This window comes from Gossypium arboreum, chromosome 4 (genome assembly GCF_025698485.1).
Source record: "Gossypium arboreum isolate Shixiya-1 chromosome 4, ASM2569848v2, whole genome shotgun sequence".
NCBI lineage: Eukaryota > Viridiplantae > Streptophyta > Magnoliopsida > Malvales > Malvaceae > Gossypium > Gossypium arboreum.
Genome location: NC_069073.1, coordinates 21718089 through 21790177, shown reverse-complemented (window position 1 = coordinate 21790177; position 72089 = coordinate 21718089). Strand labels below are relative to the sequence as shown.

The following is a 72089-nucleotide window of genomic DNA, read 5'->3' as shown; positions in this document are numbered from 1 at the left end:
ATTTCTGATCGAATCAAGTCAGCTCAGTTAGAAGATGACAAGTCGGTGAAGAAAAGAGAAATTGTTCATAATGGTACATTAGAAAATTTCAGCATTGATGACTGTGGTTGCTTGAGATTTCATTACCAAATCTGTGTTGTAGATGTTTCTGAATTAAAATAGTTGATACTTCGCGAAGCTCATGATAGTCCTTTTGCTTTGCATCCTGGAGGAACAAAAATGTATCGTGATCTGCGAGAAGCTTATTGGTGGCTAAGAATGAAAAGGGGTGTGGTTGAGTATGTAGCTAAATGTTTAACTTGTCAGCGAGTTAAGGTAGGACATCAGGTTCGTCCCGAATTAATTCAGCCTATTTCTATTCCTGAATGGAAATGGGATTGTATCACGATGGATTTTGTAACAGGGTTATCTTTACCGGTAAGTAAGAAAAATGCTATTTGGGTGATTGTTGATTTATTTACAAAATCAGCTCATTTCATTACAGTTAAGACTAATTGGTCACTTCAAAAGCTTGCTGAAGTTTATATTCAAGAAATAGTGAGATTGCACAGTGTCCCTATGTCGATAATTTTTTATCGAGATTTTGTAAACAGTTGCATGAATCTCTTGGTACACGACTTAATTTTAGTACAGCTTTTCACCCGCAGACTGACGGACAATCTGAGCGTGTTATTCAGATTTTGGAAGACAAGCTTCGTACTTGTGTTATTGATTTTGAATCAGGTTGGGAGCGTTACTTACCTTTGGCTGAATTTGTATACAACAATTGTTTTCAATCGAGTATTCAAATGGCTACGTATGAAGCCTTATATGGTCAAAAGTGTCAATCACCTGTTTGTTGATGGAATTGAGTGAAAGAAAAATGATCGGGTAGGAATTAATTCAAGAAACGGAAGACATTGTTAAGAAAATTCGTGATAGATTAAGGATAACTTTTGATAGACAGAAATCATATGCAGATTTGAAACACTGAGATATTGAATATTCTGTTGGCGATAAAGTATTTCTTAAAGTTTCACCTTGGAAGAAAATTTTAAGTTTGGTCGAAAAGGAAAACTAAGTCCTTGATTTATTGGACCGTATGAGATTACGGAAAGAGTGGGACTAGTTGCATATCGTTTAGCTTTGTCTGCGGAATTATAGAAAATACATGATGTTTTTCATGTTTCAGTGCTTAGAAGGTATCGATCGTGTAACACCTCGAACCCGTGACCGTCGCCGGTGTCGGACACGAGGGGTTAACGGGCCAAATCCTCTCAAAGTACCAACCAATTTGGCCTTTCCAGACAGGCTGGAAAATTGCGTCACTGTCGCCTTAAAAATCATATCTCGAGTTCCAAAACTCGGAAACTGATTCCGTAAATTTTCCCTGAATTTAGACTCATATATCCATCCATGGATTTATTTCTAGAATTTTTTGTCGGGCCAATTGGTACAGTTTATTAGTTAAAGTCACCCATGTTACAGGGGTCGACCACACTGACCTTCGCGCGTTACAACTTGAATATCTCTCTGTACAGGGCTTTAATACTGGTGCCGATTGTTTCTAATGAAACTAGACTCAAAATGGAATCTTCACATATAAGGCATGACTAATAATTATTTCTGGATAATTTATAGTAAATTTTAAAAGTCACGACAGGGGACCCAGAAACCGTTCCGGCCCTGTCTCACGAGAACTTTAACATCTCTCAGTATACAGCTCATATGGTCGTTTCGTTTCTTCCATATAAGAATAGATTCATCAAGGTTAAAATTCACAATTTATTCACTATTTAATTCTACTTCTACTATTTTTAGTGATTTTTCAATCTCATCTCACTGCTGCTGTCCGCAACAGTTACTGCAGTAGACTATGCTAATTTCATGAATCTTTCCTTGGCCTTAATCATCCATCATACATGACACAAATTATGGCCACCTTATCAAAATTAAAGTTTCTAAGACTCGTGGCTATAGGTTTTAGCATCCCACTCGACGACCACATAGGCCATTTTCACATGGCTTAAAGTTTACAACCCACAGTTCAACAAAACATAACAGCCTATACATGCCAAATGTTCTTCAACAACGAAGACAATACCAAAAGATTTCCAGCCGGTGTGATGACTCCAACGACGGTTCCGAGTACGCAATAATACGAGTCCAAGAGACCTAAAATGGGTGACAAGAAAACACCGAGTGAGTTTATAACTCAGTAAGTCATAAGCATTCATCAACCACCCATTGATAAAGTTATCACAACATGAAACAATAAACGAGGCTAGGTACTCATCCATATCGAAACTATACCATAATTCCTCGGACCTTTCGGTTCAATCTCATACCAAGTCATACATCCACATTTCATATTTATACGATAAGATATTTGAGGCATTTTCACACACTAACTCATTTTCACCACAATCACACAATTGCAATCATCACATAGATTTAAAGCTTACCAAGCTCAACCCCGAGCATGAACATATTGCCTATTCGTCATGAGCTCAAGGTACTTACCCGATCCGCTGTCCGGGATTAACTCGATAATGTCGCACACTCAGTGCCAATTGTAATGCGAGAGCATATAGTGGATCCGCACACTTAGTGCTATATAATCAAATTCGCACACTTAGTGCTGTACAATTTTAAACCCGCACACGTAGTGCCAATCTTGTCACCGTGTCCATTTATACCCGCACACTTAGTGCCAATCTTGTCACCGTGTCCATTTATACCCACACACTTAGTGCCGAGACCAATACTTTATGCAATTTACCACCTTTATACATTCAACGATGGCATCATTCCATACACATACATTTCCATTTACACATCAATTCATTAACACAATTGCATATATATTATGATCATTTAAATCAGTACCAAATATATGCTTAATGACTTACCTTGTGTTAGACAAGGTAGTTCCAGGTCGGCTACTCGATGACCTTCGATTTCCCCTTGTTGGACGCCTCTCCTTTAAGATCTTGAGCTTAAACAAATAAATTAACTCATTCAACCGCTTTGGTTCATATATTGGTATCCACATTTTAATGATTTAATGACATACGAACGACATGGTAAAATTTTTTTATCTTGCTACCTTATGTCCTTAGCTATTCGGCTAATAGCCTTATGCAATTACCATACTATCAATAATCTAATCACACATGCATATATTTATATTTGGACATTCGGCCACCACCCTTGCTAATTTTCCCATTTTTTTTTTCGATTATAAACAATCAAAGATAATATCACAAGAACTCTAATTTAATTTGTAAATTACTTGGCCAAAACTCACAAGTGCCTTAATCACAACTTATTCGGCCTTACTACTTAAACTTAGCCTCTCATACATGTATATCGGTTGTCATAGAAATGCCAATCCTTAAGTGTTCGACATCTAACTTACTCCATTCAACACATCAAAATAACACTTATACCGATTTTGCTAGCACACAAGCCTTTGGTCGAATGTCATTGACCTCTAGTCACCTAAACCTTTATTCTTTAAAACTCACCCAAGGCCACATTCGCACCTCCAACCAAAATTTAGATATTCTCAAGTTCATTCACAAGTACAATTGTATAATACATTAAGCATTAAACACTTTTCAACATGAATCTATAACATGACCGAATACTCATGCACATACATTCATAGAGAGAACTCAAATGACACCAAAAATCTCCTTTCCAAAGTGCATATATACCCATACATACGACAACTACCATTCTTATCTCCCAACAATGAATCCATGAGTTTTGTTATGGGTTAACTAGACTATACACTTATCAACTTAATCTCAATTAGTAAACAAAAATCACAATGCATACCTTTCCATTGAAATAGCTATGGCCGAATGCCTTGGTCTCTTTTTCAATCTTTCCTTTCTCAATTTCGGCAATGAAGAAGAAGAAAGATGAATATTCCTTCCCTTTGTTTTCTTTACCTTATTTTACTAATATTATTTTATCTCAAATAATGCCACTTCTTATTATAATATCTAAGGCAAACAAATATATTGCCCATCATCAATCTAGCTTGGTCGGCCACTATAAGGAAATTTGGCAATTTGATATGCAAGTCCAAGTATTTTCCTACATGCATTAATAGGCCACTTTAACATTAGCCTATCATATTTCACCATGTCTCATATTGATCCCTATTTAATAATTTCTCACACAATTGGTAAAATTAGAGAATGAAACTTTCACATATGCATGTACACACATAATAAGCATAGGATATAACAAATAATTATTTTTATAACTCGGTTTTGTGGTCCCAAACCACTTCCCGACTAGGGTCACATTATGGTGTCACAACTCTCCCCACTTAAGAAATTTTCGTCCCAAAAATCTTACCGTGAATAGGTCCGTGTATCGTTCTTTCATAGAGTCCTTAAGTTCCCAAGTGGCTTCTTCGATTCCGTGTTTATGCCACAACACCTTCACTAATGGGATTTTCTTATTTCGCAACTCCTTTACTTCACGCATCAATATGCGAATCGGTTCTTCTTCATAACTCAAATTAGGTGAATCTCAATCTCGGATGGAGTGATTACGTGCGACGGCCGGATCTATATCGTCAAGCATCGAGACATGGAAAACGCTAGGATCCTTTCAAGCTCGGGGTAAAATTAATCGATGCGCTCTCGGTCCAACTCGTTCGGATACTTCATACGGACCGATGAACCTCGGACTCAATTTTTCCTTACGGCCAAATCTAAGCACCTTCTTCCGGTGAGACTTTGAGAAATACCTTGTCTCCAACCCGATATTCAATGTCTTTCCTTTTCAAATTTGCATACGACTTTTGGCGATCCGGCGACCTTCAAACTTTCACGAATTACTCGAACTTTTGCTCGGCATCCTTAACCAAATCAACCTCAAGAATTTACCTTCACTAAGTTCACCAGAATAATGGGGTACGGCATTTACGATCGTATAAAGCCTCGTAAGGCGCCATCTTAATACTTGATTGAAAGCTATTGTTGTGCGAATTCAATCAAAGGCGATACTGCTCCCATGAACCACTAAACTCAAGGATACAACATCTCAACATATCCTCGAGTATTTGAATTATCCGCTCGGATTGACCATCGGTTTGGGGGTGAAAGGCGGTGCTGAAATGCAACTTGGTACCCAAAGCTTCTTGCAACTTCTTCCAAAATAGCGAGGTAAATCTCGGATCTCTATCCCACACGATGGAAATAGGCACCCGTGTAATCTCACAACTGAGAAACATACAATTCGGCTAGTTTGTCCATTGAAAAATCCGACGTCACGGGATAAAGTGAGCCGACTTAGTCGACCTATCGACAACGACCCAAATCGCATCCTTCTTACTCACCGACAATGGCGGTCCAGATACAAAGTCCATTGTGACTCGATCCCATTTCCACTCGGGTATTGTGATCGGTCAAGTAATCTCAAGGCACTTGATGTTCGCTTTCACTTGTTGACATATTAAACATCTCAAACAAAATCGAGATGTCTCGTTTCATACCATGCCACCAAAACCGACGTTTCAAATCGTTGTACATCTTCGTACTCCCCGGGTGGATTGCCATTCGGCTACAATGGGCTTCGTTCAAAATTATTGGAATAAGTTCTGAATTCTTTGGAACACACAGACGACTTCTGAACCTCAAACAATCGTCATCATCGATTTGAAATTTCGAGTCCTTGTTCGAAACACACTCATCCCGTTTTGCAACCAACTCATCGTCGACTTTCTCGAGCTTTACGAATTTGACGATCAATAATGGTTTGGCTTTCAATTCAGCTACTAACACATTGTCGGGTAGGATAGACAAGTGTACATTCATCGTCAGAAAGCAAACAAAGATTTCGGCTTAAGGCATCCGCAACCACATTAGCCCTTCCCGGTGATAATCAATGACGAGCTCATAATCTTTTAACAACTAGAGCCATCGCTTTGTCGCAGATTTAAGTCTCTTTGGGTCATCAAATATTTGAGACTTTTGTGATCCGAATACACATGGCACTTCTCACCAAATAAGTAATGTCGCCATATCTTTAAGGCGAATACGATGGCGACCAATTCGAGATCATGGGTCGGATAATTTTTCTCATGTGGCTTTAATTGTCTCGACGATAGGCCACAACTCGCCTTTCTTGCATCAATACGCAACCCAACCCAAGTAGGGATGCGTCACTATAAATGACAAACTCTTTGCCCGATTCGGGTTGCACTAGAATTGGGGCTTCACCAAATAAGCTTTCAGTTGATCGAAACTTTTCGACATCTCTCCGTCCATTCAACTTAACATCCTTTTGGAGTAAGCCGTCATTGGCGTGGCTATCGTCGAGAAACCTTTACAAATCGTCAAGAATAACCGCAAGCCCCAAAAGCTCCTAACTTCGGTAACATTCCTTGGTGGTTTCAATCGACTATGGCCAAAATTTTGTTCGGTCCACCTCGACACCGATCACGACACCACGCGCCCCAAAAGCTAACCTCTTTCAACCAAAATTCACATTTATGAACTTTATGATAATCGCTTATCTCGTAAGATTTGCAACACTAGCCTCGTGTGTTCAAGATGTTCGGTTTCATCTCTAATAGACCAAAATGTCATCGATAAATACAACTACGAACCGATCCAAGTATGGCCTGAAAATTTTATTCATTAAATCCATAAACACCGTAGGGCATTAGTGAGCCCAAACGGCATCACCAAGAATTCGTAGTGACCGTACCTCGCTCTAAAAGCGGTTTTGGGTATGTCCGATTCTCGGACCCTCAACCGATAGTACCCGACCTCAAATCTATCTTTGAAAACACCGAGGCTCCCTTTAATTGATCAAACAAATCGTCAATTCGTGGCAATGGATATTTATTCTTTATCGTCACTTTATTGAGTTGACGATAGTCGATGCACAACCTCATGGTTCCGTCCTTCTTTTCACAAACAATACAAAGCGCCCATGGAGAAAAACTCGGTCGAGCGAAACCTCTATCCGTCAATTCTTGCAATTGAACCTTCAATTCCTTTAATTCCGCTAATGCCATACGACACGGGCTATTGAAATCGGCGTAGTACCCAGTACAACCGATGCCAATTCCACTTCTCGAACCGGTGGCAATCCCAGAACTCCTCGGAAAAACATCCAAATACTCACAAACCACTGGTACCGATTCGAGTTTCCTTTCCGCCTCTTTACTTTCAAACACATACGCAAGGTATGTTTCACACCCTTTTTCACATACCTCCGAGCGGTCATAGAAGATATTATCGCGGCGCTCCTTTTAAATCAAGAGACTCGACTCGGACTACCTCATTATTTGCACTCCTCAAATCAATGGTTTTCCTTTGCGATCCACCACCGCATCATGTACGGTCACCAATCCATACCAAGAATAACATCGAATTCATTAAATGGTAGAAGCATCGATCGGTAGGAAACAGATTCTCGAATTATTAGGGGCATCTCTTGCACACTTTATCAACGAAAGCACGATTGACCCAAAGGGTTTGACACTGAATTGAACTCGAGAGACTCAACAGTAGAGTCTTATCGGATGCTAAGGTTTCACATACATATGAGTGAGTAGAGCCGGGTCAATCAATGCAATCACAATAGTATCAAAGAGAGTAAAAGTACCAAAGGATAACGTCGGGAGGATGCCTCCTCTCGTGCGCGGATGGCATATGCTCTAGCAGAGCATGTGTCTCGGATCGGACAGCCAGATTAGAGGCTCCTCTCGATTACCATCCCTACCTCCAGAGATTCTCGGGCCTACCTTCACCGTCGCTCCACTAGGTCTTGCACCTTGCGCCTTATTCCTCTCATCTAGCTCCATGCAATCTCTAATGAAGTGGTCCTTCGAACCGCATCCATAACAGCCCTATTAATGACTTACCCCAACATTCACCTAGGTGTCGCCTTCCACATTGGGGCATTCAGTCTCTCTTGACGATTATTGCCCACACTAGCTATCAAGTAGCTCGGAGTCCGTCAATGGTCGGGCTCTAATGGAAATTCCGCATCGTCCTCGACTTCACCGGTGTCCTCCCCGAACCTCTTTACATAGAGAATGGAGCTTTACTCGTCGATCTTTTACGGTAATCTCTTGCTTCAAATTCAGCCTTCTTCTTCTCCTTCCCAAGTTCTTCCGCTTTGCGTGCTCGTTCGACTAGTGTCACGAACTCCTTTATCTCCAAAATTCCCACTAGTAACTTTAACTCTTCATTCAATCCTTCTTCAAATCTTTTGCACATCGCAACCTCATCAGCCACACACTCTCGAGCATACCGACTAAGTCTTACGAACTCATGTTCAGATTCGATATCTGATCATCCGCCTTGCTTGAGTTCCAAGAATTCCTTACGCTTCGATCGATGAACTGTTGACTAATGTATTTCTTTCAAATTGGATTGAAAGAAATCCCAAGTAACTCGCTCATTTGGGACTATGGAAATTAAAGTCCTCCACCAATAGTAAGTCGAGTCTCGAACAAGGATATAGCACACTTAAGACATTCATCGGTGTGCATGAGTTCATCTAACACTCTAATGGTGTTATCGAGCGAAACTTCGGCCTTTTCGGCATCATCAAGAACTATGGCCTTGAACTCCTCGCCCCACGCTTCCTAATCAAGTCCACGGTGGTTTACTCACCTCACAGGATCGATGAATCGGAGACATTGCGGCTCTTGGGGTGGAGTATTTAAATTCGGGAATGGTTGGACAGCCGGATTGGTTCGGGCATATTGCGCGACCCACTCATTCATCATGGTGAAGAAGGCTTGTTTCGCCCTTCATTTTGATTATTCGCGGATGATCGAGGCTCAACGGCGGTGTCCCTTGCGCAGAGCAGCCGCTACACTTTCAACGTCATCCGCCAAGGGTCTCTACCCCGGTTCCATTGCTAATCAAAACAAAAATTTCAACCGTCAGAAGTCATCACATTATTAAGCACTAACAATTTGGCATGTATAGCTAGACTCACACGCGCTATGGTAGTCCAAGAACCGACTAAACCATCGCTCTGATACCAATTAAATGTAACACCCCGAACCCATGACCGTCGCCGGTGTCGGACATGAGGGGTTAACGGGCCAAATCCTCTCAAAGTACCAACCAATTTGGCCTTTCCAGACAGGCTGGAAAATTGCGTCACTGTCGCCTTAAAAATCATATCTCGAGTTCCAAAACTCAAAAACTGATTCCGTAAATTTTCCCTGAATTTAGACTCATATATCCATCCATGGATTTATTTCTAGAATTTTTTGTTGGGCTAATTGGTACAGTTTATTAGTTAAAGTCACCCATGTTACAGGGGTCGACCACACTGACCTTCGCGCGTTACAACTTGAATATCTCTCTGTACAGGGCTTTAATACTGGTACCGATTGTTTCTAATGAAACTAGACTCAAGATGGAATCTGCAAATATAAGGCATGACTTCTAATTATTTCTGGATAATTTATAGTAAATTTTCAAAGTCACGACAGGGGACCCAGAAACCGTTCCGGCCCTGTCTCACGAGAACTTTAACATCTCTCAGTATACAGCTCATATGGTCGTTTCGTTTCGTCCATATAAGAATAGATTCATCAAGGTTAAAATTAATAATTTATTCACTATTTAATTCTACTTCTACTATTTTTAGTGATTTTTCAATCTTATCTCACTGCTGCTGTCCGCAACAGTTACTGCAGTAGACTATGCTAATTTCATGAATCTTTCCTTGGCCTTAATCATCCATCATACATGACACAAATTATGGCCACCTTATCAAAATTAAAGTTTCTAAGACTCGTGGCTATAGGTTTTAGCATCCCACTCGACGACCACATAGGCCATTTTCACATGGCTTAAAGTTTACAACCCACAGTTCAACAAAACATAACAGCCTATACATGCCAAATGTTCTTCAACAACGAAGACAATACCAAAAGATTTCCAGCCGGTGTGATGACTTCAACGACGGTTCCGAGCACGCAACAATACGAGTCCAAGAGACCTAAAATGGGTGACAAGAAAACACCGAGTGAGTTTATAACTCAAGAAGTCATAAGCATTCATCAACCACCCATTGATAAAGTTATCACAACATGAAACAATAAACGAGGCTAGGTACTCATCCATATCGAAACTATACCATAATTCCTCGGACCTTTCGGTTCAATCTCATACCAAGTCATACATCCACATTTCATATTTATACGATAAGATATTTGAGGCATTTTCACACACTAACTCATTTTCACCACAATCACACAATTGCAATCATCACATAGATTTAAAGCTTACCAAGCTCAACCCCGAGCATGAACATATTGCCTATTCGTCATGAGCTCAAGGTACTTACTCGATCCGCTGTCCGGGATTAACTCGATAATGTCGCACACTCAGTGCCAATTGTAATGCGAGAGCATATAGTGGATCCGCACACTTAGTACTATAAAATCAGCTCGCACACTTAGTGCTGTACAATTTTAAACCCGCACACGTAGTGCCAATCTTGTCACCGTGTCCATTTATACCCGCACACTTAGTGCCAATCTTGTCACCGTGTCCATTTATACCCGCACACTTAGTGCCGAGACCAATACTTTATGCAATTTACCACCTTTATACATTCAACGATGGCATCATTCCATACACATACATTTCCATTTACACATCAATTCATTAACACAATTGCATATATATTATGATCATTTAAATCAATACCAAATATATGCTTAATGACTTACCTTGTGTTAGGCAAGGTAGTTCCGTGTCGGCTACTCGATGACCTTCGATTTCCCTTGTTGGACGCCTCTCCTTTAAGATCTTGAGCTTAAACAAATAAATTAACTCATTCAACCGCTTTGGTTCATATATTGGTATCCACATTTTAATGATTTAATGACATACGAACGACATGGTAAAAATTTTTTATCTTGCTACCTTATGTCCTTAGCTATTCGGCTAATAGCCTTATGCAATTACCATACTATCAATAATCTAATCACACATGCATATATTTATATTTGGACATTCGGCCACCACCCTTGCTAATTTTCCCATTTTTTTTTCGATTATAAACAATCAAAGATAATATCACAAGAACTCTAATTTAATTTGTAAATTACTTGGCCAAAACTCACAAGTGCCTTAATCACAACTTATTCGGCCTTACTACTTAAACTTAGCCTCTCATACACGTATATCGGTTGTCATAGAAATGCCAAATCCTTAAGTGTTCCGACATCTAACTTACTCCATTCAACACATCAAAATAACACTTATACCGATTTTGCTAGCACACAAGCCTTTGGTCAATGTCATTGACCTCTAGTCACCTAAACCTTTATTCTTTAAAACTCACCCAAGGCCACATTCGCACCTCCAACCAAAAATTTAGATATTCTCAAGTTCATTCACAAGTACAATTGTATAATACATTAAGCATTAAACATTTTTCAACATGAATCTATAACATGACCGAATACTCATGCACATACATTCATAGAGAGAACTCAAATGACACCAAAATCTCCTTTCCAAAGTGCATATATACCCATACATACGACAACTACCATTCTTATCTCCCAACAATGAATCCATGAGTTTTGTTATGGGTTAACTAGACTATACACTTATCAACTTAATCTCAATATCAATTAGTAAACAAAAATCACAATGCATACCTTTCCATTGAAATAGCTATGGTCGAATGCCTTGGTCTCTTTTTCAATCTTTCCTTTCTCAATTTCGCAATGAAGAAGAAGAAAGATGAATATTCCTTCCCTTTGTTTTCTTTACCTTATTTTACTAATATTATTTTATCTCAAATAATGCCACTTATTATTATAATATCTAAGGCAAACAAATATATTGCCCATCATCAATCTAGCTTGGCCGCCACTATAAGGAAATTTGGCAATTTGACATGCAAGTCCAAGTATTTTCCTACATGCATTAATAGGCCACTTTAACATTAGCCTATCATATTTCACCATGTCTCATATTGATCCCTATTTAATAATTTCTCACACAATTGGTAAAATTAGAGAATGAAACTTTCACATATGCATGTACACACATAATAAGCATAGGATATAACAAATAATTATTTTTATAACTCGGTTTTGTGGTCCCGAAACCACTTCCCGACTAGGGTCACATTATGGCTGTCACAGATCGGACCCATCTCATGTTATTTCGACAGAGTATATTGAAATTCAACTTGATTTGTGATACGAAGAAGAACCTGTTAAAATTTTAGCACGAGAAGTGAAAGAATTGTGTAATAAGAGAGTTCCATTAGTGAAAGTGTTGTGGTGTAGTCATAGTGTTGAGGAAGCGACTCGGGAACCGAAAGAGACAATGAGATCTCAGCACCCCTACCTCTTTTCAGGTAAATTTCGAGGACAAAATTTATTTAGTGGGGAGAATTATAATGACCCAATAGTCACGGATGTCGAAAAGTGCTTTTTCGAAACTCTGTTTTCTTAAATCAGACTCGTAAATATTTATTAGAAATATTTATGAAGTTAGTTGTGTAGTTAATTAGGTTTTGGTTAAGTGAATTTGCATGAATTAAGAGTACTTAGGTAAAAGGACTAAATTGCATAAAATGTTAAAGTTCAATTATAGATTAAAGAAAAATTAAAGGGACTAAACTAGCAATTATAACATTGTCTTAGAATAAGGTGACATAAGGTATATATTATTATAGAAATTTAAAGTTAAAATATATATTATAATATTATAATATTATAATATTAAATCTTAATTATTAATTATTAAGTATATATATTATATAATAATAAAATAATTAATAAAAAGAAAGAAAGAAAGAAAGATAGAAACGAAACGAAACAGAAAGAAGATAGAAAGAAAAAGAAAAAGGGAAAGAAAGAAAGTAGAAAGACAAGGCTAGGGGTTTCAAAGTTTCCAAGTTCAATTGTTGTATTTTTTATTTAATGTATATGGTAAGTGTTGAGGTGAGTATTTGACACTCTGTCATTTAATTGAATTTAAGTTGATTGAATAGATTGAATTGGTATATATATATTGAATATATTGATTATCTGAATTGAAATGAATATTGTGTATGTGAAAAGTGAATTCGAACCCTATTAACTGTATCGGGCTGAGTCAGATATAGATGGCATGCTATAGGATTGAAAGAGTTCAAGGATTTCTTCAACTTTGAGTCGATGAGACACTGGGTGTCAATTTATTACTTCAGATTTATTCGATGAAGCACTGTGTGCCAATTTACTTCGGTTTAACCGATGAGGCACTGGGTATCAATTTACTACTTCGAACTATTCGATAAGGCATTGGGTGCCAAACTGGTGTATTTGGTTGGATCCGTGTATCCGTCCGAGTCGGAGTCGTGTTAATAGGGGTAATGAAATAAAATAGTATTATGATTGATATGGTATGTGAATTGAAAATGAAATAGTGAATTGAAATATGCAAATGAAATACATGAATTATGTATTCATGAATTGGATATGAAATGAGTAATGTTATTGTTAAATGATATATGGATCAAATTGTGAAAAGCTATACTATAGCAACCGGTGAAAATTGAGTAAATATAAAATGATGTATTCATGATTTGAGTATTGAATGGTTAATCCTATTGTATAAATAAATGTGGTTTTAAATATGTAATTGTGCTTAACATTTAATTGTGTATGTTATATTGTTTTGTTTTTAAATATTGGGATTATAGGAATACCACTGAGATTTACTCAGCGTACGGTTTTGTTTTCCGTGCGCAAGTTAGGTACTTAATTTTGATTGCTGATTCAGCATCCAACAACGATCCTGAACTCAAAGGTGGTGATGTTTATCCTTTTGAAATATGTCGGCATGTGCCTAAGGTGTCTAAATAATAATTATTTTGTGGATTAATTGTAAATGAGATTATAAGTTTAATATTGGTTGGCATATATCCGTAAGTATTTGTTTGTGTTTGAAGCCTAATTATGGTATGTGAAATTGATGTTTAAGTTTTCATGATTTAGGGGAAAATGGATTGACATTGGTATGTTTATAATTTAGATTAAATTGATGCTTTGATGATTTGTTTTGATGATATAATTGTGGTACCAATGAGGGTACATTGGTTGGGCACTTAGGATGATTGTTTTAACATGTTTTAAATGTGTTTGGTTGTGATTTGAAATAGTTAAACGAAAGATTTTTGAGTTGCTTAATGTCTAAGCTTGTAGGGATTGATAAACTTATTATTTAAGGTACATTTTGAGTCCACACGGCCAGATACGCGGGCATGTGACTGGGCCGTGTGAGACACACGACTAGCACAAGAGCGTGCGAGGCCATTTCGAAAGGGTACACGGTCTGACTCACGGGTGTGTGGCTTGGCTATTTGACCCAAGTTAGACAGTTACACGAGTATAGACATGGGCTAGGACACGGCTGTGTGTCCCTTTTTCAAATGTCCACATGGTCTAAGACATGAGAGTGTCTCTTGGCCGTGTGAACCCTGCAGTTTTGAAAATTTTTATTATTTTCGAAAAATTTTCTGAGTTTTTGAATTAGTCTCGATTAGTTTCAAACATGTATTTTGGGCCTCGAAGGCTCGAATAAGGGACAATATTTATTAGTTTAATTATTTTTTTACCTGAATATAATATGATAAGAAATTTTAAAATTTATATCTGTTTGATCGATAAGCTTCGGTAATACTCCGAAACTTTATTCCGGAAATGGATATGGGTTTGGGGTGTTACATGTAATGTAGGATTTTAATTTGTATTTATTTGCCTTTTAGACTTGCTAGGATATAAATTTGATGATTGAGAAGAAAATTTGATGATTTTGTAAAAGTTTTGGGGTCTGTTCAGTGAAATCGCGATGCCTAATGAAGGATATTGCAATTTCTAAAACAATTTCAATAGAGGTCAAAAATCTTTTGGTTATCACGATATCGAACCTTTGATATTGCAATACCCTTAGAATTTCAAAAGTTAAAATTTTGGTTTTAAACAATGGTATCGTGATACCCAACCCTTGGTATTGTGATAGCTCAGATAAAATACAATGTGAAGGGTCCAAAAATAAGGGTTATCGCGATATCCAACCCTAGGTATCGCGATATCCTTGTCTGGCTCAGGCGATACCTAGTTTCAAGTATCATAGTTCACGTGTTTTAGAGGCATTTTAAGCCTTCAAACACCTTATTCTCTTTATTTTCCCCAAATTTTCAACTCTAAATTCTGTAAAACGCTTTCTCCTCTTTATTTTCTCTCAATCTTCTTCATTTTTATTTGTAATTTCTCTTTTCTTTTTGCTTTATTTTTGGTAAGTTTTCTTCTTTTATAGGTATTCTACTCTTTTAGCTTGGGAAACACGAAACTTTGTTGCCTCAAACAAAAAATTCATCACAACTAACAAAGTTCAAGTTTCCTTTTTCTTCCTTTTGTTTGCATTTGCTATCTTTTTCATATTTATTATTATTATTTTTACTATCTTATTTTGGTTTTAGTGTTGATTGGTTGTGGGTTAGTTGGCTAGTACATACTTGATAGTTAGCTTTGTTTAAAGGTTGATAAACATGCCCCATAGAATTAAAAAATGAGCGAAATCCCAACCCGAACCACCACTGATATCAGATTATGTTTTGGATAAGTGTAAGTCGAAAGAGGCCGAACCCTATTTCTCAAACATTTAAGGAAGGAATTTTATCCTTGAAAGAGGCTTTGACCCTTTCGCCTCGGATTGCGAACAAATTTAGGATTTGGTTCAGTTTCATCGATGGATGAATCTTGCTATTGTGCCAGCTACACCTACGATAATACTAGTAGTTTTGGAGTTTTACTCCAATTTAAAATTTTCTAAAAAGAACAATGTGTATGTTCGACACAAGAAAGTCGATATTTGTAACAGCCCATTTTCAGTGACATCGGAACAGTGGTTTCAAGACCATAAATCTGACGAGTGAATTATTATTTTATTATTATTTTAATTACTATGGAATTATAGTAAGGTCGTATTAAAATTTTGTTAAGAAATTTTAATTTTTAATGTTTGGTTGATTAATTAAGTAAATAGGACTAAATCGTAAAAGGTGAAAAAGTGGAGTTTTATTAGTTAAAAGGGCTAAATGACTATAGAAATGGGACTAATTGGACTTAAATGGTAATTATACCATTCATAAGGTTAGTGGATGTGCATGGCATGTTTTATTGAAATTTTGGAAGTTTTTAAAGGTTAAAATGATAAATGGAAAATTAAACATAAATTAAATAAAACAAAGGTTAACTTCATCTTCTTCTAATTGTCTCCACTAAAATTTCAAGGAAAGAAAGCCATTTTTAGGGCTCTTGACTTTGGCTAGCTTGGGTGTATGCATGTAAGTGATTCTAAGCCCTGTTTTTAATGATTTTTATGTTTTTGAGATCGTTTTAGCTTAACCTAGCTAGCTTAAGGATTAATTTGTAAAATTGTTAAAAGTTGAGGGTTATGCCATGAATGATTCTTGAATGTTTTTTATGTTAAATGTTAGATTATGAACTCTTGTTGAAAAATAAATGAGTTTTGTAAAGTGATTTTTGATGAAAATGACATTTAGGGGCTAAATTGTTAAATGTAGAAATTATAGGTTTTATTATTAAAAGGTGATAAATTTGAGTAGTTTGAAGGTTCCTTGCATGTTTGGTTAACATGGAATTTGATTGGAATGGTTAGATTTTAAGTTATAAGTTTAAGGACTAATTGTGAAAAGTTAAAATGTTAGGGGCAATATGATAATTTTGCATAAATGTGAATCATGGATTGAATTGAATGTTTGAGAATGATTGAAATACTTAATTGAATATAATTATCTATTTAGATAAAGATAAACCTTAACCGAATCTAAATCGAGGAAAGGCTAAAGCTACGGATTAGCTCGATCATATTTCTACACCCTAGTTATCAAGGTAAGTTCGTATGAATGATTATCATATTAAAGTTAATTACATTGATTATGTTAATTATATTGCAAATGAATCAATATATGAACATATTAATGCTATGAAGAATTGACAGATACCGTGTCCCAGTTGAACCTTAGGAATTCTTAGGATACAAATGGCATGTCATTAGGGATTTCACGTTTCGGGTGCTGGTCTAGAATGTCTTACTGATGGCTGAGGTCTAGCATTTGTTGCGCATACTCTACAGCTTGCGTGAGCAGCATTGTGTAGCTTACATTCCAACTTACAGCTTATGTGAGTAGGCCCATTTCACAGCTCGTGTGAGCAATGATGTAAAGGAAAGGTTATGGTTATATGTATAGGCACACTTTGTGTGAGCTTTCTCGTGTATCTAATGTAATTCTAGATGGTTCAATGAGCAAGAAGAGTGAACGGAAAAGTAAGCATGCAATTGGATTGAATCATAACAATATGGAACATTGATGGTGTAAAATGTTATGTTAAACGTGATAAATCACATATTCTATGGATGAATTTAAAAATATATGAAGAAGTGGACTAACTTGTGAGTTTGATGTTGTTGTTAGGCTTGCATCAAACTTATGGTTATGGTTGATTTTATGATTAATTTTACATTACATAATTGATTCGGTAAGTTAAGTTTTGTTTATATGAACTTATTAAGCATTCAATGCTTACGTAGTTGTTTTTCCTTTGTTTTATAGATTATCGGAAGCTCAATCAGTTTGGAAGTTCATCAGAGATCTATCACACTATCCAGTAAATATATCAGTAGTTTTTTAATGTTTTGGCCAAGGTTATAATGGCATGTATAGGGTGTTTTAAAATGGTGTTTTTGATGAACATGTAAAATAATATCTTGGTATGTTTTATGCTTGGGTGTTGTGGATTGTTGACGGGCTTATAATGCTTGCTTAAGTCATTTTGGTCACTTATAAATGCATGTATATAAGGTTCTTTTGGTAAGTTTGTAATGTCTTGGTAATGGTTTGTTATGGTATATTTTGTGTGTTTTAGAAATGGTCAAGTGAGGAATGTTTAAATACTTAAATGGCCTAGAATTGTATGCATGGAATTAGGTATATGGACGTGTTTAGGTAGGTTATATTTTTGTATATATTGAGGTGCCTTGTATGGCATATTGGTTGATTGAATTGGGATTTTGAAATGGTATATTAATGTGTGTTTGAAGATGCTTAGGCTCATATATAGTGTGTATAAATGGGTGGTAAGGTCATGTATGGAATGGTTTGGAAATGGCTTGATTTTTTTGGTACATTTTAGGTCCACACGGTCTGAGACACGGCCATGTGACTCAGTCGTGTGAGACATACGGCTTGGCGACACGACCGTGTGTCATCTGTAGGTTCTTTTGTTAACAAGTCAGTGAGTTATATGGCCTGGCACACGGGCGTGTGAGGCAATATCGAGAGTTACACAGTTGTGTGACTCTACTTAGAGAGTTACACGGGTGAGGACATGGGCTAGGACATGGTCATGTGTCCCTATTTCAAGGGTTACACAGCTTGAGACACGGGCGTGTGCCTCAACCATGTGAGGCACACGACTTTGCCACACGGCTGTGTGACCCCTATTTTCAAATTTTTGTGACTTTTTCCATGACTTTTCAAATTGTTTCAGATTAGTTCCGAATTGATTCTAAGTTAATTTTAGGGCCCTGAGGGCTCGATTCAGGGACAATATGCATGTTATTGATTAATTTACGTTATGATTTATGTTATTGAATGTTAAAAAGTTTTAATGCTTCCGACTGATCGGTAATACTCTATAACTCTATTTCAGCGATGGATACGGGTTAGGGGTGTTACAATATCTCCCTTTAAGCAGTTAGCGATTATTATGGTGTGCCATATTATGTTACAATGATTTGTCTGCTTTAGACCTCTAGAAGTTTACTAATGTTGATATGGACGACGGTTTAGCATTTTTAACAGAGGTTAGGGGTGAATGAAAGCATGAGGGGTATAATAATTACCTCTTATCTTTTAAACAAGCTATCATGTTTCCTGTCGCTAAGATGTTGATGCAATTTATATGTATTCGTATCTTGCCACTGTTTAACCCTTATATCGTTAATGTGTTTCATACTGATTTGTTGCACTGTATTTTGTAATGAAAGAGAGTTAGCCTTGGGAAGTGGGTAAAGAAGGAGATCAAAAAGTGTATATCGAACATGAAGGTCAGAATCTATTTTCTTCATCTGATCACTGACTTATGCCATCGAGCTGGAGTGGTGATGGGAACCACTGAACAATTTCATCATCCGACTACGAGCATTATTGGAGATACCCTGCTCCATAATTTCCAGAAATTGCACAAGAAGGAAATAAAGGAATGGAACTAGCGATGTAAATAGAAAATGGAAGTGCCTCAGCGGTGAAGAAGAAAAGCACAAAAAAGAAGACCAATAAGGAGCCTACGCGTTGGGAACGTAGGCTCAGAAAAGATGTGCACTACAACATGAGATTATTGGAGGCCATGAAACCATTCATGGACACTTTCATGACAAGTCAGAAGGCATAGAGCTTACAATGGCCCGAACGATCAAGCGATTAACCGAAGGGAAATATAGTTAATGAGGAACAAGAAGAGGAAATCGAAGAAAAAGAAGATGAAGAGGTGACGGAGGATGATGATTTCACACCCTATTGCAACAACTTCGAGGGAACTTTTGCATTTGCGCAACAATCCACGGGGGGACCTATCATCTGTGAGCCAAGTAACCAACCTGAGATGTCTTTCGCAAGGTCGACTGTGAGGGCCAAAAGCAAGGGAATTAAGGGATTGAGTGAGGGTCATGAGGATGACTCTGATTAGTTACATGCCTTTGCATTTTATTTTCTTTTTTTTTATGCGGCATGTAAACTAATAAATACTTTTGGATTTATTTCTTGTTATTTTTATTTTTCTTATTGTATTGGGTTGTTTTTGTTGTTGTTTGTGTATTTGTCTTATGTGCAGCAAATTACCCTGAAAGACTACACAACATTCCGAGCTTCAATGAGGAAGTGGGCCCCGAACTAGTCTAATGCTCCATTTTAGGGAAGTCTGGTAACCTCCTATCTTTTTTCTGGGGACACATTGGGGACAATGTGTAATTTAAGTGTAGGGGGTGCACATAATAGTATGTGTTTTATTTTTCTTGCTTTTATGTTAGTTTGTGTGTTTATTTTAACTTTTTCACCTTTTTCAGTTTGTGTGTTTATTTTAACTTTTTCGCTTTTTCAAAAAAAATAAAAAAACTCCAAAAATATTTTTTAATTTAGTTTTAAATTCTTTAAAAATCCCAAAAATATTTTCATTTTTGTTTCTATTTTCTCAGTAATTGCATGGTGCTTGGACTATAATTAGGTAATAAGTTACTAGTTGTACATATTGAATAAATATATAGAATTGACAAACTTGTAAATTTTAGATGATACTAGATAATTTCTTATTCTTGATTGTAGACTAATTAATTCTATTAATTAATGTGTATAATAAACTAGAGGTGTTAGAATTAAATGACCGAATCCTTATTTAAATAAATTACGTGATAAAATAAAATGAAAGTAAAATCCATATAGAACTACACTTCTTTTATTTTATTTTTTAGAATAAGGTTTTTAAACCTTATTAAATTCCATCTATTTTATATTGATTAGAATAAGGTGTTTCAGTCTTACTAAAATATGGCTTTACAAGCCTATAAATAAACATAGTCTATTCCTCTTGTAAAAAAAAAAATTCAAATTCGACATAGTGAATTTTTCTTCTCATCTGCCCGTGGTTCTTTTTCCCGAAAGGGTTTCTACGTAAAAAATTGTGTATTCTTTATTTTAATTTAATTTATTTTATTTTCACAAATTAGTAGCAGAGCTTCCGGGTTGCTCATCTCGATCACGGTGATGGCGTCTTTGAAGTATGAAATTCCACTGTTGGATCGCAACACCAGATTTGCATTGTGGCAAATTAAGATACAAGCAGTTCTTGCGCAGATGGATCTAGAGGATGCCCTGCTAGGGATAGATAAGATGCCTTCGACATTAATTGATGAAGAGAAGAAGCGTAAGGATCGAAAGGCGTTAACACAATTACATTTGCATTTTTCCAACGAAATTTTGTAGGATGTGATGAAAGAGAAGACCGTCGTTGCATTATGGAAGAGGCTAGAACAAATATGTATGTCGAAAACTCTAACAAGCAAGTTGCATATGAAGCAGCATCTTTATGCTTATCGTTTGGAGGAAGGTGCGTCTGTACATGAACACTTAACAGTGTTCAAAGAAATTCTCTCAAACTTGGAGGCCATGGAGGTTCAGTATGATAAAGAAGATCTAGGGTTGATTCTACTTTGTTCGTTGCCCTGTCTTATTCAACCTTTAGAGACACGATTTTATATAGTCGCAAGTCTCTCATAGTTGATGAGGTTTATAATTCTTTGACCTCGTATGATAAGATGAAGCATCTTGTGGTTAAACCCGACTCTCAGGGAGAGGGTCTCATTATTCGTGGGAGACAAGATCGGAATACTGATGATGATCATGGAAGGACACAGGAACAAAATCCTTGCAGTAAATCTAAGGGTAGATCAAAGTCTTCAAGTAGAGGTAAAACATGTAACTTCTGCAAGAAGAAAGGACACATTAAATCTGAGTGCTATAAGCTACAGAAAAAGATTAAAAGGGAGGCTGCGAATCAAAAGGGAAAACAACCAAAAAATTTTGGTGAAGCCGATGTTGTAGAAGACTACAGCGATGTGAACTTCTAGTCGCTTCAGTCAACAATTCTAAAGTGAGCGAGGAGTGGATACTTGATTCAGGCTGTACCTTCCACATGAGTCCCAATCGGGATTGGTTTACAACTTATGAAACAGTGTCTGAAGGTGTTGTTTTGATGAGAAATAATGCTTCATGTAAAATCGCAGGTGTTGGAACAATTAGAGTTAAGATGTTTGGTGGAGTTGTCAAAACACTTAGTGACATATGACATGTTCTAGAATTGAAGAGAAATTTAATTTTGTTAATGATTCTTGATTCAAAAGGGTACAAATACACAGCTGAAAGTGGAGTTTTAAAGATTTCCAAATGTTCCTTTATTATGATGAAAGGGCAGAGAAAGACTACCAAGTTATATGTTTTGTAGGGTTCTACTGTTATTGGTGATACAACTGTCGCTTCCTCTTCCTTGTCAGATGATGATATTACTAAACTTTGGCATATGCGCCTAGGGCATATGAGTGAGAATGGCATGGCAGAATTGAGCAAAAGAGGACTTCTTGATGGGCAAGGAATTTGCAAACTGAAGTTCTGTGAGCACTGTATTTTTGGGAAGCAAAAGAGAGTTTGATTCACCAAAGGAATCCATAACACGAAGGGAACATTAGAGTATATTCATTCTGATCTGTGGGGGCTATCCAGAGTGCCTTCGAGAGGTGGAGCTAATTATATGCTAACTTTTATTGATGATTTTTCCTGAAAAGTTTGCGCGTTCTTCCTAAAGCAGAAAAGCGATGTGTTTTCTGCATTTAAGTCTTGGAAAATTATGATTGAAAAACAGATAGGAAAAAAAATAAAATACCTCCGCACAGAAAATGGCTTAGAGTTCTATTCTGATGAGTTTAATAGATTGTGCAAGTCAGAAGGGATTGTGAGACACTTGACAGTTCGCCATACTCCACAGCAAAATAGCGTTGCAGAACAAATGAACAAAACGATAGTGGAGAAGGTTCGATGTATGTTGTCAAATGACAGCTTTCCAAACTCGTTTTGGGCCGAATCAGCCTCTACTGCATGTTTTTTGATCAACCGATCCCTATCTGTTGCCATTAAGAAAAAGACTCCACAAGAGGTATGGTATGGTAATCCTGCTAATTATTCTGACTTAAAGATCTTTAGGTGTCCTGCGTATGCTCATGTTGATAATGGAAAATTGGAACCGAGATCCATTAAATGTGTTTTTCTTGGTTATAAAGCTAGTGTAAAAAGGTATAAGTTATGGTGTCCTGAAAATAGAAAAGTTGTGATTAGTAGAGATGTTGTTTTTGATGAAACTACTACGCTACCTAACTTATCTCTTAAAGACTCTTCCAATAAAGAAAATCAAAAGCAGGTGGAGCATCAGATTACTACAGAGTCGACTCCTCAAGCCAGTATAAAAATTGAGAATAGAGTTGCTTCTTCACCGCAATACTCTATCGCAAAAAACAGAACTAGAAGAGAAATTAAACCTCCAAAGAAGTATCCCGAAGCTGATCTAGTTGCCTATGCTTTAAATGTAGCTAAAGATATAGATGTGAATCAAGAGTCATCTAATTATTCTAAGGCAGTTAGCTGTGAAGACTCAGAAAAGTAGATGTTTGTTATGCAAGAGGAGATGGAATCACTCCACAAAAATAGAACATGGGATCTTGTGAAGCTTCCTAAAGATAAAAAGGTTGTTCATTGTAAATGAGTGTTTAAAAAGAAAGAAGGGACTCCAGGAGTTGAAGAACCCAAATATAAAGTAAGACTTGTTGCAAAGGGTTACAGTCAAATTCTAGGAGTGGACTTTACAGAAGTGTTCTCCCCAGTTGTTAAGCATAGTTCGATTCGAGCTTTGCTTGGTATTGTGGCCATGCATGATTTGGAGCTTGAGTAGTTAGATGTAAAAACTGCATTTTTGCATGGAGAACTTGAAGAGGATATTTACACGCAACAACCAGAGGGTTTTATAGTATCAGAAAAAAAAAGGACTATGTTTGCTTGCTGAAAAAGTCCCTTTTCCGGTTTGAAACAGTCACCAAAACAATGGTACAAGAAGTTTGATTCCTTTATGACTTTTCATGATTTCAAAAGAAGTAGTTTTGACAGTTATGTTTACTTTAAGAAAAACAGTGATGGTTCTTTTATGTATCTACTTCTTTATGTTGATGACATGTTGATAGCAGCAAAAGATAAATGAGAGATAAGAAAGGTCAAAACACAACTAAGTGAAGAATTTGAGATGAAAGGTTTGGGACCAGCAAAGAAGGTACTTGGTATGGAGATTCTCAGAGATAGAAAAGCAAGTAAATTGTACCTAAGTCATGAGAGGTACATTGAGAAAGTTCTTTGCAGGTTCAATATGCAGAGTGCTAAGCCTGTTAGTACTCCTTTAGCAGCCCATTTCAGACTTTCATCAGCTTTGTCTCCACAATCAGATAATGAGATTGAGTACATGTCACATGTTCCATACTCTAGTGCAGTGGGATCTCTCATGTATGCTATGGTTTGTTCACGTCCAGATTTATCATAAGCAGTTAGTGCAGTTAGCAGATACATGGCAAATCCTGGAAAAGAACACTGGAAAGCAGTTTAGTGGATTTTAAGATACTTACGAGGTACTACTGATGTCTGCTTATAGTTTGGAAGAACTAGAGATGGAGTCATTGGGTATGTTGATGTTGATTTTGCAGGAGACCTTGATAGAATAAGATCTCTCACAGGTTATGTCTTTACAATCGGAGGTTGTGCAATCAGTTGGAAAGCCACTTTGCAAACTACAGTCGCTTTGTCTACCACCGAGGCTGAGTACGTGGCGATTACTGAGGCTTGTAAAGAAGCTATTTGGTTGAAGGGACTCTTTAGTGAACTCAATGAAGACCTTCAAATCAGTACAGTATTTTGTGACAGTTAGAGTGCAATATTCTTTACAAAAGATCATATGTTTCATGAGAGAACAAAACACATTGATGTTCGGTATCATTTTGTTCATGATATTATTACTCGTGGTGATATTGTTGTGCGCAAAATTAGTATTCATGAAAATCCCGCAGATATGATGACTAAGTCACTTCCTATAACCAAGTTTGAGCATTGCTTAGACTTGGTTGGTGTTCATTGTTGAAGTTAAACCCTTAAGGGGTTTTATGGAAAATGTGGAGAACTTGTTCGTTGAGAGTTCGCGATGAAGATCTCGTTCATTGAGAATTCGTGTCAAGGTGGAGATTGTTAGAATTAAATGACCCAAATCCTTATTTAAATAAAATACAGTGGTAAAATAAAATAAAAGTAAAATCCATATAGAACTACACTACTTTTATTTTATTTTTTAGAATAAGGTTTTTTAAACCTTATTAAATTCCATCTATTTTATATTGATTAGAATAAGGTGTTTCAGTCTTACTAGAATATGGCTTTACAAGCCTATAAATAGATATAGTCTATTCCGCTTGTTAAAAAAAATTCGAATTCGACATAGTAAATTTTTCCTCTTTTCTACCCGTGGTTTTTTTTCCCGAAAGGATTTCCATGTAAAAAATTTATGTGTTCTTTATTTTATTTTCACAAGAGGTAATGAAAATATATAAAGTGTTCTATATGATGAATAAAATATACGTATCCTTTCGAGGAAGGAGGAATGATGTGCGTTCAAACATCTCATCTAGTCAAGTCAAAGACTAGGAACTAATTTTTCCTTAAGGTCTCATTACTGAATCATGTTCCAAGCAATTGAAAGCAAACTTATCTCTCTTGTCCAATACTTAGTTTGAAAAAGCTAGTCAAGTTCTCAATAGGGCAATTCGAATAAGGATGGGAATCAAGTTTGAAAAACTATTGTCCAAATCAAGGACTAAGATTACAAAATTCATTAAATTAGGTAATTCAAATAAGAAAGAATTCTTATTTGAAGCATCGTAAAAAAGCTTCTTCCTCTAAAATTTTAATTGATCAATTACAGGGGGTAATTGGGGTGGAAATCAAGTTTGAAAATTTGTTATCCAAATCAAAGACTGGGATTAAGAAATTCGTTAAATTAAGTAATTCATATAAGGAATAATTCTTAATTTAAGCTTATAAAAAAAGCTTCTCCCTCAAAAAGTTTAATTGGTGAATTAGATAGATAATCAGGAGTGTTAGCCAAATGGCCCTCGGAATCATTCCACGAACCAACTTGCCACCTTAGTAAAAGTCATCGTACTTGCTCATTTCTTACCTTTCAATTAAGTCTTTTATTTTTTTATTTTTGTAACATTATTAATGAAGTTTTTAGACTCTTCAAGTAGGTTTAAAGGTTGACATGTGTTTTTTAGGAGTATAGAAAATATTTAAAATAAATAAATATTTTCAAAAAGAGACACATGATAAATTTTTAAGGCTGCTGTGAAATAAAAAAATACTCGCCAATGTATCAAATATTAATTCTTATTTTATTAGTTATTTTAAATTATTTAATTATTATTTAAAATTTTAACTTTCTTGTAATGTAAGTTGGTAAAAAAAGTTTAAATAAAATTCACGACACTTGACTTATTTTCACTAACACTTTTACTATTTTACAAATTGCTTTTAATTGTAACTGCGAAGGCAGGGTTGGGTCCTAAGTGTATATAATTATTATTTTTATTTTAATAAAGTTACTCATGGAGTGTTTATTTACAAGATTTTGTTCTTGTATTTTATTAGAAGGTTCTTCTTTGTAACGCCTCAAAATCTTAAATTTTTTTTTATGAAAACTTACAGTAATTAATTTTTGTATCTGTGGTTCTGTGTTCTGTGATTAAGTTTAAGGTTTGGAGTTCGAGTCGCATTATTAAAAGTTTTATTGTTTTAGAATCAACCCACAAACATGCTCTACTCGTTTAAGTTCAATCCTAAGTGAACTAATGACAAGAATAAGCCTGTTGGTTCACTGGTTAAGCATCTATCTATATTCTATCTGGATTTGAGTTCGAATTCCATCATACGCATTAGGAATATATTTTTGCAAATATCGGGAAGGGTGGTGGTTAGTTTAAGTAGTCTAAGGAAAATTTATTGTTCTTTTTCTTTTCCTTCTAGTTCTTTAATTTTTTGCTAATTCTTCTCAAATTTTTTTCTTTTCTTTTCTTCCTGCAATCGATCTTATGTGGTTGTGAAGTTTAGTTGCTTGTAAGACCAATTCAGCGTAAGTTCCGTTGTAACTTCCTTTCGTTTTGCTTTCCGTTCTGTTAGTATTTTCTGTCAAAATGAGACATTGCTCTTTTAGTTAATTTTTTGTTAAACGCTCGATTAATTATATTGTTTAGGCAAGGGTGTTGCCAAAAACAGTAATCCACAGTGTTAGGCTAATTCCTCCTATTTCGTACAATGTGAGTGTGTGAATTGGAATAGAATGGTGTTGAACCTTTTAACGTATGTTTAACCATAATAAATTTTGCTAAATGTTGGAATTGATGATGTAATTATTTGTGGAATGAATAATTAGGTTTCAGGTAGTCTTTGTACAGTTTCTCCGTCAAAACCAGATCAAGTGCGTATCGAAAACTCTACTTTTCTAGTTTTGGATCGCCAAAAATGATGGTTGTCGGTGTTACACGACCTGGCACTCGAGCGTGTGACTAGGTTGTGTGGCACACACGGGCATATGGCAGGCTGTATGAATGACTGTGTAACTCACTATTCGCTGAATTAGGGCATGTGATTAGGCCGTACGTGGCCAAACTTAGTGTAGGGTTCACACGGCTAGGGACACGAGCGTGTGCCCAAGCTGTGTAACTCACTGCTTGTACTTAAGAACCATACAACCAGGGACATGAGCATGTGCCCAAGCCGTGTAACTCATTATTTATACTTAAGAACCACACGGCCAGGGACACGGGTGTGTGTTCAGGGCTTGTAACTCACTTTTTGTACTTAAGAACCACACGGCCAGGGATACGGGCGTGTGCCCAAGCTGTGTAACTCACTATTTGTACTTAAGAACCATATGGCCAAGGACACGGGCGTATGCCCAGGCCGTGTAATTCACAGTTTGTACTTAAGAACCACACGACCAGGGATACGAGCATGTGCTTAGGCCGTGTAACTCACTGTTTGTAGTTAACAATTACACGGCCAGGGACACGGACGTGTGCCCAGGTCATGTAACTCACTGTTTGTGCTTAAAAACCACACGGCCAAGGTACACGGACGTATGCCCAGGCCATGTGGTAGGGTGTAGGGCCCAAAAAATATTTTTGAGGCTGAAAATGATGCTAAACTTTGATTTTGGGTTTCCCAATGTACAAATGATTGAAATGTTATTACGAGGACTGATAAACCGTAAGATATATATATTTTTGCCCCATTCTTGACATATTTATGGATGATTTTTCCTTGGTTTTATTGAATTTGATGCTCCTAATCCTTTAATTTCATGTTTTATACTCAGGAGAGCTTAGGATAACAAAAAGAGCAAGAAACGGGCCAAAATCATACAAATTGGGCCTAAATTAGTGTTGCACACGACCTAGGAACTTCTACACGGGTAATCCACACGCCCGTGTGTGACACACGGGTAGACTACACGCCCGTGTGTCATGGCCGTGTCGATTAAGAACCAACTCAGTATTGCACATGGCCTGAGCACCTTCACATGGGCGTGGCACACGGCTATGTCACTGCCGAGCCCAAGCCTAGTTCTATTCGGAAAATTGCACTTTTAAGAGATTTGAAGTATTTTAAAGCCTATATAAACACAGAGTTGGAGGCAGAAAATACTCAAGAACAGCCATTGGAATCACCTCAGAGCCAGGATCTACATCAAGACTGAAGATTTCCATCCAATTTCCTAGAAGTTCTTTGGGTTTTCTTTATGTTTTGTTGTTTTCCAAACTTTGAGATGTTTTCCATTATTATTATGAACTAAACTCCCTAAATACCTAAGGGAGATGAACCTATGACGAATCTTATTACTATTTGAATTATACGATAAAGACTTATTCTTATTCTTAATTGTGAGTTCTAAATTCTTGTTTTAATATTCTAGGGTATTAATTCAGGTTTTGATGTGCTTAATCAGTGGAGAAAAAGTCCCTATTTAAGAGTAGATCATCCATAATTAAGCGGAGTTAAATGCATTCCTAGAGATAGGACGACATAAATCTGCTAGATTAGAGTCAAATTTAATAAGGGAATCCATAAATCGAGTTAATGTGACAATAGGGGTTTTAATTAGAAAGAGATTTCAATTAATCAACCTAAAGTCAGTTGTTCTTAGTCTCGAGAGAGATATTAACATAAATGAGGGATTTCTACAGATTAAGTTAAGTGAATAAATTGTCTAATTCAGAAGTAATAAGTGAAGTCTAGGTGGATTCCTTATTAGGTATTGTCTTCTCCATCGATTTTTCCCAAAGTATTTTCCAAACTTCATCTTTGTTGTAATCTTTGTTAATTAGATAAATAGTTTTAGTTTAAAAACACATTTTAATTCTTAGTCTAGATAATAAAAAGATAGTAATTACTAGTACTTTTAGTCCTCGTGGATACGATATTTCCGGTCTCACCATAACTATACTACTGTTCGATAGGTGCGCTTGCCTTAAGTCGAATTTTTAGTTAGTTACACGACCATCAAGTTTTTGGTGCCGTTGTCGGGGACCAAAATATTAGGAACGCTTAATTTTTATTACTTTAGCCATTTATTTTATTGTAATTTAATTTTCTTAAAATTACTAAATATTTCTTTTATTTACTTCTGGCAGGACGATATTCAAACCACAACCGAGGAGATCGCTGATAATCAAAATAATCAGTTACCTCTTGTGGCTATTGCAGACCCAGTAAATCAGAATCCTGCTCCTCGTACTATGTATGATTATGCTAAACTTAGTTTAACAGGAGCTGAATTGAGTATAGTTAGACCTGCTATTGCTGCAAATAATTTTGAACTGAAACCTAACACGATTCAAATGATACAACAGTTTGTTTAGTTTGATAGTTTGCAGGACGAAGAACCAAACACTCATTTGGCGAATTTTCTGGAGTTCTGCGACACTTTTAAGATCAATGGCATTTCTGACGATGCCATTCGCCTTCGGTTGTTTCCATTATCATTGAGAAATAAAGCTAAACAGTCGTTAAACTCGTTACCACGAGGGTCAATCACTACTTGGGAACAAATGACTGAAAAATTTTTACTAAAATATTTTAAAAAATTTTCTCCGGCTAAAATAGCTAAATTAAGGAATGTATATCTTCTTTTATGCAGATGGATTTAGAAACTTTGTATAGTGCATGGGAGAGGTACAAGGACTTATTGAGAAGGTGCCTTCATTATAGGTTACCTCTACGGCTACAAGTTCAGACGTTTTACAACGGTGTAAACCCCTCTACAAGGCAACTTATTGATGCAACCGCCGGTGGAACGTTAAACAACAAAGCACCTGAAGAGGCTTATGAATTTATTGAAGAAATGTCACTGAATAACTATCAGTGGCAAGTTATGAGAACGAAGCCGACGAAAGCTGCTAGTGTTTTCAACCTCGACGCAGTTACTATGCTATCTAACCAGGTAGAACTTTTAAATAAAAAGATTGATGGTTTGTATGGTTCTACTCAGGTACACCCAGTGATGAGGTGTGATTCAAGTGGAGGAGGAGTACACACAAATTATCCAACCTTCAACCCTAGCACCGAGGAGGAACAAGTTCAATATATGGGTAATAATAATTCTAGACCTCAAAATAACCCATACAGTAACACTTATAATGCAGGTTGGAGGAACCATCCCAATTTTTCATGGGGTGGTCAAGGAAATCAAAGGCCACAACATCCCCCAGGTTTTCAACAACCACCTTACCAACAGGAAAAGAAGCCAAACCTTGAGGAAATGCTAACAAAATTCATCTCAGTGTCAGAAACTAGTTTTCAGAATACCGAAACAGCTCTTAAAAATCAACAAGTGTCGATTCAAGGACTCAAAACTCAAATAGGGCATCTTGCTAAGTTAATTTCTGAACAACCACAAGATAGCTTGCCGAGCAATACTGAAACTAACCCAAGGGAACAACTTAATGCAATTACCGTTCGAGATGAAGAAAGGTTAGCTGAACCTGAACCAGAACTGAGGCAAGGAATTGTGGTAAGTAAAGGTAAGGATAAAATGGACCACAATGAGCAAAAATCGGTAAGTAAAGAATATAAACCTTGTGTGCCATACCCTAGTACGACAAGGAAAGACCACTCGGACGAACAATTTGGTAAATTCCTTAAATTATTGAAGAAATTACATATTAACTTACCCTTTATTAAAGCTCTCTCGTAGATGCCAAACGCAGTTATATTTTTAAAGGAGCTTTTAGCAAATAAACGGAAATTGGATGAAGTGTCATATGTGGAGTTGAACGCAGTTTGCTCAGCCATTCTACAGAATAAGCTACCAAAAAAGTTGAAAGATCTAGGAAGTTTTACGATTCCTTGTTTAATTGGTAGTTTAAATGTTAACAATGCTTTGGCTGATTTAGAGGCAAGTATTAATGTCTTGCCCTATAAAATGTTTAAACAACTAGGTCTTGGGAAACCCAAACAAACTAGGATGAGCATTCAATTGGCAGATAAAAAAAATCAGATTTCCTAGGGGTATTATTGAAGACGTGCTTGTTAAAATTGATAAATTTATATTCCCAATTGATTTTGTTGTTCTAGACATGGAAGAGGATAGTGACATGCCTTTAATCTTAGGAAGACCCTTTTTAGCAACTACTAGAACTATCATAGATGTTGGCACAGGTGAATTGATACTTCGTGTAGGTGATGACACGATTAAGCTTCAAGCTCGTGATTCTGCTAAACTATCTAGTAATCGAGACGATTGTTTAAGTTCTATTAACCTAAATAATGTTGCACTTAAACCTCCTTTGCAGGACTCCTCTAAAAAGAACGTGATGGAGCTCCAGTCTAATCTATGCAACAAAAATAGAGCTACTCATGAAGAACGAAGGCTTCAGATCGTTGAATTAGACGAATGGCGAACACATGTCAAGGAAAAACCAAAAGTACACAATGAATCAAAGTGACACCACGATGAGCGTAGGGATGAAACAGCGAAATTTAAGGTTAGGGATAAAGTGTTGTTAGATGAAAAAGACCCCTGAATTGCTGCCTCAGAGCTTAATACAAACGGAGTGACTCCCTTCATGGTACTGAATGTTTTCCAATAAGGTACAGTCGAGGTAAATCATTCCCAATTTGGCACTTTCAATGTGAATATTACTCGACTTAAACTTTATGAGGATAATAGAATTGATAGTAGCAGTGAGGATTTTCAACTCCTCAACCTACTGTAATCATGCGAATGAGAGGTAAGTCGAGCTTAGACTCTAAATAAGCGCTTCTTGGGAGGCAACTTGAGCATTAACACTCCAAACTCATTTATTTTAGCTATTTTTAGTGTTTTTTGCAGGTACAGCGGCCCACACGGGCTTGTCTTTGGCCGTATGGAAACAGGGTTAAAAATCCCCCAAGTATCGATCCACACGGCCATGAATTCTATCCACACGGCTGTACGATACAGCCGTGTAAAGCACACGATCTGGACACACGAACGTGTCCTAGGCTGTATGAAAACTAGAGCTAAACTTTCAAATTTTAAATAAGTCAGAGAGCCACATGGGCAAGGCACACGACCGTGTGTTCGAACATACGGGCGTGTGGGGGACCAAACGGGCGTGGGAGAAGCGAACGTCATCGCACATGGCCTTGCGATACGACCATGTGAACCACACAGAACCGTTACACGTACGTGTCCCCAAGCCATGTGATGATTAGACATTTAAATTTCATGATAAAAACTGGCTGGACGCGAGCCACATGCCTGTGTGACACGACCGTGTGGCCCAACATGGGTCTCACACGGTCGTGCCCTTTTTAAACCCCCTAAACCCTAATTTTTTTCTTCCCTTGTCTTCCCCCTAAATCTCCTAACCATAGCCACCGCACCCCCCTCCACTCCTCTTCCGGCCACCGTTAACCACCACTGGTCGACCCTCCTTCTTTCCTACCTCTCATTTTCTCTTCCCTTCCTCCTCTCTCCCTCTTCTCCCTACCCACACGCCCACCATTCCACCCACACCCCAGCCATTCGCAATACCCCCCACGCCGTCCACCGATCACCCTACACCGCGTTGGTTAACCTTTTTCCCATTTTCTCTTTTTTTATTTTATTTTTAAGTCAGTTTTATTTTATTCACATACTAATTCTTTAGAATTTTGTCATTCTCTATTGACTGACATTTTGCTAGCTTTAGTCTTTTTATTTTTATTCATTTTAGTCTTCCTATTATTTCTGAAATCCTGCTATATTGCTTATTTTTCTTTTTGGCAGTTTTATGGATTTTGTTAGTAAGGTTTTCTTTATTAATTTGTATATTAGGTGCATTGGATTTTTCCTTTAGTTTAGATGCTATTTCTTTTCTTACTATTACTATTGATAAGTAGTTTAGTTTACCGATACTTGAGAATTTTTATTCTGAAAGTTTTTACATGTTTAGATATCAATGCTTATAGGACTAGATTATACAACTTGGTCGTTTTACTTCCTAACATAATTTTGTCTTATTCCCGTATCTATCCCTCAGACTCTCGATGTAGTTGATTGGTGATATCTATCTCAGTTTCACTAATATCGAAAATGCTACTATTCAGGCACACCATGACAAACACACGAGGCAAAAAGACTACTGTCCCCGCTTCGAAAAAGCGGAAAAGTCCTAGCACAACTTCCCCGAGCGCCTCGACTGAAGCTCGTCACCCACTGCTTCGATTCTCCTCCAGCCCACAGGACGACCTGTTTTAGCTACTACGTGTACTACCATTGTGAGTGGGCCGCTGTATTGACTGGGCCACTTTGGAGCAGGTCCAACTTGCTCACCTCGTTCACTTTCATCTCGATACTGAGCCATATGATTGGTTCTTTGCGATCATCGAGCCCACCTATTCAGAGCTGACATTGGAGTTCTGCACTACCTTCCACCTACAGCACGTGATGAACACACATGACGAGGCTGGTACTATCGTCTTTAGACTTGGTGGACTTGTTAGGCATATGAGTGTACCCGAGTTTGGAGTTGCTTTGGGCCTCTACACGAAGGAGTTCATGACTTCTGAGAATTTTCTACAGCTTCACTGACACATACACTATTCTCCATCTTACTGTTGGACTAACCTTACAGTGAGCACAGTTCCCTATGACGCTAGTCGCTCGAAGGCGACTTCTCTTCCTCTAACACTACGCTATATTCATGCCATCTTGGCTTACACTCTGACTGGGAGGAGAGAGAGCACCGGAGTAGTTAGCATCACCAACGCGTACTTCTTATGGAGCATGGCGACTGGCCATGTATTTGACTTGGGTTATTTTATCGCCCTCGCCTTTCGCCACCAGACGGATCACCATAGGAGGGGCCCCATTTGCCTTGGCCCTTATGTGACTCGCCTCGCTCAACACTTCGGCCTTTTCAACACTCCAGAGATGTCATTGACACTCACACTAGTAGGCCAGATGTCTCCTCAAAGAATCTCTAGCATGATCCACATGAGGATGATAGAACGACGCCGTGGATTCGACCCCTCTCAGTACAAAGTCGTTCAGTCTGATGACCAAGATGAGCCAGAGGACATTACTGATGATGTCCCTCCCCCTCATGAAGATCCACCACAGCCTCCACCGTCGAGTCACCGCCATGCTCCTTCTGCTGCCAGCTTTCGAGGAGTGTCATTTGAGGAGTTTATTGACTTCCGTCAGTACTGTGTTTAGAGGTTCGACAGTCTTGATGCGAGGTTCGACAGTATCGATGAGACTTTACGGCAGATTCGCGATCGCCTCCATATCGCTCCTCCAGCACCACCGGCTCACGACACCGATGATGAGGATCTTTAAGTCCATTTATTTTATTTTTATTTTTATTTTTTATTTTATCTTTTATTTTTGAAATCTTATGTTTTTATATTTTGAAATATGTTTATCTTAATGGTTATTATCGAGTAAGCCCTAAATTCTCTTCCACAGTTGTGTTTATTTTCTTATTAATAGCTCAGAATCATGCCTTTCATTGGTCATATCTACAAATCCAGCCTTCCCTATTCCAAGGATTTCATCCAAACATTCGGCGTAGTTTCGCTTATCTCCCTCTCTTTTGATATTATGCTTAATTGCTATTATATATCTTTATACATTGAGAACAATGTACATCTTAAGTGTGGGGAGGATATTTATGTGATTATCAGAAAATCCATGAATTTTTATCTCGTTCTCAAACAATTTTCTCATATTAAAATGAATTTTAATTGATTTATGATTTTTATTGATATGTTTTGAATTAAATCATAGGTAATTGTGCATTGATTGTTTAAACTTTAAGATATTAGAAAATCAAGCATGATAAGTTGACTTTTGATAACTAAAATTGCTAGGTTATTTCCCTGAATTGAGGTGTTATCTTGAAGTTTCGAATTTACAAGATTGACATCAAATACCCATAATTTTTGTGAGATTTTGAGCCTTTTAGAGCATATATCTTTCTTGCTTATTGATTTTATTGGTTATAAGTGTGTCAACATTAATTTGTTATTATAGAACTTGCATTGATTATACATGTCGAGACCACACCTTCGATTTGATATACGAAAATGATAAAGGCACCTAGGTTTTAACCCATCTACCCCATAAAAAGTCTACCCATATAATTGACCCCTAGTGAACCCCTTTGAGCCTTAACTATTATTTCTTGAATTCTTCCCTTAATATTAACCCATAACTTAAACCTTTTTGACTCATTAAGAATTTTTCCCTTTTTATTAACTCCTTTTTTTTTAATCGATATTTAATTTGATTAGTTACCTATTTCTTTTTCGTTCATTCCAGTTGCTAAATTAATTCTTATTATATATGTTCCATTATTTATTCTTATTCTTAAAAAAAAAGACGATATTTATATTATACATTACATATTGTTCTAAAGAGCTTCGATGAGTTAAAGTTGTTATGTTATGAAAAAGAAGCTCACATTTTTTGCTTTAGATAGTCCAAATTCTGGCACTCTCTTTTAATTCAGCGCTTAGCCTCACTCTTCTAAATTTGGTAATTAAGTTAAATTAATATCGATTCTAACCCTCTGTTTCAGCCTTTATCCACACCTTTAACCCAAGCCCTATTACAACCCTGTTAAAGACCTTTTGATTTGTGTATCATTTCATCATAATGGTGGAGATTTGATTTTCATGCAAGCCTATGGTAATAACTTTCCATGTTTGACTATTGAGTGCTTAATTATTAAACCCTAAACACTTTGAGTGATTTGAGTGAATCAATAATGAGGATGTCAACCTTGTCGATTTGAAATTAAAGGTGATTACTTAGATAAAGGGGGATGCCTATAATTTTATGATTGAAATGCTCAATTTAGATTGTTTGAAACTTTAATGTTCTTATAGTTAAGCTCTTAACGTATGATTACTTGTGGATTATTTCGAACATTATTAGTAAGAATTATAAGTTGAGAAGAACTTATTTTAATTGTGAGTTGAGGATGTTGCTTGAGGACAAGCAAATGCTTAAGTGTGGGGATATTTGATAAACCGTAAGATATACATATTTTTACCCCATGCTTGACATATTTATGGATGATTTTTCCTTGGTTTTATTGAATTTGATGCTCCTAATCCTTTAATTTCATGTTTTATACTCAGAAGAGCTTAGGATAGCAAAAAGAGTAAGAAACAGGCCAAAAACAGACAAATTGTGCCTAAATTAGTGCTACACACGGCCTAGGCACTTCCACACGGGTAATCCACACGCCCGTGTGTGACATACTGGTAGACTACACGCCCGTGTTTCATGGCCGTGTCGACTAAGAACCAACTCAGTATTGCACACGGCCTGAGCACCTTCACACGGGCATGGCAGACGGTTGTGTCCCTGTGGAGCCCAAGCCTAGTTCTATTCAGAAAAGGGCACTTTGAGAGTTTTGAAGCATTTTAAATCCTATATAAACACCTTAAAAGAGGATTAGAGGGGACACACAGAGTTGGAGGCAGAAAATACTCAAGAACAGCCATCGGAATGACCTCGGAGCCAAGATCTACATCAAGACTGAAGATTTCCATCCAATTTCCTAGAAGCTCTTTAGGTTTTCTTTTTGTTTTGTTGTTTCCAAATTTTGAGATGTTTTCCATTATTATTATGAACTAAACTCCCTAAATACCTAAGGGAGATGAACCCTATGACGAATCTTATTACTATTTGAATTATACGATAAAGATTTATTCTTATTCTTAATTGTGAGTTCTAAATTCTTGTTTTAATATTCTAGGGTATTAATTCAGGTTTTGATATGCTTAATCAGTGGAGTAAAAGTCTCTGTTTAAGAGTACATCATCCATAATTAAACGGAGTTGAATGCACTCCTAGAGATAATACGACATAAATCTGCTAGATTAGAGTTAAATTTAATAAGGGAATCCATAGATCGAGTTAATGCGACAATAAGGGTTTTAATTAGAAAGAGATTTCAATTAATCAACATAAAGTCAGTTGTTCTTAGTCTCGAGAGAGATATTAACATAAATTAGGATTTCTACGGATTAAGTTAAGTGAATAAATTGTCTAATTCAGAAGTAATAAGTGAAGTCTAGGTGGATTCTTCCTTGGGTATTGTCTTCTCCATCGGTTTTTCCCAAAGTATTTTTCAAACTGCATCTTTGTCGTAATCTTAGTTAATTAGATAAATAGTTTTAGTTTAAAAACACACTTTAATTCTTAAGCTAGATAATAAAAAAGATAGTAATTAATAATACTTTTAGTCCTCATGGATACGATATTTCCGGTCTCACCATAACTATACTACTGTTCGATAGGTGCGCTTGCCTTAAGTCAAATTTTTAGTTAGTTACACGACCATCAAGGACTGTCTGATACATTGAGACTAATCTATGGATTTAATAATTGAACATGCTTTGTAATACCACCCTATCATTGAATTGTTTGGGTTAATTTAATAATGTATTGGGATGACTAAACATGTGTTACCATAGTGTATTCTGCATTGGTATGGGGTGAAGTGCTGTGAAGGAAGAAGAAGTCTGTTCTGAAATCGTGACTTTGCCACTGAAATTATATCTGACTCTAGAGCTTGTATACTGAATTAGTAGCTAAGCTGCGTCTCTGTAAAAGTGTGCAGGGTTGGTTAGGCATTGAATGTCCATAATGGTGCGTTGGGTTGGCAGAAAATGGTGTGTAGTGAGTGGTAATAGGAAATCACATATGAATCTGATTGGTACTGCATATGATCTGAAATTGCATATACTTACATATATAATTGGTCTACTCTAAATTTGAATTGCAAATACGTTTAATGTGAACTGATTATCTGAAATTGGAATTTCACTATGAAAGAGGTCTATTTGAATTAATTTCCTTTACGCACTGAGTTCACAACTCACATTTTCATTGACTTGGTTTCAGGTGGATCCCAGCCTTGATCGGGTCAAGGTCGTGAGAGCTTGGTTAAACCTTTCTTTTTCCTTTAAGCATTACTAGTAGGAACTGATATTTTACGATGGTATAAATTTTATGATGACTATATATTATATTTTGCTTTGTTGAATAATATGTTATTGTATGGGTTAATTTGACTGAAATGGGATAGTGTGAAAATTTATTATGATTGACGTAACTCTTTAAAATTTAGTCTGAACGTCTAGACTGGGTTTAGGGTGTTACATTTAGTGGTATCAGAGCCAGATTAGTCAACACTCGGACTGTATTTGGGCTCTTAATGTATGCGAAAGGTAGCTAGTAATAGTTAATAGCTGAACTAATATGAAAACACTAAAACTTCAGTGTGTGATTGAGTCTCCGATATTGACCCAGTAAGTATTTCTTCTCTGCTATAAAGATTACAATACTTGACTGTTAGTGCTAAATTGCTTGATATAAAATGGTGAAACCATCTTGCTGGATCTGTGAACTGATCTGTTTACTCTGAAATTGTAACTAAAGCATTATGAGTTCGCGTGGTAGTCGTGGACATGGTATGCGAGGGCGTCGAGGACGCCGAGGAGTAGCTCAAGCAGAGTCATCCTCTATGGGTAGCATACCTAATCTGGACACCAGCAAGACAGTTGTTACTCCCACTACTGAGACGGAGTTTCAAACTCCAACGGCTGGGGACGACGCACTATTCCAGGGTATGATCCGAGCACTTGAAAGGGTCGCTGGGACCTATTCGGGATCAGAAGGTCGATGGTTAATTACTGAATGACTCCGATCAAATAGTGCTAAATTGTTCAGGGACGTCATAGGAGTCACTCGTACTGTTGCTGAATATTGGCTCGAGGCTACCGAGCGTATCATGACAGACCTTGACTGTACTCCCACTCAAAAACTAAGGGGTGTTGTGTCTCTATTCTGAGATGAAACTTACTAGTGGTGGCTAACCGTTGAGCAGGGTGCTCAGTTTAAACAGGTGAACTAGGATTATTTCAAAAATACCTTCTAGGGTAAGAATATGGGGGCAAGTTACGTTTATGAGCCTAGTTCAGGGCGACCGGTCTGTGGCTGAATATGAAGCTGAGTTTCTGCGGCTGAGTAGATATACACGAACTTTAGCAGCATCTGACTACGATAAGTATGTGCGGTTTGATGGGGGTTTGAGGTATGATTTGCGGGTTTTGATAGCTCCTCAGAGAGAGCGGGTTTTCGCGGTCCTAGTCGACAAAGTGAAGATAGTGGAAAAAGTGAAGTGCATTGAGCGCGAGCGGCATGATCGTGAGAAGGATCGAAATAAGTGTAAGAGGGACCTGAATCCCTCTGGTTCAAATCAATGCCCTAAGAAGCGGGTGAGGTTGGTAAGCCCCCGAAGGCCGAGGCATCATTTGGAGAGACCGAGGTTCAGTTGTGTGGTGAGTATGGGAAACATCATCTAGATGAGTGCTAGAGGAAGCTAGGAGCATGTCTCCGTTGCGGGTCGATGGAGCATCGAGTTAGAGATTTCCCTCGTCGATCTGATTTAGTGCCAACTGCGGCACAAACTCAGGCTCCTAATTCTGTTCGACCTCCAAGATAGGTTCAGCAACCATTCCATGGTTGTGGTACTAGTAGGGATGGTAATGGATCTTGGAGAGGTTAGAGAGCACTAACTAGATGTGCGGGTCAGGCTGAGGCTCATCAGCCGGCACTGGTTTATGTAGCGAGATGCCGTGAGGAGAGCGATGATGCTGATGTCATTACATGTACCTTCTTTATACATTCTGTCCTGTATTATACACTAATTGATATTGGATCTACTCACTCGTATATAGCTAGTGTTATTTCTATAAATTTGGGTTTAACTGCTGAGAATACTGCTAGAGAATTTTCTGTGATTAGTCCATTGGGACAGTCAATCTGAGTTGATAGAGTATACATACGGGTACCCCTAGAACTTCAGGGTATAGTGTTTTCTGCTGATTTAATGGAATTTCCCTTTAATGAGTTTGACTTGATTTTGGGAATAGATTGGCTTGTTGAGTATCGAGTCAGTCTAGACTGTGCAACTAAGAGGGTTACTCTGAGACCGAATGAGAATGAGGAGGTGGTTATGGTTGATGAGCGTCGAGATTATCTCTCAAATGTAATCCTCGCTCTTGTAGCAGATAAGTTAGTCCGAAAGAGATGTAAAGCATACTTTGCTTGTGTGTCTAATTCTACTTCTGAAAAGCTTTCAGCAGGAGATATCCACACTATGAGGGAATTCTCGGACGTCTTTCCCGAGGAATTGCCTGGGGTACCTCCAGAAAGAGAGGTGGAGTTTGGAATTAATTTGTTACCAGGTACTGCCCCATTGTCCATTGCGCCCTATTGTATGGCACCGAAGGAACTGACCGAATTAAAAGCATAATTGTAGGAACTCCTTGATAGGGGATTTATCCGACCGAGTGTGTCTCTGTGGGGGGCACCGGTATTGTTTGTTAAGAAGAATGATGGGTCGACAAGAATGTGCATTGACTATAGACAGTTGAATAAGTTGACGATCAAGAATAAGTATTCGTTACCGAGGATTGATGGATTGTTTGACCAGCTTCGGAGAGCGTCCATCTTTTCTAAAATTGACCTATGCTCAGGTTACCATCAGTTCAAGGCCAAAGAGACTGGTGTGTACAAAATTGCTTTCAGAACTCATTCTAGACATTACGAGTTTTTAGTAATGCCTTTCAGATTAACGAATGCTCCAGTAGCATTTATGGACTTAATTAATAGGGTGTTTTAACCATATCTGGATCAATTTGTAGTAGTTTTCATCGACGACATCTTGATCTACTCTAAAACTGAAATTGAACATGATGGTCATATGCGTATTGTACTTCAGATATTGCGAGAAAAATAGTTGTATACTAAATTCAGCAAGTACAAGTTTTGGTTGTAGGAAGTCGCCTTTTTGGGTCATGTGGTGACGGCGGAAGGGATCTGAGTTGATCCTAAGAAAATCAAAGTTGCTGCTAAGTGGAAACAGCCAAAAAGCATGTCCGAACTTCGTGGTTTCTTAGGTTTAGCTGGGTACTACCGAAGGTTCGTCGAAGGGTTCTCTCTGATTGCGTCACTTTTGACGAATCTATTACGTAAGAATGCTCCATTCGTGTGGTCTGAGGCACAACAGTCTAATTTTAACAAACTCAAGTCCGTTCTAACACAAGCTCCTATTTTAGTCCAACCAGAATCGAGTCGGGAGTTTGTGGTTTATAGTGATGCTTCACATATCAGGTTAGGCTGCGTGCTTATGCAAGATGGTAAGGTGGTAGCCTATGCTTCGTGAAAACTTAAGACACATGAGGATAAGTACCCAACGCATGATTTGGAGCTAGTTGCGGTGGTATTTGCTTTGAAAATCTGGAGACATTACCTGCATAGTGAAAAGTGCTTTATTTACACCAATCACAAGTGTTTCAAATATTTGTTAAACCAAAAGGAGCTAAATCTCTGTCAATGCTATTGTGTTGAGTTACTTAAAGACTACGATTGTACTATAGAATACCATCCCGGGAAGGCGAATGTAGTGGCTGATACTCTTAGCCGTATAGCGGTGACTAACATGAGAGTAATGTTCGCTCGTTTGAGTTTGGTTAGGGATGGAGGACTGTTGGTTGAACTTCAGATTAAACTGAGTTGGGTGGAGCAGATTCAAGCTAAACAATGGAACGATGAGACCTTAGTGTAGCGAATGCGACATATGGGTTCAAATGGGAACTCCAATTTTAGCATGAACAACAATAACGTGTTATGCTTCAAAGGACGGATTTGTGTACCCAACGATAAGGAGTTAAGGCATTCAATTCTACAGGAGGCGCATAATAGTCCCTATGCTATGCACCCTGGTGGAAATAAAATGTACTAGGATCTTCGAGAACTTTACTGGTGGCCCGAACTGAAGCAGGAGGTGGTAGCTTCTGTGTCCCATTGCTTGATATGTCAAAAGGTTAAGGTAGAACATCAGTTGCCATCCGGGTTGCTTCAACCAGTTAAGATTCTTCAGTAAGTGGGAGTGGATAACAATAGATTTTGTTTCGGGGTTGCCTTTAACCCCCACTAAGAAATATTCGGTTTGGGTTGTCGTTGATCGATTGACCAAATCGGCTCACTTCCTCCCTACCCAAACAGATTACTTCTTGTAGAAGTTAGCTAAACTGTATATCACCAAAGTTGTAAGACTACACGGGATTCTGGTTTCAATCATCTCTGACAGATATCCACGATTTACTTCATGATTCTGGAAGAAAGTCCATGAGGCCTTTGGCATCCGACTTAATTTCAGCACTACATACCACCCCCAGACTGAAGGATAGTTGGAGCGAGTTATTCAGATCTTAGAGGATATGCTTCACAGTTGTGTGATGGATTTCAGGGGTAGTTAGGAGGAGTACCTACTATTGGCCGAATTTGTATATAATAACAACTTCCATTTTAGTATACAGATGGCACCCTACGAGGCCTTATATGGTCATAGGTGTCGCACATCGTTATGTTAGACTGAATTAAGTGAATGTCAGGTATTGGGTCCTGAACTGGTATCTGAAAATGAGAATACAGTGAAAGTGATTCGGGATCGTCTAAAAGCAGCCTCCGATAGATAGAAGTCTTATGTGGACCTAAAAAGAAAGGATATTAAGTTTTTAGTAGGTGACCAGGTGTTTCTAAAAGTGTCGCCTTGGAAGAAGGTTCTCCGCTTTGGGTTCAAGTGTAAGCTGAGCCTGAGGTTCATCGAACCTTACCATATTCTGAAGCAGGTTGGACCTATTGCGTACAGTTAGAGTTACCACCAGAACTGGATCAGATTCACGATGTATTTCATGTCTCAATGTTGAGATGGTATCAGTCAGATCCATCACATATTGTCCCTGTTAATGAGATTGAGTTACGACTGGATTTAACATTCGAAAAAGAACCTATACAGATCTTAGACCGTGAAGTTAAAATGTTGGGGAAGAAAATTATTCCTCTAGTGAAGGTTCTCTAGCAGAATCACATTACTGAAAAAGCCATGTAGGAACCGGAAGATCAATTTAACGACTGTATCCGTATCTGTTCGACTCAGATAAATTTTCGAGGTCGAAATTTCTTTTAGGGGGAGAGAGTCGTAATGCCCTAAAATCTTAAGAACTTGTTTGTGAAAACCTATAGTAATTAATTTTTGTATCTGTAGTTCTGTGTTCTGTGATTGAGTTTAAGGTTTGGAGTTTGAGTCGCATCATCAAAAGTTTTGTTTTTTTAGAATCAACCCACAAGCATGCACTACCAGTTTAAGTTCAATCCTATATGAAAGGATGACAAGAATGAGCATGTTGGTTCACTAGTTAAGCATCTGTCTGGTTCCGAGTTCGAATTCCATCGTACGCATTAGGAATATATTTTTGCAAATATCTAGAAGAGTGGGTTTAGTTTAAGTAGTCTAAGGAAAAGTTATCGTTCTTTTTCTTTTCCTTTTAATTCTTTAATTTTTTACTATTTCTTCTCAAATTTCTTTTCTTCATGCAATCAATCTTGTGTGGTTGTGAAGTTTAGTTGCTTGTAAGACCAATTCAGCATAAGTTCCGTTGTAACTTCCTTTCGTTATGCTTTCCATTCTGTTAGTATTTTCTGTCAAAATAGGACTTTGCTTGTTTATTTAATTTTCTGTTAAACGCTCGATTTATTATATTGTTTAGGCAAGGGTGTTGCCAAAGACAATAATCCACCGTGTTAGGCTGATTCCTCCTGTTTCGTACGAGGTAAGTGTGCAAATTGGAATAGAATAATGTCAAATCTTTCGACGTATGCTTAACGATAAGAGATTTTCCTGAACGTTGGAATTGATGATATAATTGTTTATGGAATGAATAATTAGGTTCCGAGTAGTCTCCGTATCGTTTCTCTGTCAAAACCGGATCAGGTGCGTATCAGAAACTCTACTTTTTTAGTTTCGGATCACAAAAAATGATGGCTGTTGGTGTCACACGGCCTGGCACACGGGCGTGTGACTAGGCCGTGTGGGACACACGGACATGTGGTAGGCCGTATGAACAGCCATGTAACTCATTGTTTGTTGAATTAAGGCCACATAAGCGTGTGACTAGGCTGTGTATGGCCAAAATTAGTGCAGGGTTCACACGGCCAGGGACACGGGTGTGTGCCAAGGCCGTGTAACTCACTATTTGTACTTAAGAACCACACGACCAGGGACACGAGCGTGTGCCTAGGTCGTGTAACTCACTATTTGTACTTAAGAACCACACGACCAGGAACACGGGCAAATGCCCAGGCCATGTAACTCACTGTTTGAACTTAAGAATCACACGGTGGGCCTAGGCCGTATAACTCACTGTTTGTACTTAAGAACCACATGGCCAGGGACACAGGCGTGTGCCCAGGCCGTGTAACTCACTATTTGTGATTAAAAACCACACGGCCAAGGCACATGGGCAAGTGCCCAGGCCGTGTGGCAGGGTGTAGGGCCCGAAAACTGTTTCTAAGGCCGAAAACGATGCTAAACTTTGATTTTAGGTTTCCCAATGTATGAATGATTGAAATTGTTATTACGAGAACTGTCTGATTCATTGAGACTAATCTGTGGATTTCACAATTGAACATGCTCTGTAATATCACCTTGTCATTGAATTGTTTGGGTTAATTTAGTAACGTATTTGGATGACTAAACATGTATTACGATAGTGTATTATGTATTAGTATGGGGTGAAGTGATATGAAGGAAGAAAAAGTCTGTTGAAATCGTGGCTTTGCAACTGAAATTATATCTGACTTTGGCGCTTATATACTGAATTAGCAGCTAAGCTGCTTCTCTGTAAAAGTGTAAACGAACACTTAATAGTGTGCAGGGTTGGTTGGGTATTGAATGTCCATAATGGTGTGTTGGGTTTGGCAGAAGATGGTGTGTAGCGAGTGGTAATAGGAAATCACATATGAATCTGATTGGTACCGCATATGATCTGAAATTACGTAAATGTACATATATAATTGGTCTACTCTAAATTTGAATTGCAAATACGTTTAATGTGAACTGATTATCTGAAATTGGAATTTCACTATGAAAGAGGTCTATTTGAATTAATTTTCTTTACGCACTGAGTTCACAACTCACATTTTCATTGACTTGGTTTCAGGTGGATCCCAATCTTGATCAGGTCAAGGTCGCGGGAGCTCGGTAAAACTTTTCTTTTCCCTTTCAGAATTACTAGTAGGAACTAATATTTTAAGATGTTATGGAATTTATGACGACTATATATTATATTTTGTTGTGTTGAATGATATGCTATTGTATGGTTTACTTTGACTGAAATGAGATAGTGTGAAACTTTATTATGATTGACGTAACTCTCCAAAATTTGGTCTGAACGTCTAGACTGGGTTTAGGGTGTTACATTCTTCTTGATTTGTTCTAGGATTGGAGTTGAAGTATTCATCTTTGAAATTGCCAAAATAATTTACTTTGTGAAGGGTTGTATTGGAGCCATTATTTAAATCTGATGGAATCCTTATTCCAAAAACTTCCTAGTGGACATCAATTATGCATCCATCTTACATAATCCATACTCTATTTCATTTTCATCTTTCCATTGTTTTCCATCTTTATTTCATTATTTTTAGATTTTAATTACTTTATATTCTAATCTCTTTAGTTTTCCAAAGTTTCAAGTGTTTATATTCAAGAATCAGCAGCACCTTACTTGGATTCTAAGAAACCTATAAAAAAATCCTTCTTCTATGTTACGAAGGATTTTTAATTCTGTTAGAATTTAAAATAAAATTATGATCGTTGTTATTATTACTGTTATTATATGTTTCAATTTGAGGGGGAATAAATTGTAAAAACAATGAGTTCAGACTTTAGCTGAACTGTATGTTTTATGCCCTTAATTACATTGTGTTTTATGCATCCTTGCTGGCTGTGAATAACAATAGTTGTAACTACCATGAAATAGTGTTAGTTTTTTTCCTTTTAGGCTGAGTGAAGGGAATAAACCAGTTATGCTTAATTCTTGGTGAAATTGAATTATGTTTCTTCCTTGTTCCTTTTCCTCTCCTCTCTTGTTTCCTTCCATTTTCTTCTTTTTCTTGAAACAACCGTATCAAGGATATCAGAGCTAGTTGATTCGCCATGGCTAGTGAAGGGTTAACCACCAGATTGTAGAAAAAGGTTGGTCACTTGCAGTAGGAGGTTGATCAACTCCAAGTTGAGTTATCTCAATGGGACACCAAGATCAACAACTGATTGAAGGAGCTCAGGGAAGATTTTCATAGGGAAACCAAATCTGAGTTGTAGAGCTTGTTTGTGTAGTACTTGGGACACTTGCCATCTGTAGTTGTTGCTGGTTCTTCCCAAGACCGAGATAAGAGCATTCTAGGAAGTCCTCCACTAGGCTTCCTTCCTAGAGACACTTTGATTGCTTCTCCCATGGGGGATCTGGTCAACACTAGGACACTTACTTGTGGAAGTCCCATTTATGGATCTGGGCGCTCTTTTAAGTTGGACTATCTAAGGTCTAGTGGTATAGATTTTAGAGGGTGGTGGTCAAAGCTGGAGTAATATTATGAAACTAAGGGTGTGGTTGATAGTGTTAAGGCATGGGCTGTGATGTTGCACTTAGAATGGAAGGCACTCGATTGGCATCACTTTTATGCTCAAAGACAAGAAGGTTTTCATTTGTTGTCTTAGGACAATTATGCTCGTAGCTTAAAAGAAAGGTTTGGATCTAGTTCTTTTAGGGACCCCATGGCAAAATTGGTCTCTTTGAAGCAATTGGACGGACCAATTCCATGATGATTTTGTAAGTTTTCCCAATCAACTTTATCTTCCTGAAACATATGCTTTAAACATCTTTACTAGTAACCTTAAGCTTGAGATAAGACAATACTTAGCAACTATTCCAGCCTAAGTCCTTGGTAGAGGGTGATTTGGTTGCTAGACAAGTTGAGACTATTTTGTCTAATTCTAATAGAAAACTAGCTCCGGTGGGCATAAGGGGACAGCCCCGACCTCCATCTTTGTTTCCATCTGTCAAAACCAATCTTGCACCAATGTCCACTTCTATTCCTATAAGCTCTTTTATGGGAATGAGTGGCCAGAAGTCCACTAATTGAGCCCTTTCACAAGCTGACATGGAAGATAGGAGGAAAAAAGGCCTATGCTTTTGGTATAGAGCTAAGTATAGACCTAATCATAAGTGCATGATGTCCCAATTATATCAATTGTTGATGGAACCTTTGTCAGAAAATGAGGGTGAGGAATTCCAAGATTGCCAGGAAATCTTAGAGTCTACTAATCCAAAGGGAGAGATCTGCACCATTCCTATTTTGTCACTTCATGCAATGCAAGGTTCTTAAGGCCATAACACAATGAGAACTGCAGCACAACTTGGAACCACTTGGGCAATCATGCCGGTGTATTCTAGTAGCACCCATAATTTTTGTGGATGCTAAGTTAGTGAAGAAGTTGAACTTGCTGGTGGATCATCAATGTAAACTCAAGGTGTCCATTGCTGATGGAGGCAAATTGGTGACTCAAGGTCATTGTAGAGATGCTGCAGAGATGTTACAGCACTGAGCATCCCTAGATGAGTTTCAAGTCCATCTTTCCTTCCAGTACACCATCTTCAAAACTGCAAAAATCATATGTTTAGCATATAAAATGAAGATAACAAATTTACCTTAACATTATCCAACAAGATAGAATTATAATAAGAAGTACAAAATTTGATATCAACCACTCAAAATTTGCATAAATTATTTGTTACACGGTGCATTTTGTGCACCCTTGCCATCTGAGAATAACAGCTACTGTAACTACCATGAAACACTGCTGGTTGTTTCCCTTTTAGGCTGAGTGAGGGGAAAATATCAGTTATGCTTAATTCTCGGTGAAATTAAGTTCTGTTTCTTCCTTGTTCCTTATCCTTTCTTCTCTCGCCGTATCATTCTACTTCTATTTCAATCGACATTTTTCAGATTTGATTATTTCCAAGAACCGTTCATCCACATTCAACAAAACTATCTTTTGGGTTATGATTTGGGTCCGAGATTCTGCATCATCAACGCACAAAACACTTGCAACCAGAACAAGACATCCACCACATAAACCACATTGATTGAGCAAAAAAAGTTGTTTTTTTCTCTTTTTTTCATTAAAATTCCCTTGAGCTCTGACCTATTGGAATCAGTACATACTGTACTTCCTCATATAGGATACAAGATTTCTACACTTGCAATAACATAGAAAAGACAGATGTAACAACCAGCAACAGCTGGCCATATACAAAACGCAACAAAACCTACATGTTTGCCCACCATTTGTAAGGAAAAGTTGACATGAACAAATCAGGCAGATAGAAATGAAAGCGACTTCAGGACCTAGAATAGGCGCTTCCTGCAGCCTTCTGCTCCACAGTAGCATGCCATCTTTTTTACCTTCCCATCAGGACCATGAACGCTATCAAGGGCATACCCATAGTCATACGTCAGCTCCTACAAACAAAATATCAAAATTTCATCCAGTCACTCCAAACACCAGCCAACCCAAGACAGAGAAATATAAGTAGATCATAATAAGACCAATAGATATATAACTCAAGCTCCAAGCGTTATCAGAATTTATGAAGCAATACTAAAGATATTACAATAAAATCCAGAAATTGGTACCAAACACCTTCCATGAAATTTTAAAAGGTGCTTCCACAGAAACCAAAATAAGGGGGAATCACCTGCAAAGGAGGAATGCTGTCTGCTGCAAAGAGCATTACTCGAGCTAGTTTAATATCTTGATGTGCACTCAGGACACACTGGATAAAGAGGTTAGGCTCACAGCTATGATTGATAAATCTTGCAACATTTCCAATAGAAGCAGCATCAATGCAGAACTCTGGCACACTGTCTGATCTCTGTTCGTCAATTTTGTCCATGTTCTGGATCATTGGCAAGGATGCATCTAGTTGCCGCCTCTGTCAAGGAAAAGAATAACAGCATAAATACAATCGTATATGATTTCAGAGCAGTAATATCACAAATCAGAGAACAGTGTTTTGTTTGAAAAAGATTATACTCAACAACTTGCAATGGAAAGCAAAATGCAATACTATATGCTAAGAGACCATCCATACCTCTCTGCCACCGAGCCCCCTCATAGTTTGCAAGCAATCAATGTCAAAAATGTAATTATTCTCAGAGACATTATCCAGCTCTTCTGTCCTCGTGAGCACTCCAATATATTCACAAACAGGGGCACCAGCAGGTATAAAATCCCAAGATCTAACGGCCCATCCTTTCTTCGGAGTACGGAAGACCTGTCAATTCACATAAGTCAGATTTTATCTGGAAATATTTCAACCAGAATCAAAGAGGACCAAATCAAAAACGAGCAGAGTAGTTTTTCTTGCAGTAGTAAGAAACCTCAAGTCGATATTTCAATCCTCTCTGAGATGTACGATTTACACAACTTGGATCACAGCCACATTTTGGACCACATTCAAAAACAACATGTTTGGCTTCAATTAACCTGAAATTGAAGCAGTGGAACAGGAGCATAATTAAGCAATAAACTTCAACAATAAGAAAAAGGAGTACGGCGCAAGCCATTAAGCCTCCCTATTACTAAGATTTTACCTGCCACCATCACGGTGCACATAAGGAAAATCAGAACCATTAAGCCTTGCACATGCACAAGTTTTGGGATCCCAACAAAGCCCCTTGCAATCACATCCAGCAGCATTAGCAGGAAGCTTTATATTTCGCGCAAATTTCATTGACTTACTATACTGGTAACCTGAAAACACAGGAACAGGATGAATTTTAATAACTTATTATGCATGCATAAGATTGTATCAATGGACCTATCTTTATAAAAAAAGTATAAAGTTGGAAAAAAGGAGGGGAAACTATAAGTAAAAGTGAAGAAAAGAGTGTCATTATTAGCTATGTTACCCAGACTCGAGTGAGTGTTAGATACTAGTATGTGAATGCTCAATTTTTCCCAAGTATATACCCCCATATCCATGTCTAATATGTTTCAGACACATGTATCAGACATGACTTCTCAAGGAAAAATGAATTTGGCCAGAAAAAAGAAAAGAAAAGAAAAATGAAGAATCCATTTCACATAGATTGTCATAAAAACGTGCAACACAATTAAGCATGTGAACAATGGACCTCTTCCACCAAATGATAATAGAAAGGAGAAAAAGTCACTTAGAAATGAGGATTTGTAGACAAGACAAGATTATCAAAGGGAAACAATGAACAATTTACATGCAAAGTGATCTACAGGAACTTATCTTGAGATAACAGAAGACAGAATGAGTGAAATTTACACTCATACATGGTGTGGCAGGTTTGCAGCATAAGATGATAAATCAGTAATAATGAACTAGAAGAAGGCAATGAGCTATGGACTATCAAACTCACGAGAAGAAGCAGATCAGATATGTTATTGGTGAACTAGTATGAACTTATAACCAGAAGCATATCTCTAATATATTATTGATTTCATTCTGCATGAAAACACATTACTAAGAAACAAATTAGAAAGTTAAGCTTGCCTGTTGGTGCAACAGGTGGATCATCAACCAAATTAGTAGCTGGAATAGGAACCACTTCTTGACCACCACTTATGTCCTCACACACCAGCCTTAACCAATAAACAATCGAATTGAGAGAGACTAGAAAATTTGATTAATGGCAAGCAATTATTTTATGTAATATTTAATTCTTCAAATACCCGCGAATTTCTGACGGACACTGGGGAACACGGCCATAGGTAAAATGAACCTATCATAAGAGTAAACAAACATGATTACAATAATTAGATCCAACAGAAAAATCCAAATTCCTGTAACAGGAATTCTCGCATCATTCTTTTGAGATCTACAGATCTTCTCATGAAAGCAAAGTAATCCCAGTTTGATCAGAAATTTGAAAATAAGACTCCAAAGAGAGTCCAGACTCTGGAGTCCTATTTCACCGATTACACCATTGTACTAAAACCTCTTACATACTCTATTTGGATGAATAAATATCAGATTTATTCTCATTTTAAAACTTGCATGTGGAAATTCAATTTACAGGGAAAGTATAACAGAACAATCATTATCTTCAGTGAAATTCAAATAACATTGGGTCTGAAGATAAATGGCCTTCTAGAGCAAGTAGCCAACCAAAATCATAAAATATATAGTAAACCTGGCTAGTTGTCAATGTTGGTTGCCCCTCAAGCCGCCTCAATCTATATTTGAAAACAGTGAACCCAGAAATACCCTTCTCTGCCCAGTAGTGAACAACCTGCAAATGTGGAGCAGGTATTGAAATGCATAGTGTCCTATTGAACGCTAGGTAAAAAGCATCAATTTCTCAAATCAACAAAGACTACTATTATTATTTAAAAAAAAAAAAAACCCTAAACTAAAGGCACATCCAATACTATAAAAGATAATTTCCAAAAAAGACTAAAAGAATATTATCTAGTTTTTAAATATTTAAGAAATTACAGGAAAAAATATGCCGTGCCTTGCATGATAAAAAAACACAAGGCTACAATGTCAAGCAAGTAAAAGACAAATCAACCTGAAAACTGAAAAAATTGTAAAAAGCAAAGCAAAGCAAAACAAAACACTCAACATTCAGTTATTTAAGCCATAGCACGAGATAGGTACAGAGCTTGTTGTCACCCATCAAGAAGACATGCAACAAACTACTTGTTTGCATAATCTTTTGAGCAAAATGAAGCCATGCTATCACTTTAACTTTTGGCTTTTACCGAAAGAAAAATATTTGGAATAATCAGTCTTTCTCTCAAGAACGGCAAGAGAACTGCATGTTTGTGTTGAAGAATACAAGACTCACTCAGCCATGACGGAATCACCAAGGTAAGTTAATCATATTAAAAAATTATCCAAATTTGCCATATTTGATCAGTTTCTTATCGCAGAAGGAAATATAATATGATCGTATGCATTCAAATTATTCACAAAGAATTAGGAATATGGTTTCAGTTTTATTCATCATAGTTCATACAGACAATGGGAAAAGTAAATCTACCATTTATTTTATTGCCACAACATATAACATGATAAATTTAATGAAAACATATCATGCAACCTGAACCAACAAATAAAATGTTAGAAAATGAGAAGCTGAATAAATTGTCAGAAACTTACCTTGTACAATCCATCATATGTATAAACTTTCCCAGAGTAACTATTAGCACATTCATGACCTCGAACTACTCTGACAGTCACCCCAAGGTCCACACAGTTCTATAAATAAAATCAGGCAGAAAGTAAGCAGACAACTAACTTCCAATGAGATGTACACTACCAACATTGAAAAAGTTCAAGATGCAACAGAATTTAAAACCTATAATCAAATGCCAGACAAGACATTCTGACACTAACATAACATCAAGATACATGCGTGCACATGCACAAAAGAACTTTTATCTTGAACCCAAGATATGACAATTGCGATTAGCAAGCATCTAACGACATAGTGATTCTTTTTTTGTTCATTCTAACAACATAGTGATTTAGTCTCAAATAAACACGCACAAAAGACAAACCATTTTCATAATTATATTGATAGCATGCCATTGCGCTCTATTTAAATATTTTATCCCAAGTATGATGAGAAAATTTCAAATATATGTAGTTTCCAACTAGTAACAAATTCAATCTACAACCATCCAAGTATATAAAATGTAAATCCATAAGAACTTAAAATTCATACCTTCAGTGCCAGATTACCACGTTCCAAAACTTGATCTCGAATTTGTCGTTTATTACCAGTTAGGTCATGTCCTCCTTGTCCAGTGTAAACAACATCTTCAGCATTATCTAAATCATCCTCATACATGCCAGATAAAACTATAGCTACTGCAAGCGGGAATATATAGTGTTCATACTCCTGCAGTTTTCCAACCACAAAAATGTAAAACAAAACAGAGCTGGTTGTGTTGTAAATGTTATTGACACGATGGTTTCGTTCTTTGACAAACAAAAACAAAAGAACCCACTCAATTGAAAACATCCAAACGAATGACTCCTAAAGAGCATGCACCAAAGAGTTCATTCAGGAAAAGCAAAAGCTGTCTAGAATGTCTAAATAGAAATAAATAAGGAAACAAAAAAAATAAGCAAGGTAATTACAGTGTTAATAAAACATGATTCTAGCGAAGATGGAAACTGAAAGCCTTGAACTGGTACGAAAGGAAAAAGAGGGGCAAGAGGCGACCATATTTTCAGATGTCAAGTCATGTTCATACATGTTTCTATTAAGAGATATTTTACTCAACAACAGCTCTTAATGGTAGCCATCAGCACTTGATGACAGCAAAAGTAACAGCGGAAACCCCCTGCACAACCTGGATTCTATCCAATTTTTGGGCAGGCTTGAGAGTACACTTGCAGTGCACAAGGTAGAAAGGGTATGATAATGAAGTTATAAAGCATCTTTAAATCAAAGGGCCATCCATTGAAGAAATAAATAAAAAGCTTTTAAAAAAGTGCAGACATCACTAAAACCCATTCACAGGAAAATATTGAATGTATTACCCCTTTCTTGTAGGACTGTCCCATATAATCTATACCATTCAACCAGTGGCTATGAAAACCAACCGCAACCATTTCAGCACGAGAATAAAACCGATGACCAACATCAATGCCTGCCATACATTAAATACATCTTAGAGGATAATTTCTTAAACTCATGAAACAAGATCTGGAATGCCCATTAGAGCACACGTTAGCCAACTAACACCAGCATGAAACAACACAACTGGTATAAGCTCTCACAACCAACCTGGAATGCTACCTATCCTTTTCTCAGGATAAAGCACCTCATTTCTCTCCATCATCTGCAAATGTTTTAATTTTGAGAAAATATTAGGGCGTGTAACATCAAAATCAGTATTAATTTAACACCATAATACCATACTTAAAGAAAAAGAAATATAAGAATAAGAAATGGAATCGAGAATGTTTTACAGAGTTATCATTAATTCATAATCATCAGAACAGTTCAACATAGTTCACCCAAACAGCCAATAAATACCTATTGATATTTCAAGGGAAAAAAATATAAAAAGAATTAACAATATGTTATTCTTATAAGGAGCGATGACAACTTTTCATCTAATGAAACATAGCATATGATCCCATCTCACCAATATGATTTGAATCAACAAACTAGAGGAGAAAATATGAAAGTGGGTAGTTTATAAATTTACCCTTGAACAACTGAAAATGAAAGACATGAAGTCTTAAACAGAATAACCAAACAGACAAAAAGCACAAGTCTGAGACACTGAAAAGAACAGGCAGCACATTTTCATTCACTTGCCTTTGATATTGCCTTTAAGTCAGGTCGCTTAGCTTTGGCCTTAACATCAGCCTCAGAAACATTTCCTCTCTGCAAATAGTTTGTACATTAACAATGAAATTAAGAAGCACATTGCATGACTGAAAGAGAAAAAAAGAATCCATGTTTCACCATTGTCACAGGTAGAAGAGGCAACAACGTCAGAAAAGTTATCACAAAGATACACAAACGTAAAGCTTGATTATCATGAGCCGTATAACTGAAAGAAAAGACAAGAATAACTTACATTGGCCTTCTTCTTGGCCTTGAGGGCTTTCTTGTCAACTTTAGCTGCGCCGCACCTCTTTTCCTCTTCCTATGAAGAACTAGAAAAGATTGTATAAGAATAAAATCTGCTTAACCGATCTCAAATGATGAACAGGATGCAATGCAAAACATTATATAACGAAACCAGAGTAGTGAAGTTTCAACTGACATGAAGACCGAAAATCAGTAGAAATAGAGACAGACCTGAACAAAGTGAAGATAGTGCTTGTTGAACAGCCTTATAGTCTCCTTGACCTTCATATGTGCACTTTTCTCGGCAACATTGGGAGCATTGGTACCGTCAAGCCCCTCTGCAATTTTGGCCGCTCGTTCCACCATTTTCGCCACTTTCTTGTTGATTTTAGGGTCAGCAGGGAGTGATGAAATCTCAGGAAGCTGTTGGATCACGGTTTGAGCAGGTTGTAGCTTTAGCTTTAGCTTTTCAGCATCCACATTAACTTTTTTGGTGCTACGTCCAACATCTTCATTCAGAAGCTCCAGTTTCCGCTTTGCCAAAAGCTCCATCTCAGCTTTCTGTTTGGCGGCTTGTAATCTGGCACTGGCTCTCCGTTGTCCGGCGACGTTGTCCGTGACCGCTGAACCATTCTCTTTTACCTGAATCTGGACCCTTTTGGTTCCGTTTTTAGGCGTAGGGACAGAACTCTGGAGCGAATGCGGCGATTGAACCACCATATCGAAAATCTAAAACGGAAGAATGCGATGCTATGATGAAATGAAAGAAGGAATGTAGAAGAGAAGAGAGAGGGGAAAGTTAGGGTTAGAAGAGGAAAAGGCTAAGAAACAAAGATTTGACAGTAAGGAGCGAGGATGGATGGATGGATGGATGGATGAGGGAAAGCACAAACTCACAGCGCCACAGCCACAGCCACAGCAGAGCACAGCACAGCAGGGGAATCCTTAACTCATTGGATGACTAAATTCGAAATTAAAAATTTAAGAGACAGTGAGAGACAGAGGAGGGAAGATGCAGGTTTTTATTTTTTTAACTTTTACATACATTTTTGCTATGTAATAGGAAAACAGGAAAAAATAAAAGTTTGTGGGGATAGTGTATACTAACATACATGCATATTGTACATTTTCCTACAACTACGCTGGGTGTCTCTCAGGTATTCCGATTTGTAAGGTTTAATGGATTTAATTTTTTTCGAACTTTTTTCTATAAAAAAAAAAGACATATTTTTCTCAAATTTAATATTCTACATCTTTTCTATTATGGAAAGGAATAAAATTCAACAAGTATGGAAACATATGAAAAATAAATACATAATCTCAAATTTAATTTGCATCTTTTGTTGAAAAATATGGTTTAAAAACGGTTTTCTATAATAAAAATTAAAATTTTAAAAATCGAATTGGCTCGTAATATTTATAGTAATAATTTTTCTTTTAAAAAGTATTTGTCCTTTGTGCGAGATAAATCTTAGACGTTCTTAAGTTTCAACCGAATAATTTTCTCCATTATTCTTGCAATACGAATTACTTTTAATGTGAGCTCGAATAATCACAAATCAAAACAAAACTAAAATGAACTTATTACTTTCAGTAGGAAAGTAATTCTCTCTAAATAGAAACCGGTAAAATTGTAATTCCAGAAAATAAAATTTATTTTTTAGAAAATAAATTCACACTACTTTCTGGTAAATTACAATATATGAATATTATGTAAATAGTTCTACTGGTGTGATCTAATTATGGAGAGTGACAGAAGAATCTTAGTTGAATTGGTAAAACACAAATAATATTTATTTAATGAAAAATAATATTCTTACTATAATGGATGGGGTGGGTGGCACACCCTTCAAAACTACTAGGATTGTCACCTTTTTCATCTTGTATTAAAGGATTTGGACCTCTTATATTTGGTTTAATTATATGTGTTTTCCGAACTTTTAACCCTAACACTTTATAATTTAATCTCACTCAATATATTATTTTCTCAAAATAAATATTATTTATTTAATTAGATAAAATAATTTTTCAATTACATAATTTTTTCAACTCAATCCTAATGTCATTAAAATCATGACAACTTTACTGTAAAAGAATCTATAAGGAAATATATTTAATTTTCATATACAATGATTCACAATGACTATTTAATTTAATTTAGTTTTAGAATTTTAATTATTTAATTAACTAAATAATAATTCAAAACCTTAAATTAATTCTCAAGTTCTTTCTATACTCAAGTGAGAAAACAAATTCATTTATCTACTTTCATCATTTCCATCAATTTATATTCATTTGGTTCTACATGGAATTCATTTTTGGTTTCAATGAGCTAGTGTAATGGGGCTAGAACTTTAGTCTAACAAACTGTGTGGCCTTAGGCCATTCTTTTGCTTCAAATCTACTTAAGTCAACCTTACTTTCAAAAGTGAGAATTCACAAAGAAAATTCTCTAAGGTAAAGAAATAAAAGCAGCAGCAAAACTCTTAAACAAAGAAGCAAAAAGTGAACAAAGAAGTCATAAGAAAACTAAGTTGATAAACCGTAATTTATACATATTTTTACCCATGCTTAACACATTTTATGAATGATTTTTCCTTAGAATTGGTGAATTCGATGCTCCTAATGCTTTAATTTCATGTTTTAACTTAGGAGAGCATAGGAGAGTGAAAGGAACGAGAAACGGGCCAAAAACAGAGAAAAATGGGCCAAAGTACAAATTCAACACGGCCTGGACCTCCTCACACGGGCAGACCACACGACCGTGTCAATTTGGCAGATTCAAAACACGATTCACATGGGCGTGTCCCTGCCGAGCCCCAGTTGAGTCCAATTCGAAAAAGGCCATTTTTAAGGGTTCTTAGGCATTCCAAAAGCCTATAAATACACCCTAGAGGAGGAAGAAAATAGGAGGCACAGAGAAAAGGAGGCAGGGAACTGCTCAAGGAAAGCCGATTGATCCATCTCAAAATCCAGAGTCACCATCAAGACTGAAGATCTCCCCTCAATTTCCCTTCAGGAGTTTTGGGTTTTCTTTATGTTTTGTATTCATTATTCTTCTAAGATGTTTTCCTTTTTAGTTATGAACTAAATCCCCTAAATACCTAAGGGGAATGAAACCTAAGATGAATCTTGTTATTATTTTCTGAATTGTATGATAAATATTTAACTTGTTCTTAATTATGTGTTCTTAATTCTTGTTTTGATATCCCAGGATACTGATTCAAGATAAGCTCTTATTCAGAGGAGGAATAGACCCTGTCAAGAGTACATTTGTCATAATTAAGCGGAGTTGATTGCGCGCCTAGAGGTAGGATGACAAGATTTTGCCGGATTAGGGTGAAACCTAATAAGGGGATCCATAGATCGAGTTAATGCAACCCTAGGGTGTTAATTAGAGAAAAGTCTCAATTATTCAATCTAGGGATTAGACGTTATTAGTCTTGAATAGGGATAATAACATAACTTAGGGATCTCTACAGAACAAGTTAAATGAATAAATCGTCTGATTCGGAACTAGAATAACAAGTAAACTCTAGGTGGATTTTTCCTTAGGTATTGTCTCAGTCAATTGAGTTTTCTAAAAGTCATTCCCCAATTCTATTTTCTGTGATTTCTTAGTTTAGTTAATTAGTTAGTTAAAACAAACCCCATTATTCTTAGGCTAGATAATAAAAAGATAGTAATTACTAGTACTTTTAGTTCCTTTGGGTTCGACAATCCAGTCTTGCTAAAACTATACTACTGTTCGATAGGTACACTTGCATTCATCGTGATAATAGTTAGTTTCAAGAACGATTCATTATAAATATTTAAAACTTACCTGTCACGAAAATCAAGATCAAGTTTTTGGCGTCGTTGCCGGGGAACTAAGATATTAGGAACACTCAATTTTTATTACTTTAACCATTTATTTTTCTTGCAAGTTAATTTTATTTTATTTTTATTTATTAATTTACTTTTTCTTTCTCTTGGTAGGTTTTTATAGTTTATGACTAGAAGAAACCCGTCAAGACCACTACTTTTTTATGAAGAAATCGATCGCACAGTTCACAGAAACCAAAGAGAAATAAGGCGAAGCTTAAGATACACAAAGAACGAGCAAGAGGACGATACTCAAACCCCAACCGAAGAGATGGCTAAAAACCAAGACAATCAGCTACCTCTTGCAATTGCGGTTAATTAAAATCCTGTTCCACGCACTATGTATGATTATGCTAAACCTTTTTTAACAGGAACTGAATCGAGCATAGTTAGACCTGCTATTGCTGAGAATAACTTTGAACTAAAACCTAACACTATTCAAATGATACATCAATTTGTTCAGTTTGACGGTTTGCAGGATGAGAATCCAAACACCCACTTGGAAAATTTCCTGGAATTCTGCGATACATTTAAAATTAATGGCATTTTTGATGATGTCATTCGTCTTCGGTTATTCCCTTTTTCATTAGAAACAAAGCCAAATAGTGGTTGAACTCGTTACCACGAGGGTCAATTACTACTTGGGAACAAATGACCGAAAAATTTTTACTAAAATATTTTTTGCTGGCTAAAATGGCTAAATTACGCAATGATATCTCTTCTTTTGTGCAAATGGATTTAGAAACAATCTACGATGCATGGGAGAGATACAAGGACCTTTTGAGAAGGTGCCCCCCAACATGGGTTACCGCTTTGGCTACAGGTTCAAATGTTCCATAATGGCCTGAATCCTTCGACTCGGCAAATGGTTGACGCAGCTACTGGGGGAACCATCAACAACAAAACACCTGAAGAGGCTTACGAATTTATTGAAGAAATGTCACTGAATAACTATCGGTGGCAAGTCATGAGGACTAAGCCAACTAAAACAAAGAGTGTTTATAACGTCGATCGGTTACTATCTTTGTCAAACCGGTAGAACTTCTAAATAAAAAGATTGATGGTTTACTTGGTTCTACTCAGGTACATCCAGTAATGAGGTGCGAGACAAATGGAGGAAGAGCATGCACAGAGTATCAACCCTTCAACCCTAGCATCAAGGAGGAACAAGTCCAATATATGGGTAACAATAACTCTAGATCTCAAAATAACCCATATAGTAACACTTACAATGCAGGTTGGAGGAACCACCCAAATTTCTCATGGGGAAGTCAAGGGAATCAAAGGCCACAACATCCTCCGGGTTTTCAACAACCACCCTACCAATAAGAGAAGAAGCTGAACCTTGAAGAGATACTCTCAAAGTTTATATCGATGTCAGAAACTCATTTCCAGAATACCGAGACAGCACTTAAAAATCAATAAGCATCAATCCAAGGGCTTGAAACTCAGGTAGGCCAGCTGTCCAAACTAATTTTCGAATGACCACAAGATAACTTGCCAAGTAATACTGAACCCAACCTAAGGGAACAGCTCAACGCAATTAATGTTCAAGATGAAGAAGGATTCATTGGGCCTGAGCCAGAACCGAAGTAAGAAACTATGGTGAGCAAAAGTCTAGGTGAGGTAGGTCATAATAAAAACAAATCAGTGAATGTAGAATATAAACCTCGTGTGCCATACCTCAACGCGACAAAGAAAGACCACTCAGATGAACAATTTGGTAAATTCTTTAAACTCTTAAAAAAAATTACATATTAACTTACTGTTTATTGAAGCTCTGTCACAGATGCCAAACGTAATGAAATTTTTAAAGGAGCTTTTAGCAAACAAACAGAAGTTGGACGAGACGTCGCATGTGGAGCTAAACGCAGTTTGCTCAGCTATTCTACAGAATAAGCTACCCAAAAAATTAAAAGATCTAGGGAGTTTTATAATTCCTTGCTTAATTGGTAGTTTAGATGTCAATAATGCATTAGCTGATTTAAGGGCTAGTATTAACGTCATGCCTTACAAAATGTTCAAACAACTAGGTCTCGGGAAACCCAAGCAAACTAGGATGAGCATTCAATTAGCAGATAAAACTATAAGATTTCCTAGGGGTATTATTGAGGATGTGCTAGTTAAAATCGATAAATTTATATTTCCCGTTGACTTCATTGTTCTAGACATAGAGGAGGATAGCAACACTCCTTTGATTTTAGGAAGGCCCTTTTTAGCGGCTGCTAAAACGATTATTGATGTTGGCACAAGTGAGCTCACACTTCGTGTGGGAGACGAAACAATCACCCTTCAAGCTCGCAATTCTAGCAACACATCGAAAATTGAAGGTGATCGTCTAAACCATTCTATCAAAATTGACAATATGGTACAACATACTTTGCAGGAAATGAGTTTGAATGAAGTACATGAACCATTCTCAAGCAATAGTAGATGACATATTCATGAAGAATGAAGGCTACAAATCGAGGAGCTAGATGAATGGTGGACGTAAAAATTGAGAACACCCGATAAACCGACACTACGCCAGAACAAGCTAATACCTTTCCAAATCAACTTAAGGTTGGAGATAAAGTTTTATTAGATGCCGCAGATCCTCACATTGTCACTACCAAACCGAATAAAGACGTCCCTCTTTTGGTACTTAGCATTTTCCCATTCGGTACAGTCGAGGTAATTCATTCCAAATTCGGCACTTTTAAGGTAAACAACACTCGTCTAAAACCTTATTTTGATAAGATGGATAGCAGGAATGAGAAGTATAAACTCTTCGAACTACCATGACCATTCAATGGAGAGGTAAGTCGAGCTTAAACTATAAATAAACGCTTATCAGGAGGTAACCCGAGCACTAACTGTATTAACTTCTTTAAATTTTAGTGTTCAACACCTAACTTACTAACTGAGCTCTTGAATACAGGTTTTCCACAGAGACACGGCCAAGTACAAGGGCGTGCTTAGGACTATGTGAAAACAGGGCAAAGATTTTCCCCATACACGGGCTACGATAAAACGCCACGGCCGTGCAACATGGCCCTGGTCGAACCTACCAAAACAACATGGGAGTTCGACACGCCCGTGTGGAAGAACCGTGGGTGAACCCTTTAAAATAGCACGGGCATGCGACATGCCTGTGTTTAGTACCAGTGGTCGAACCTATTAAATTAACACGGGCGTGGACCTACAAACATGGGCGTGAGAGAAGCGAACAACGCCAGACACAGCCGTGTGCACCCTCACAGCCCGATGACCCACCGTATCGGCCACCACCACTTCTTATCCAGTTCATGCGGCGACTTCATATACTGACATCTCTGAGCGCCTCACTCAATTCGAGCAGCAGTGTTTTCAATGGTTTGATAACATTGATCCTACTCTACAGCAGATTTGTCAGCACCTTCACATCTCATCGCCAGTCCCACCTCGCGAACCATCCAACGATGAAGATGTTTAAAAACATTTATTTATTATTTTATATTTTTTTAATTTTTATTACATTTTAGAATTTTATTTTATAATTATAAATTTCGATTATTTCTTTATGAGTAAATATTCTTTCTAATATCCCCTAAAAAGTTCCTGATTTTCTCACAGGTATAGAGAGCTCCAAAGCTCACAATCGCATAGGAACTAAAAACTCCACCGGGAAAGGGTATCCACAATTGCCATGTCCTGCTCGATCACGACCATAGCTACCACTAGATATAATATTCTTTTGGTGCAGGATTTGTGGGCTAACGAACCTCTACCCCCACTAGAGTATCCTCCTCCACTATCGCGTCGATTATTCTCCAAACCTCCAGCTCAAGGAAATTCATTCATCACTCAGGAAGTTTCACTTCTCTCCCTAACTTATTTTTATATTCTTTTCTATATATCTATCTTTGTACATTGAGGACAATGTACATTAAGTGTGGAAAGTATTCATTTCATTATCAGAAAATCCCTGAATGATTACCTTGTTCTCTTGAAAAGCTCTCATATCATATTTAGGATAAATTTTGATTGATTTATTATTTTGATTGATATATCTTGAATTAAAACATAGGCATTTATGCATTGATTGTTTAAACTTTAAGACATTAAGAGAATCAAGCATGATAAGTTGATTTTTAAGAATTTAAAATTTTAGGTTGTTTCCCTAAGTCTAATATTATATTCAATTGGAATTCACAAGTTTAAACATCAAAAAGCCATAATTTTTGTGAGGTTTTTGAGCCTTTTGAGCATCTATTAATTCTTTCATGCTCACTTTTATTATTGCTTTCAGTGCGTCAGTATTGAACTGTTATTCTAGAACTTGCCTGATTATGCATGTCAAGACTACACTATTTAATTTAATATGTCAAGATGATAGAGGCACTTAGGATTAACCCACTCATGCCATGAAAAGCCTACCTCCACGATTGACCCTTAGTGAACCCTCTTGAGCCTAACAACTCATTTCTTCTATTACCCTTAACATTAACCCTTAACCCATTATTGTTAAAATCCCCTCAATTAAATTGATCCCTATTTTTGTCAAGATCTGAGTTGGAATAGTTGCTTAGCTATGTTTTATTCTATTTTTATTTATTTAACTTGTTCTTGAAAAATAATATGTATATATATTAGTAGTAGTGATCTTTTGAGCTAAAAAAGTTAAATTCCATATTCTGAGAAGAAGCTCTGTTGTATGCAATTAATGACTAGTCATTTTTCTAGTTAGGCAATTTTTCAATTCGATCTCGATTCTAACCTTTTTCTTTCAGCTTGTGACCGCATCCCCTAATCAAACCTCTTATAACCCTCTAAAGACCTTTTGATTGATGTTTCAACTCAATTTATAGTGATGGAGACTTGATTTTCATGCAAGCTTATGGTAATGACTTTTCATTACTAACTATTGAGTGCTTCATTCATTGTCCTTAAATACCTCGAGTGATTTAAGTGAATCTTTAGTGAGGATGTGAAACTCTATAATATTCTGAATCAAAGGAAATTACTTAGATGAGAGGAGACACCTATGTTTTCAAGATAAAATGCTCAACTTGGAATGTTTGAAACTTTGATGTTCTTTTAGTTGAATTCTCAATGTATGATTACCTGTGGATTATTTTGAGACATTATCAATAGAAATTGTAAGTTAAGAAGAATTTATTTTGATTATGAGTTGAGGATTTTGCTTGAGGACAAGCACATGTTTAAGTGTGGGGGTATTTGATAAACTGTAATTTATACATATTTTTACCTCATGCTTAACACATTTTATGGATGATTTTTCCTTAGAATTGGTGAATTCGATGCTCCTAATGCTTTAATTTCATGTTTTATACTTAGGAGAGCATAGGAGAGTGAAAGGAACGAGAAACGGGCCAAAAATAGAGAAAAATGGGCCAAAGTACAAATTCAACACGGCCTGGACCTCCTCACACAGGCAGACCACACGACCGTGTCAATTTGGCAGATTCAAAACACGATTCACATGGGCGTGTCCCTGCCGAGCCCCAGTTGAGTCCAATTCGAAAAAGGCCATTTTTAAGGGTTCTTAGGCATTCCAAAAGCCTATAAATACACCCTAGAGGAGGAAGAAAATAGGAGGCACAGAGAAAAGGAGGCAAGGAACTGTTCAAGGAAAGCCGATTGATCCATCTCAAAATCCAGAGTCACCATCAAGACTGAAGATCTCCCCTCAATTTCCCTTCAGGAGTTTTGGGTTTTCTTTATGTTTTGTATTCATTATTCTTCTGAGATGTTTTCCTTTTTAGTTATGAACTAAATCCCCTAAATACCTAAGGGGAATGAAACCTAAGATGAATCTTGTTATTATTTTCTGAATTGTATGATAAATATTTAACTTGTTCTTAATTATGTGTTCTTAATTCTTGTTTTGATATCCCAGGATACTGATTCAAGATAAGCTCTTATTCAGAGGAGGAATAGACCCTGTCAAGAGTACATTTGTCATAATTAAGCGGAGTTGATTGCGCGCCTAGAGATAGGATGACAAGATTTTGCCGGATTAGGGTGAAACCTAATAAGGGGATCCATAGATCGAGTTAATGCAACCCTAGGGTGTTAATTAGAGAAAAGTCTCAATTATTCAATCTAGGGATTAGACGTAATTAGTCTTGAATAGGGATAATAACATAACTTAGGGATCTCTACGGAACAAGTTAAATGAATAAATCGTCTGATTCGGAACTAGAATAACAAGTAAACTCTAGGTGGATTTTTCCTTAGGTATTGTCTCAGTCAATCGAGTTTTCTAAAAGTCATTCCCCAATTCTATTTTCTGTGATTTCTTAGTTTAGTTAATTAGTTAGGTAAAACAAACCCTATTATTCTTAGGCTAGATAATAAAAAGGCAGTCATTACTAGGACTTTTAGTTCCTTTGGGTTCGACAATCCGGTCTTGCTAAAACTATACTACTGTTCGATAGGTACACTTGCATTTATCGTGATAATAGTTAGTTTCAAGAACTATTCATTATAAATATTTAAAACTTACCTGTCACGAAAATTGCGATCATAAGTTCATCAAGTGTTTGAGTAAATGCTCTCAAATGTATTGTATTGCACAATAATGGGATGATTACAAATGAGGGAGAAAGCTTTTATTTATAGTTGAGCTCCCTAAATCTAATGGTACAATTTAAATTACATCAATGGTCAAAATCAAAGTCAATCTACAAATTAAGATTCTTAAGGGGTTTTCCAAGATCCCCTGATATTACAAAATCTTCTAAGATTACTTTAGATATTTACCTTGATAACCCTAGTTTTACTTGAGTGTTTCACTAGACCATTAATGCTTCAAATAGATAGGCTCTCCTTATGTTCCACTAATCTGGTCAGTTTAAATGGGTCAAATGAGCCTCATTTAATCAAGTGACCTTCATGAGACGCTCTTATTGGATCTGATGCCTAAGTGTAGTATTTTTTTCCTATGAACACTTTTATGTTTCGAATAGATTGGTTTAATAAAATTATCCATGAATTACATTAATACCCTTTATATATTGTCCTCAATGGTTTTCACATGCAAAGCAAAATGGAAGCAAATATTGGCTCACTGATTATCTAATGTTTAACTAATACAAAGCTGTATTACGTGGTTAGATCATAATACAGAAAGACAACTTATATCGGTAGATGAACCTAACATGTCTTTAGTCTAATAAGAAATTGTTGGGAAATGTTCCCATATTGTAGTAAATATGTAATTATTTTCTATGTATCTGAACGAAGAATAAATAAATAAAGTTAATTTCACATTTCACTATTATGTCTTTTATGTTTCTATCTTTCATGTTTTGCATACATAGCGAAGTTGTGATAAGCAAATATTAGCTCATTGATTGTTTAAGTTCAAACTGATGGTAAGCGACACTATAAAAAATTTTACATTGCGAGAAAGACAACTTACTTTAGTAGATAATCTAAACGAGTTCGTAATCCCTTAAAAGAATCAAAGTGAGCATTTGATTCAGATACTTAGAAGGATTATTATGTCGTCTACAATTCCAATTGGGGAGATGGCTAGTCTTGGCTATTGTAGTAGTTAAGTTCACGGGTAGAGATATAGATGTATTCATTGGAAGAATGATACTGTAGCACCCTAATTATTTATTTCTGCTTCTGTAAAATTTGTCATAAATATCTGTCTACTATAGTGGTTGAGTGGTCTGGGTGTGTGTGAGAGGTCCCAAGTTCAAGCCTTACATTTGGTAAATTTTGGTATTTTTCTAACTTAAGGCTTATACTTACTCAGGGGCTTATATTAAATTACTTGTAAAACCATATCAGAATGAACCTGCTGGTTCGAGTGGTAAGGGAGTTTGTGTGTTGCGTAGAGGTCCTATGCTAGCGTGCTATTTATTTTTGCTCGGTTATGGAACAAAGTTTTGGTGAAGTTAAAATTCTTATAGTGGGTGGTTATGATAGTGTAGGTAGTGGGATTTGAGTAAATCTATTTCGCAATTTTTTTTTTTCAAAAAAACTGATGTTCTCTTCTTCATCCCTTGCCGTTTCCCCTTTTTCCTTCTACTCTCTATCGATTTCTTCTTCTCCTTCTGGTTGTAAATTTTGTTTTTGATTTCCTACCTACTATCAAGTTTTCGTGACTCGTTATATCAGTGCTTTTGGGTGTTATCAGTAATTTTGGTAAGTCTGATTTTTATTTTAGTTAATGAATCTTCGGTTAAGGGGTTTGTTTTATGTTTAGGAGAAGATCAAGGGGCTGGAGGTTCCCAATCAGCGCTTTGATTGTGCGAAAACGTTGTTAAACGTTCTATGGTAAAAGGTTTTAGGCGATTTACAAGTTGTCCATTATGGTCTGGTTGGTTTAATATCGTTTCCAAGCAACTAATTGCGGGTTAGTTGATCAATTTTAGGTTTCAGAAGGCTCAGGATAGTTTTGCTGCAAAACAGTACCAGGTGTGTACCCGAAATATAGAAAAATAGGAATCGATGAAAGCGAAAAAACCTCATTGTCGACACTGCACGGTCGTGTGATAGACAAAGACCAGGTTGTGCGCAAGATACTGCCATGTAATGATTGGAGTGTGGCCGTGTGAGCCACACGGGCTAGGCCAAATTGGGCGTGTGGGCCCACATGAGCAAGCCACACGGGCATGTGGGCCCATTTATCTAAATTTTCCTAGGGTTGCACGAGTCGTCCCAAACGACTGTGGGCCTACTGTAGGGTCGATAAGGGCTAAATAAAATCTAAACTTGATGATCTGATTGTTTGATATACTAATCTGATTAGGATACTGATGCACATCTACTTGCACTATTATCTGCATATTTATTATCTATGTACACTTATATGTAAGCATGTGAGCATGTTAGACTGTTTATCTGTATTTGTATATTTCTGTATCTAATATTGGGGATGGGATGATGTATATTGGAGGAAGTGTTCTAAAAGGCAATTTATGCCTATTATCTGGCAGCATGGCTGCATTATATCTGTTATGTACCGCATCGGTACTGACGTGACCATGTCTTGAGGCTCAACAAGCTCTAACCCTGATCCCATCGAGTTATCTAAAGGACCTATGACTCGAGCTCGGGCTAAGCACATTCAAGAAGTTGTTTCAATTTTATCTGCTCAACTTTAGAATGACAACGAGCTCCATGCCAAAAGAAAAGATCGGGCCAGCTCATTAAAGGCTTCTTGCACCTTAGTGCAAGCTGATTTCAGCTCAACCTTTGCTCTCTGAGCTCTATCTAGCTCAACTCAGCTCACTTGAGCTAGACTTAGCTTCTTTCCAGCTTACTTCCTTTATCATTTAATAAATTAAAATTTATTTTTATTTTAATTAATTTATTGCAGCTCATGATCGAATATCCTAGCTTAAAATTCATTGCATTAATTGTGTTCACATGTTTGAGCTAGGCAAGTTTACTATATTAGCTAATCCATAATTAAGTGTGTTTCATTTAGCTTAGTATGTCATTTATTTTGTCTAGTTGCTGTTTTGATTATGTTCAGCTGAATATGCACTTGATTTAATGTGCTCATTTGGTGTATAGGTGCAGCCGAATGTGGAAGAGGAGTAAATGCAAGGTTCATGCACGGCTTAGTTCAATGCATTGGATGATTTATACATAAGTCCTTTCAATGAATGGTGGGCTGATTACTTGACTTTTTAAGGTGACTATTCAGCCAAGGAGTAGCTCTCAATTAATTGTCAAGATGGCCGGCCACCTTCTCAAGTCCACCATCAATCAGTTCACACTAGTTGGTCAAACTAAGTGACCATTCAGTTAGACATGTTCACACACAAGGGACTTTTCAAGGTTGACTTTTCACACCTCAAAGGCTCTTCAAGGACCCTCTTTTAGCCAAACAACACAACATCAATGCCCTAATTAAGGCCATGGCCGAACCTAGACAAGACCAATGAGCTACCAAGTCTTCACATTCATCCAAGTCATTTTTGCTTAATCAAGAAGCTACCCATTGAAGCTCTATTCAGCCAAATTTAGACTTTCTAATTTAAGAAAATTGTTCTAGATTATTCTAGCCTCTTCTTAGCCAAATTACTTAGCCTTTAAGCTAGTCATTTTGTCTATTCGGCTATCTCATGTAAGGCTATAAATAGTTTGCTCATTTCTGATGTAAAAGACTTTTGCCAAATTATTAAATGAAACTTTGTTTTTGTGAGGTTAACTTCCTTTCAAATTTTGTACGAGTCTCAAGTGACTTATCTAGTGTGTTAGTGGTGTCAACTGAACTCTTTTTCTGAACTTATCACCATTTTTTGGTGTGGCGTTCTCCTATCCATCTACCAACCATCCTTCACCTTAAGCCATATAAGACTCGAGGCGATACTCGATATAGTATCGAATCATTCTTGACGCTTAAGTTTTATCGTCCATCTCCATTAATTATCTTAGCTATCTAACTTTCTTGTTAAACCGAACCCATCCAAATTATCTTCTATCATTTGATTTTTTTAAGCCGAATCATCCTAACTACCTTCTAGCCTTTTGAACCTATTTCATCATTTTAGCCAAAATACACCATTCTCACAACACCGAACGAAACTTCTCATCGACGATCAGGTAACTTATGTAGACTCGACTAATTCAACTGAGCCGGATCAAGTTAGGTACAATATGGTATGTAGGGCTGGGTGGGTGTTTTAAACCCCACACGGTGTATAGGGATAGTCGGAGATGGTGTGTAGAGGATAGGGGTAGGATTCTAATTTCTGATTTCTATTTTTGATTTACATATCTACGTCTAAATCTGAGACGGGCTTAAGCCCGATCTGTATCTATTTGATTTTGAATTTATGTATGTGTGCATGCTTAATTCTATGGGGTTTACACTAAGTTTACATAAATTCACTCCTTTCCATTTGATCTGTACAAGTAATCCACAGTCTTAGGCGGATCAGTGTAGCAGAGGACTCGACGGTGACCACATGTTACGGACTGATTTCGATTATGGTTTTTACTTTAAATTCTCGATTCTTTTTTGGGTATTTTTATAAAAATGTAAACTTTTTGGACTGTTGTTTATACTTGGGTTTGACTGCACTTTATGATTTTAATATTGCAAAACTCGACAAAAACTCAGATTTTACCAAAAACAAAGGTTTCTTAAAAACCTCGAATGGTTTTTCCTACATTCAACGGTTTTATAAGCTTTCACTACAAATACGATTTACCTTTAAGCAACTGATTGAATTAAATGTCGAAATTGATAAATGCAATAAGGGTTAATGAATTAATGTGGTTTTAACTTAGCGTCAACAGTTTCTAACCCCATTTTATGTGACACATCTGGATTCGACCATAACGTCTAAGCTGGGTTTGGGGTGTTACATTTAGTGGTATCAGAGCCAGGTTGTAAAATTTGGCCTGTGAATTTTAGGTTCCAAAATTTTGTTTTAGAAAGAATTGGATTTAAAAATGATTTGAATAATTAAAGAAGTATGTGGTTCATCGAGTCTCCGGCACCAATTTTATAAGTATTTTTGTACTTAGTTAAAACTGTTCTAAAACACTGTAGTTAGTACATACTGAAATTATACTGGAATAGTTAGATACTGGAACCTCTAGAAATACTTCTGAACATCTGATAATTTAAGCATAAGACATCCATTAATAAATACTGAAACTGATGCATAAAATTTTTAATGTAGATAAAACTCGAATTAAACAATGAACGCTCATAGAACACGCGGACGTGGCATTTGTAGCCGTGGTAAAAGCCGTAGGGGGCTTGAGCTGAGTCATCTTCTCTAGGCAGCATGCCGAATTTGGATAAGAGTGAGACACCAATTTCGTCTGCTACTGAGATTGGGTCTTAGAGTCACTTGATTGGAGAAGACGCACTGTCCTAGGCCATGCTAATGATATTGGAGAGGGTCGTTGGACTTTATTCTGGATCTGAGGGCCTAAGGTCAGTAACTGAATGACTCTGGTCTAATAGAGCTGAGTTATTTAGGGGTGTCACTGGAGTCGCCCATAATGTGGCCGAGTACTGGTTGGAGGCCACTAAGAGAATTATGAACGACTTAGACTGTACCTCCGAGCAGAAATTAAAGGGTGCAATTTTTTTGCTTCGCGATGAGGCTTACCAATGGTGGTTGACGGTTGAGGAAGATACTCAGCCTGATTGTTTAAGTTGAGATTTCTTTAAAACCACATTCTAGAGTAAATATGTGGGAGTGAGCTATGTGGATGCTCGCAGGCATGAGTTCATGAATCTCACACAAGGTGATCGATCTGTAGCTAAGTATGAGGTCGAATTTCTAAGGTTGAGCCGTTATGCTCGAGGCATGGTGGCGTCTGAGTACGAGAGGTGTGTCCGGTTTGAGGACAGCTTAAGGGACAGTCTGAAGGTACTGCCCCTCAGAGGGAGCGAGAGTTTATTGTTCTGGTAGAGAAGGTGAAGATGGCTAAGGATGTTAAGCGCGTAGAGCACCATAATAGGGACAGAGAGAGGGGTAAGAATAAGAGGGATTCGGAGTCCTCTAGTTCTGTTTCGAGGCCTAAGAAAAATGCCAGGTCTGATGGGCCCATTAGAGTGGGGGTTCCTACTGCTCCAGTTAGGTTGTAGCCATGCGGTGATTGTGGTAGGTGCTATCCGGGCGAGTGTTGAAGTAGGATTAGGGCCTGTTTGAGGTGTGGATCTTTAGAGCACCGTATCAGAGACTGTCCATAGTGGGCAGATCAGACGCAAGCTTCGGGTTTTGTGTAGCCTCAGAGGGCAATTCAGCAGCCCTTAGGGGCCGTGGTCAGCCTAGGAGTGGTAATGGTATAGGCCAAGGGCAGAGAGCACCGGGCAGAGGTGCTGGTCAGACAGAGGTGAGGTAGTCTGCACTGGTTTATACTGCACGATGTCGAGAGGATATAGATGCTCCTGACGTCATCACCAGTGCGTTCTTTATTTTTGATGTACCATTCACCGCTTTGATAAATATAGGGTTTACTCACTCATATATAACCAGTTTTGTTTCCAAAAACCTGATGATTTTCGTTGAGAGCACTTTGAGTGAGGTTACTGTACTGAGTCCGTTGGGGCAATCTGATCTGGTTAGTAAACTATATAGAGATGTTTTGTTAGTGGTGCAAGGGACTGTTTTCCTGGCTAATTTGATGGAGCTTTTGTTTGGGGAGTTCGATTTAATCTTGGGTATAGACTGATTGGTCGAGCATCGAGTCAATCTAGATTGTGCGACTAAGAGGGTCATTCTGAAGACTATGGACGATGAGAATGTGGTAATAATCGGTGAGCATAATATTATCTGTCTAATGTTATCTTTGCTCTTGTGGCTGAGAAACTGGTTCGGAAAGGGTGTGAGGCGTATTTGGCGTACGTTAGTGTTTCTGCTTCTAAGGACTCTGCTATTGGAGATATCAAAACTGTGAGGGATTTTTCAAGCATATTTCCTAATGAGTTACCAGGATTACCTCCTAA

At 37.1% G+C, this 72089-nt stretch overlaps 1 protein-coding gene and 2 non-coding genes across 4 annotated transcripts; all 3 read right to left on the bottom strand.

The window, feature by feature from the left end:
* Positions 1-29876: 29876 nt before the first annotated feature.
* Positions 29877-29982, bottom strand: LOC128292056 (small nucleolar RNA R71). The gene has a single exon (XR_008282041.1). It is a non-coding gene; the product is annotated as a small nucleolar RNA R71 (small nucleolar RNA).
* Positions 29983-48306: 18324 nt separating this feature from the next.
* On the bottom strand, positions 48307-55961 carry LOC108460800 (histone-lysine N-methyltransferase, H3 lysine-9 specific SUVH4). 2 transcript variants are annotated; one of them, XM_053027182.1, is made up of 16 exons: positions 55697-55961; positions 55031-55528; positions 54807-54875; positions 54542-54610; positions 54002-54056; positions 53755-53864; positions 52931-53107; positions 52363-52461; positions 51389-51487; positions 50928-50977; positions 50749-50837; positions 49817-49976; positions 49604-49709; positions 49315-49497; positions 48919-49155; positions 48307-48682 (listed from the first exon to the last, which is right to left on the bottom strand). In XM_053027182.1, exons 2-16 carry the CDS (start codon positions 55517-55519, stop codon positions 48569-48571), a joined length of 2106 nt encoding a protein of 701 aa, XP_052883142.1. In that variant the 5' UTR covers positions 55520-55528; positions 55697-55961; the 3' UTR covers positions 48307-48568. The 2 variants fall into 2 exon arrangements, with proteins under 2 accessions (XP_052883142.1, XP_017615945.1); XM_017760456.2 differs by having other exon boundaries at positions 55031-55961.
* A 3401-nt stretch (positions 55962-59362) lies between these two features.
* LOC128292035 (small nucleolar RNA R71) lies at positions 59363-59465 on the bottom strand. The gene has a single exon (XR_008282019.1). It is a non-coding gene; the product is annotated as a small nucleolar RNA R71 (small nucleolar RNA).
* Positions 59466-72089: the final 12624 nt, after the last annotated feature.

What these genes read in the sequence shown, in the direction of transcription:
- LOC108460800 (XM_017760456.2), bottom strand. Translation starts at nt 55,519, where the DNA reads ATGGTGGTTCAATCGCCGCATTCGCTCCAGAGTTCTGTCCCTACGCCT. An exon ending in ACTTAAAGGCAATATCAAAG is followed by an intron (nt 54,057 to 54,541) that starts GCAAGTGAATGA and finishes AAACATTTGCAG; the next exon opens with ATGATGGAGAGAAATGAGGT. An exon ending in CATATGATGGATTGTACAAG is followed by an intron (nt 51,488 to 52,362) that starts GTAAGTTTCTGA and finishes CCACATTTGCAG; the next exon opens with GTTGTTCACTACTGGGCAGA.